We start from the raw sequence: 72,089 nt of genomic DNA, 5'->3' as shown, positions 1-72,089 counted from the left end.
ACCAGGACCAGGAGGCGAGCTGTCCCACGAAGGCTCTTGCTGTCGGCGGCGTCGAAGTTGGACTAGGACTCACCAAGCCTTGGCAAGCGGAACCCACGAAGAACAAGGGACTTGCTTCTGGTGCAGACCAGGAAGGTCTGGGGTGCTTCTTCTTTGCAGAGAAGCGGGAGCCAGTCTGGAGGAGCCAAACCAGCGCAGAAGATTTCAGGGAGCGTCGTCACAGAGGCCACTAGCCAGCGGGCAAGCAACCGGACAGATGCGGCAAGCAGGAAAATGCTGAAGGGCCCCACGCAGGACTCGTGGAGTGTGGGGGGCTGGTCTTCGGTGCAGATGGTGCTTGGGGTTGGGGCTTCTCAATCCCCGGTGCACAACTTCGAGGGTACCTCAGAAGCTGCGCTGTAAGTTACTAGCCACTTTTCCCAGGTAGCCGGTCCCACGTCGCTCGTCGCCTCCACGGATCTCAGCTCTGCTGCAGATGTGGATGAGGGTCGGAGAAGTCTGGAAATCAAGGCTCTGGTCGGGCTCTGCAGTCGGTTCCTCGTCGAACGTTTCACAAAGCAAAGGGTAGTCTCTTGATGGTGCCTGTTTGCACAGGGTAGCCACTCCTTGGCTACAAGGGAGATTCTTCAGTCTTCTTCTTTCGTCGAATGTCGAAGGTCCAGAGTTTCTGTTCAGTTTTGCAGGTTCAGGATAATCTAAAGTCTTGAGGCCCAACTCCCACTCTTATACTAATCTGGGGGGCTGGGATACCTGCTAGGTCACGCCTTATGGGTGGGACCTGGGAGGGGGTGGTTACACCCACTTCCCTTTGTCCAGTTTCGCGCCAGAGCTGGGGCTGGAGTGCCCCAGCGCCGGTTTGAACTGGACTATGCAAGGAACACCTTGTGTGCCCCAGGCATGTCTCATTCCTTTCAGCCCACCCTGCCCCAATACACTAAAGGCTGTCTGGGGAGGTGCTAGCACCTCCCCAAGCAGGAAACCTATTGTCCAGGCCTCCCTGGCTGGGATCACTCCCAGCTGCAGGAGGTCAGACTTGTGTCGTGGCAGCAGCATCCATTTTGTGATGCTGAGGCTTTGGTCAGAGGCTAACAGTTGAAGTAGGATTTTAACATGTCTTTCCCTCTAGAAGGGGGGAATAATATTCTCATGTCCAGAAATGGCATGGGGGTATTATTCCCGAGTGTTAGACACCTTACACGACATGTTTTGATAAAGCCAAACCATAGTTACCATAACCGTCTAAGATTATAAGGCACTTTAAGGGTATATGGTAGGCTATATCATAGAACAGCTATAAGGACATGGTTCCGAAAGCTGCAGACAGGCTCAGCTCATGCTAGAGCACCATCTCACATGTTACCAAGCACTCTGCCTCCAGGATTGTCAAGGCCTGCCATAGGAGTGACTGATAGGTACACATGTGTCTATATGTAAATTAGGTATAGGAATACTACACCTAAGCAAGGGGTGATTACACGACCTTGCCCCAGCTGAGTGATCAGCCAGTTGTGTCAAAATGGAAGGCCAGGCCAGGGGTGGCACAATACATGCTGCAGCCCCTGGTAGGCCTAGGGTACACCTATGCCCTGGGTACCTAGGGTACACTGTACAGGGGCCAATAAGGTGATCCTATCCCAATGGGTTATGCACCTAAAGTACATAGTATTAATTTAGAGAGAGAACAGCAGGGCTGTGGGTCTGATTAGCAGGCCCACAGCCACATCTAAGTCGAAAACCAGTAAAGCAAAAGCAAAAAGTGGGGGTGAACATAGAAAGCAGACCCTACTCTCCTACACAACCCCCCCCCAAACTTAGGGACATTAAACTAACCTTGACCAGTTGAGTCTTCATGTTCTAAGTGGAAATATCTGGAGAGTCCATCTGCATTGGCATGGTCAGTCCCAGGTCTATGTTCCACTGTGAAGTCCATCCCCTGTAGGGAAATGGACCACCTAAGAAGTTTGGGGTTTTCACCCTTCATCTGATTTAGCCACAAGAGGGGCTTATGGTCTGTCTGAATCTTGAAGTGAGTGCCAAACAAGTATGGCCTCAGCTTCTTCAGGGCCCAAACCACAGCAAAGGCCTCCCTCTCAATAGCTGACCAACGTTTCTCTCTAGGGGTCAGCCTTCTACTTATAAAAGCAATGGGCTGGTCTTGGCCATCTACATTCAGTTGTGAAAGAACAGCTCCCACACCTAACTCAGAAGCATCTGTCTGGACAATGAACTCTTTGGAGTAGTCTGGACTTTTCAGAATAGGTGCACTGCACATGGCCTGCTTCAGGTCATCAAATGCTTTTTGACAGCTTACTGTCCACTGAACTTTCTTTGGCATCTTCTTGGAGGTCAAGTCATTAAGTGGTGTCACTATGGACCCATAGTTCTTAACAAACTTTCTGTAGTACCCAGTCAGGCCCAAGAAAGCTCTGACCTGAGTCTGGGTAGTTGGAGGAGCCCAGTCCTTTATGGTCTGGATCTTGCTCTCCAGTGGTTGAACCTGACCCCCACCAACTAGGTGGCCCAGGTATACAACCTTGCTCTGCCCTATCTGGCACTTAGTGGCCTTGATAGTGAGGCCTGCCTTTTGCAGGGCCTCTAAAACATTCCTCAGGTGGACCAGGTGATCCTCCCAGGTGGAGCTAAAGACAGCAATATCATCAAGATAAGCTGCACAGTAATCATCCAACCCAGTAAGGACTTGATTCACCAGCCTTTGGAAAGTGGCAGGTGCATTCTTCAAACCAAAGGGCATTACCACAAATTGATAATGTCCTCCTGGGGTCGAGAAAGCAGTTTTGGCCTTTGCACTCTCAGCTAGTCTGATTTGCCAGTAGCCTGCTGTTAGGTCAAATGTGCTCAAAAACTTAGCAGCTGCCAGTCTGTCAATGAGCTCATCTGCCCTAGGTATTGGGTGGGCATCTGTCCTAGTGACAGCATTGAGACCCCTGTAATCCACGCAAAACCTCATCTCTCTCTTACCATCTTGGGTGTGAGGTTTTGGCACAAGGACTACAGGACTAGCCCAAGGGCTCTCTGAAGGTTCAATGACTCCCAGCTCCAACATCTTTTGTACCTCAACTTTTATGCAGTCCCTGACATGGTCAGGTTGCCTGTAGATTTTACTCTTCACAGGCAGACTGTCACCAGTGTCCACCTCATGGGTGCACCAGTTTGTCTGACTTGGGGTCAGAGAGAACATATGTCTGTAGGCCTGCAGAACTTGTCTGCAGTCCTGTTGCTGATGGACAGTGAGGCTGTCAGAAAAGACCACACCATCACCTGAGCCATCATCAGGGTTCTGAGTCAACAGGTCTGGGAGAGGGTCACTCTCTTCCTCCTGCCCCTCATCTGTAGCCATGAGTAGCCCCATGTCTGCCCTGTCAACATATGCCTTCAATCTGTTGACATGAAGCACCCTGTGGGGGCTTCTGGGAGTCCCAAGGTCCACCAAGTAGGTGACTTCCCCCTTTTTCTCAACAATAGTGTGGGGTCCAGACCATTTGTCTTGGAGTGCTGCTGGGGCCACTGGCTCCAACACCCACACTTTCTGTCCTGGCTGGTAAACAGTCAGTACAGCCTTTTGGTCATGCCAAGCTTTTTGGAGTTCTTGGCTTGCCTCAAGGTTTTTAGAAGCCTTCTTCATATACTCTGCCATCCTGGAGCGGAGACCAAGTACATAATCCACTATGTCTAGTTTGGGTTGTCTGAGAGGTCTCTCCCATCCTTCCTTCACCAAACACAGGGGTCCCCTTACAGGATGCCCAAACAAAAGCTCAAAAGGGCTGTAGCCAACCCCCTTTTGTGGGACCTCTCTGTAAGCAAACAGAAGGCAGGGTAAAAGGATGTCCCATCTTCGCCTAAGCTTGTCTGGTAATCCTTTTATCATTCCCTTTAGGGTCTTGTTGAATCTCTCAACAAGCCCATTGCACTGTGGGTGATAGGGTGTGGTGAACTTATAGTTAACACCACACTCCTTCCACATTGCAGTCAAGTATCCTGACATAAAGTTGGCACCTCTGTCAGAAATGACCTCCTTTGGAAAGCCCACTCTGGAGAATACTCCAAGCAGGGCCCTTGCCACAACAGGAGCTGTTGTGGTCCTCAGGGGAATTGCTTCTGGGTACCTGGTGGCATGGTCCACTATCACCAGTATGAATCGGTGCCCAGATGCTGTTTGTGGGTCCATTGGTCCTACAATATCTATGCCCACTCTTTCAAAGGGGACCCCCACCACAGGTAGTGGTATGAGGGGGGCCTTTGTGGTGCCACCTGATTTGCCACTGGCTTGGCAGGTGACACAGGAGCGACAAAACTCCTTAGTATCTTCTGACATATGGGGCCAGTGAAAGTGAGGGACAAGCCTGTCCCAAGTCTTGTTCTGGCCTAAATGTCCTGCAAGGGGAATATCATGGGCCAAGGTTAGAAGGAAGCCTCTGAACTTCAGTGGTATGACCAACCTCCTGGATGCACCAGGCTTGGGGTCTCTAGCCTCTGAGTACAGTAGCCCTTCATCCCAATACACTCTATGGGTACCTTGAGCATTCCCTGCAGCCTCAGCAGCAGCCAGCTGTCTGAGGGGTTCAAGAGAGGGGCAGTCTAATTGAGCCTGCCTCAGATCTGCCCTGGAAGGTCCCCCTGTCCCAAGAAACTCAACCTGATCAGGTTCAAGTTCTTCTAGGACAGTTCCTTCAGGGCTCTCAGAATCATCCTCCTGGGAGGGCTGATCCACCACCTGAGGCAGGGGGGAAGGCACAGCCTTAACCCTACTGCTCTTTCTCTTGGATTGTGACTGGTCCATAGTTTCAGGATCCAGCACTTGTTCAGTGTTGCACTCTTTGGCCTGTGACCTGGTCACAGCAAGGACATGTGCATCTATCCCCAGCATTTCTGCATGGGTCCTATACTCCACTTCAGACCAAACTGAAGTTTCAAGATCATTGCCCAGTAAACACTCTACAGGAAGGTCTGAACTAACAACAACTTTCTTGAGGCCAGTTACCCCTCCCCAGGAGAAGTTAACAATAGCCACACTATGGGAGGTAGTGGCATTGCTAGCGTTGGTCACTAGGTAATTCTCACCTAGTATGATCTGTCCAGGGTCCACAAAAGCAGGTGTCACCATTGTGACACTAGCCCCAGTGTCCCTGTAGGCCTGAGCCATTCTTTGGTTGATAAAAGGTGTCTGTCTGTACTTGCCCAGGTTACTGGGGCCTACAGTAGAGGACAAGGCTAAGTCCCCATCACAGATCAGGACAGCCTGAGTAGGTACTCTGACTAGGCCAGAATCCTCCTCAGTTCCCAGGGTTAACCCTACTACACCCTTTTGCTGGGAACCACCACTTACAGCTGAACTAGGGGGTACAGTTGCCTTAGGGGCAATGGTGGTTGGGGGCTTATCCTTTTTGGTGCACTCACTAAACCAATGTGAGGTAGACTTACAATAGTTGCACCATGGTTTCTTTTGGCCTTCTTTCTTCTTATCCTTTTTGGAACCACCCTCCCCCTGAGCCTTTTGGGGGCCTGGTGAAGACTTCTGGTCTTTTTGTTTCTGCTCATTACCCTTCTGGTCTGCCTTTTTCTGATCACCGCCCTGGTTCTGGTTTTTCTGCTTAACTCTAGTCCTGACCCATCTATCTGCCTTCTTTCCCAATTCTTGGGGAGAAGTCAGATCAGAATCAATCAGGTGTTGATGCAATAGCTGGTTTTGACAGTTGTTAAGTATTTGTTCTCTCATGATCAAATTATACAATCCTGTATAGTCCTTAACCTTACTTCCCATTAGCCAGCCTTCCAGAGCCTTAGTGGCACAATCTACAAAGTCAGTCCAGTCCTGAGTCTGTGTCTTCTGGGTATCCCTGAACAACAACCTGTATTGTTCAGTGGTTAGGCCAAACCCATCAATCAGAGCACTCTTCAGGACAGTGTAATTATCTGCATCCTCATCACTAACTGTGAGGAGCTTGTCTCTTCCTTTCTCAGAGAAGGAGAGCCACAAGATAGCTGCCCACTGACTTTGGGGTACCTGCTGTACTTTGCAAGCTCTCTCCAAAGCAGTTATCCATTTGTGGATGTCATCCCCACACTTGTAGGGAGGGACAATCTTGCTCAGGTTTCTATTATCATAGTGCCTGTCTCTATCTCTAGGAATGTTGCTGCCACCAGTGGGTTCTAACCCACTTAACTTTTGTTCCCTAGCCAGAGCAAGCTTCTCTTTGGCAAGGGCAAGTTCTTCCCTCTGAATCCTCAGATTAGCCTCCCTCATTCTGGCTGCATGCTCCTTTCTCTCAGGTGAAGTCATTCCCCTGTGAGAGGAAGCATTAGAGATGTTAGAGACATGGGAGTGGATGGATTCCCCTGAAGGGGATCTGTCCTTCCTGTTTCTCTGTGAATGTCTACTTGTGGGTCTGTATGGGGGGATCCCATGCAAACTCCCATGTAAACTTAAGTTAGCCTGGCTAAGTCTCCTTACTTGGCTCTGGCTGTCTACCTCCCCATCTGAAGCCCCATCTGACTCCTCTGTGGTGGGTAGACCCTCCTCTGTGCCTAGGGCACCTTCCTGAGATGCCCTCTGAGCATCATACTCCTCTAGGAGTTGTCTTAACTGAAGGAGGGTAGGGTTTGCACCCTGTTTTATTCCTCTGGAGGTACACAATTGTCTCATCTCCTGGAATGTTAAGGTATCATACCTAGAGGGGGTCTTCTGCAGACCTGCCCCTCCTGAGAGAGCATCTACTTGATCTCCTCCCAGAGGCATGATCTAGTGAGGGTGTGGTGTGTGCACCTACCTACACTAGTTGTTTCTACTAAACCTCTCTAGTAGTTGTAGTCAGGGTGTGTTACTCCCTTCAACCTACAACCACTAAGTCCAGTAGGACTTAAGTATTATAAACTATGTTATATGTACCTAGACAATATCTGTGTGATCTTTCAATTTAGTATCTCAAGATTACAATGGTATTACAACAGCAAGCTCAGATCCCAACCGCTGCTCACCAATGTGAGAAGTTGGCCTGATGTATGATGTCACTAGTTATAGTGTACACCTTATATCAGTCCAAATACCCTTATGGTGATTGGTTGTAAAGTCAACCTTATAGACCAGCTATCCTAGTGGTAGCATGGACAAGAGCAGTCTTAGGCTAAACTCTGAATGGCATGTGAAGCCAGCTGTGATACCATATATAATCCCTTGAATACCAAATGAAAGGACACCACAACAGATATATATATAAAATAAAGTGTATTTATTCTATGCAAACCCTCAGCACTCTTTATGAGTTTAGAGGTAAGTACAACACAGTCTTATTAATGCATACAGTAAGTCACACAGGTAAGTAATACAGTTAGGCCCTAGGGGCCACGCAAACCATATACTAAATAAGTGGTATAAGAACCACTGTCACGGAAATAGAATAGGCCTAGGCCTAGGGAATCGCTGGGGCTACACTACACTAGCGTTAGTTAGGAAGTGGGAGGCCCACGGGATTCGTGTGCAGAGTGGAAACACTCACGCGTAATGCGTAAAAGTCAATAGCAATGTTAAAGTTTAGAAATAGATAGATTTAGGACACTTCCGGAGTAGCTAGGAAGTTGAGACTTGAAAACTAGACACTAGGATAGTCACTATCCTGATGAGCACCGGAGTACCCAAGTTACCTAGCCCACAGGCTGCGGGTGCATAGGGGTGAAGATGCGTCGTTTTCGTCGTCGACTCCTATGGATGCCTGAAGAAAGATGCTGACAGGCAGTCAGGGGAGAGTGTCCGGTGGATCCCAAGGCTGGGATCAAGAAGAGAAGAAACCTGCAAGCAGAGGGGACAGAGTCAAGGTCACTAGCCAGTGACCACGTGGAACCAGGAAGGAACCAGGCGATGTCGTGAAGAGTTGCAGGTGAAGGTGAAGCTTGTCGCTGCAGCCAGGAGGACCAGGAAGCGTCGAGGACGACCAGGACCAGGAGGCGAGCTGTCCCACGAAGGCTCTTGCTGTCGGCGGCGTCGAAGTTGGACTAGGACTCACCAAGCCTTGGCAAGCGGAACCCACGAAGAACAAGGGACTTGCTTCTGGTGCAGACCAGGAAGGTCTGGGGTGCTTCTTCTTTGCAGAGAAGCGGGAGCCAGTCTGGAGGAGCCAAACCAGCGCAGAAGATTTCAGGGAGCGTCGTAACAGAGGCCACTAGCCAGCGGGCAAGCAACCGGACAGACGCGGCAAGCAGGAAAATGCTGAAGGGCCCCACGCAGGACTCGTGGAGTGTGGGGGGCTGGTCTTCGGTGCAGATGGTGCTTGGGGTTGGGGCTTCTCAATCCCCGGTGCACAACTTCGAGGGTACCTCAGAAGCTGCGCTGTAAGTTACTAGCCACTTTTCCCAGGTAGCCGGTCCCACGTCGCTCGTCGCCTCCACGGATCTCAGCTCTGCTGCAGATGTGGATGAGGGTCGGAGAAGTCTGGAAATCAAGGCTCTGGTCGGGCTCTGCAGTCGGTTCCTCGTCGAACGTTTCACAAAGCAAAGGGTAGTCTCTTGATGGTGCCTGTTTGCACAGGGTAGCCACTCCTTGGCTACAAGGGAGATTCTTCAGTCTTCTTCTTTCGTCGAATGTCGAAGGTCCAGAGTTTCTGTTCAGTTTTGCAGGTTCAGGATAATCTAAAGTCTTGAGGCCCAACTCCCACTCTTATACTAATCTGGGGGGCTGGGATACCTGCTAGGTCACGCCTTATGGGTGGGACCTGGGAGGGGGTGGTTACACCCACTTCCCTTTGTCCAGTTTCGCGCCAGAGCTGGGGCTGGAGTGCCCCAGCGCCGGTTTGAACTGGACTATGCAAGGAACACCTTGTGTGCCCCAGGCATGTCTCATTCCTTTCAGCCCACCCTGCCCCAATACACTAAAGGCTGTCTGGGGAGGTGCTAGCACCTCCCCAAGCAGGAAACCTATTGTCCAGGCCTCCCTGGCTGGGATCACTCCCAGCTGCAGGAGGTCAGACTTGTGTCGTGGCAGCAGCATCCATTTTGTGATGCTGAGGCTTTGGTCAGAGGCTCCCAGTTGAAGTAGGATTTTAACATGTCTTTCCCTCTAGAAGGGGGGAATAATATTCTCATGTCCAGAAATGGCATGGGGGTATTATTCCCGAGTGTTAGACACCTTACACGACATGTTTTGATAAAGCCAAACCATAGTTACCATAACCGTCTAAGATTATAAGGCACTTTAAGGGTATATGGTAGGCTATATCATAGAACAGCTATAAGGACATGGTTCCGAAAGCTGCAGACAGGCTCAGCTCATGCTAGAGCACCATCTCACATGTTACCAAGCACTCTGCCTCCAGGATTGTCAAGGCCTGCCATAGGAGTGACTGATAGGTACACATGTGTCTATATGTAAGTTAGGTATAGGAATACTACACCTAAGCAAGGGGTGATTACACGACCTTGCCCCAGCTGAGTGATCAGCCAGTTGTGTCAAAATGGAAGGCCAGGCCAGGGGTGGCACAATACATGCTGCAGCCCCTGGTAGGCCTAGGGTACACCTATGCCCTGGGTACCTAGGGTACACTGTACAGGGGCCAATAAGGTGATCCTATCCCAATGGGTTATGCACCTAAAGTACATAGTATTAATTTAGAGAGAGAACAGCAGGGCTGTGGGTCTGATTAGCAGGCCCACAGCCACATCTAAGTCGAAAACCAGTAAAGCAAAAGCAAAAAGTGGGGGTGAACATAGAAAGCAGACCCTACTCTCCTACAAATAACACTCAGTGCGAGAGACAAAATGGCGGACGCCGCTTCCTGGTTTCGGCCGATTCGAATGTTTACTAAGATCTAAGAGCCAATCAGAATCGCGCTCGCGCACGCCACCGTACGCGTACGGTAAGCGTACGGTAAGCGTACCGTAAGCGGGCTCAGATATATATATTGATTTAAAGGCTATTTTCTCAGAATCTACTGAACAGATTTACACCAAACCTACAAAAGGCACTTCCTTGACATAGGGACTACCTCAAATTTCTAGTAATTCTGTTCAGCCGTTCGGGCTGTAGCTCGTTCTAAAGGTCCTATGGAAAAATGCATGGGAAAAATGCGTTTTGGGACCCCCCTTTTATCTCAGCCCCCGCTTGACGAATCCCCCCGAGACTTTCAGGGTAGGAGCGGAGCGTAGCGCCCCACCTATTTTGAGAAATTCGCGAGGATTCATCGACCGGCGCCAAAGTTATTCAAAATAGAATGTTGCGGATTTCCTATGGAAAAGGGGTCCTAACTATAACTACCTACTGGCGACCGCCAGTAGGTAATATATATATATATATATATATATATATATGTAATGAGGGAGGGGGACCGCATAACCCCATTCCAAAGGCAGATTTCCATATCCCCCGGGGCCCAGCTTTGCCACCTTGGTGTCCTGGGCACCCAGTGTGTACGATGGGAAACACGGAGGCAGCCTCAAATCCCCACAGTCCCAGCTCCCCACCTCCTGTGGGAGTAGGCATAGCTGCTGAACAGAGGGAGCTGCTGGAAAGGCAGCTCTCTCCATGCAGGAGCAATTGTTTCATCTCTTTCCCTGCCCACATGTCTGTGGGCAGAGAAAGAGATTTAACCTTTGCTTCCAGTGGGTGGGAGCACTTAGACAGCTTCTGCCCACTGGAACTGGAGTGTTTGCTTTTGCTTGGTGGGAGCTTGTAAAGCTCCCACCAAGCAAAAGCAAAACAGCTATGTCCCAGTGGTGGGTACCCCGGGATACAGCAGGAGCCAGCCCTGGATGGTGGTGGTCTCCAGGGCCATGTATGGCTCCAGGAGGTGGACTATGTGCCCCTCTCCTTCTATTCGCATGGGCCCTTCCAGGGAGGTGGTCCCTGTGGTAGAGAACCGCCTGGGAGTGGGGCTGTTCAGCCCCCCTCCTGCTTATAAAAATAAGGAAGCTCCAGAGAGGTGGTGGTCCAGGGGTGTAGGGGTCCACGCAGCCTCCGTATCATATTAACATAAGCCACGGGGAGGTGGTGGTCCACAGGTTCCGGGTGTGTCTGCGCAGCCCCCACGCAGTTTTTATAATTTAAGCCCCAGGGAGGTGGTGGTCCCTTGGATCCAATGTAGTCCACGTGGCTCCCTGTAACAATGGATAAATTATCACCGGGGAGGTGGTGGTCCTCAGGGAATAATAATGCCCTAGGAGGGCCCTCCTTTATTTTATAATATGTGTGCATGCTCCAAGTAACTGGCCCACCTGGGTCTTTAGTATAACTAAGTGCTGGAGACCAGGCTTGTGTTTTTTCATTTTTGCCACAAATTTCGAGAGTTTATGGCATAATGTTTTTAAAATAATGCTTTTTTTGCACTGCCGGGGTCCCTCTGTTTTTTGGGGGGGGCTCAGCTGAAGCCAAGCCCCAAAATGGCTGCCAACACAGAGCTCTGCAGTTCTCTGCATAAGCTCGCTATTATTTGCGAATTAGCGGCAATCGCACATGTCTAAATTTTGATTTTCTTAAATTTCTCAACAACTACTGAAGCTACAAATTAGAGTTGAACTCCTTCCCTCATTGTCTACCACCACATGAATCATTAATCATTGCTCATTACTACTCAATAATGTATCACTCATTGGTGTAATAGCTACCTGTTGCAATCCAAGCATGGTGGTATGTACAAAATTGTATCTCCTCTTTGGTGCAAGCAACAGATTGGAATTTGACAGTCTTGTAAATCAAATGATCTTCTGAGGCAACCCTTCTAGGTGATGAAGAAAAGAAGGATCATAAGGGTGGACTCTACAGGTTAATTTTTGCTAAGTACGTTTATAAAGGACAACCACCTCGAGGAAAAATGATCGCCCATAATACCAGCTAGCTCACAGTGCCACTGTAAACTCCTCTAACCAAGGAGAGAATAGTTCTTGGCAACTGTTGAACATGACAACCCTGTCCCATCAGGGATCATGGAAACAGTACAGTACTTTTCGCTCAGTTACTCGTGCTCATGTTCCAACCTTTGTTCTTCCAGGTCTCCAGCTTCCTCGACAATCCACCTCTTGTATTTTGAAACATCCCCTTCTTAAAAAGGAATTAAAGTGGGCAAAACATTTTTGTACCTTGGATAAAGTGGTGTGGCACAGATGTACTGTTTGGATGAGATGATGTCATTTTGCAGCCTTGCATTAGAAGCATATTAAAAGAGTAAGGTCTCAACCAAGGTATGATCTTCTGTGTTTTCATTCTCACCTGTGTGGGTGAAGGTTTCAGGCACGTTCTTTAACTGGTCCTGTAGCAGATGCAACAACAGGATAAGCTGGCCCATCATTCTATCCTCCTTTCTAACTTCCCATGTGAAAACCTCAAAGAGAGTAGCATCTTTGTCAGGCATTTGACTAGACCCCATTTCTCCAAATCCATGGTCATAGCTTTCTCAACTGCATTGCATCTTCTTAGAATGACATAGTCATTGATTTGTTTGTACTGCTCAGACGTTGCAAGTGTAACATGTAATAGGTTGAGTTCCAACATGTTGACACCTCCTGTATGAGGGCTTTAACTGGTACTCTACAGGCATGCTGAATAATCCGTACCTGATTCCGGGATTTAAAAGAATGGCTGAAATGACTGCAGATTCTTCTGCAGGTGATCAGTATATTGGTGACTATGTCCTCTTTTTGGGAAAGACTTGCAGCACCCGGTTCATGCAACAGGCCCAAAACAGGGCCCAGAAATAGCCACCATCTGCCATGGCCTTGACTATGTTACTGCCATTGTCCATGGCAACAAATCTAATTCTGAGGCGTCGGGGTGGCAGCCATTCAGACACCTTGCTGTTAAATTCATCCAAGATATTTGCAGCTGTATGTGATTTCTCTATGGCAAACATGGCCACTGTTGCATGCCGCTAAATGCTGTTAAAACTTTCTTCAGGGCCAAGACCTGTAAATCTATTTTGCTTTAAGTCCACAAAAGAGATCCAGTGTGCAGTGATGCACATGTAATCAGTCACCTGACAACTGGTTCATATGTCTGTTATCAGGTGGATAGTGTGAACAGCACATTGCTGCAAAGCTTATCCAGTCAATTGCAGCACCTTGTGATGCAGCTCTGGAACAGCAACTCTGACAAAATAGGTCCTACTTGCAACCTTCCATTTCGGGCAGATGGCTGCTACAAATTCTAAGAATCCCACTCCTTCCACAAAACAAAAAGGGAGGAAGTCCAGAGCTAACATTTGTTCCTGCTTCCCATTGTACAGGCATGCTGTTGAGTGGTTGCGGTCATAGGGCCCATCCTGCCTAAACATGCCAGTAATAGTAAAATGTATTTTTTCCTTCTTTTCTGGGGCCACTGACGCAGGTAACCTTTGAGAAGAAGATGGTGGTAGACTCAGTGTGTGCCATGGTGGGGCAATCACTGTATGCTGTGATGTCTCCATCTTGTGCCATTGTGAAGTCGCTGCGGCAGGTGATTCTGCTGGTACACTGCTTGGGACAAGGCTGCTTTGCACAAGGATATAACCCTCTTCTTCCTCACCATCACCTCCCATCATGATTGGACTTGTAGCTGATGTTCCCTGGCTTATCTCCCTTTCACCTCCACAACCACGTTCAGTAATTTTTTTAAGCTGCTCCTCCAACCAGTTGCGTGATGATTTTTCATATGGGTCATTTTTCCCCTCCAGTACCATAATGTGAACCAGGCTTACCTCAATGAACATGTGCGGCAAATGGTGCATATTGCAATGTTCTGCTCATCTTTGCTAATAGGAAAACATATTCCAAACTGGGGAGGAGTACATTTTTTACTGGGCTACTGCCAAAGCCTGAAGAAGAACTGGAGGTAGATGGGTGTGTCGTTGATTGCCTCTCTGCAGTGCATACTTCTACTGAGGTAGTGGTTAGTGCAGGTGGCAGCTGGGGCTGTGCAAATATGGAAGCTGGCAGTGCTATTGGAGTAAGTTGAATAGTTTTGTCCTACTCCTCTGTGTCACCTTGCACAATGACTAGCTCATCGTCAGCATCCTCCTCATCATCCCCTTCCAAAATTCGAAGGCTTTCAGGAACTTTTCTTTTCTTTGCCTCTCCTGGCGTCTCCTGGACCCTGGTGGGGTCCACGCCGGGTTCCTTTCATCACCACAGAAGTGGTGCTTGAAGAAGATGATGGAGTAGTTCTCTTCCTTTTCCTTCCTGGAGGTCTGGGAGCCAATGATTCTAACATCATCATCAGAAGTGGTGATTGAAGAAGATGGTGGAGTAGTACCCTTCCTTTTCCTTGCTAGAGGTCTGGGAGCCAATGATTCTAAAAGAGGAGGTTCTTGTGCTGCAGGATGCTTGACCTCCAGTTCTGTTGCAACATCAGGAAGATGTACTATTGCTGGCTGTGACTGCTGTCCACTTTGCTCTGTTGCCTGAAACAATTGTGTACTACTTTGCGAAAGGGACAAATCCAATTAAATGTTACTGCTCTTTGGTGTCACCATCATTACAGTGGCTGCCTCACGACAGACATGGTATTCGGCTTAGGTTGGGGTGGTGCTGTTGATCCGGGAGTGCTGTTCCCAGTTTACTCCCTGGAGGCCAGTGTGGCAGGCATGCAACGTTGTCCGAAAAAGGTTTCAGTTGGCACACCACTGATGCAAAGCTTCTTCTTCTCACTTTCTCAGCAGCAACTTGCTTGGGGGCCATCTTAAAGCTCTCAGTTGGCAGTGCCACTAAGCTCCACAAGCTGAAGAGATCGGAGGACTGATGTGCGACTTCACTGTTCAGGACTTCTGTTTGTCAGTAGTGCTCGTGATGTCTCTTGTGCACCTAAAAGCAAACAAGTAAGAAAAACATTTAGTGAAAAGTGGAATTGTTGCAGTTTGAGTACAAACAAAGACAACATTAATGTGGTTGGTTACTTAGGAAACACCTCCTTTAAATTCAAGCCACACCACCATAACATACAATTTAATTCCCCACCATGATAACACACAATATGCAGATAGAGTTATTTCCTTTATGTCCATATACTCTAATTGAGACACCTGTGGCACTCAGGGAACTGCATGGGTAAATAAAATAATAATCTTTAAAAAAATGGAAGTTAGTGTGCACCTATGACAGGCAATGTTGTCCAGGAGCAAATGGAATAATCATTAAAGTAATTAATGATGCTGGGGTGTGGCTTTGTCTCAGAAGATGGTGGATGTGTGAGCAGGTCGGTTCGTGCTGGCCAAACTGCAGTGCCAGGACTGTCTGCAGCCTACCTAAAGGTGAGGAAGCTTGTGATCCAGATTGGAGCCTGGTAGTCAGTGACGGCAGAGGTGGGGGTGCCCTGTGGTTCCCTGGGAGAGAGCCTACTGAGGAGGGACGGGATGCTTCGGACCCCAGCCTGACACCTGCTCCCCCGGATATGGACTAGGCAGGGCCTGTGATGGCCAGATGCACCCCTGCTTGGGGGATGGCCCTGTGCCTGAGAGCCGTGCTGAGCTTCAGTAGCATCCTGGCCCGAGGTGGCTGGGTCTGGTGGCCTAAAGTGTGGTGGAGGATCTGTGCCCCCTCATGGTTGTGGTGCGTGTGCTGCCTGCTAGACGTTTCTGCGACGTGCCCTCCATGGCAGAAATCAGATGCAGAGTATTGACCTCATCAGGATTGCCTCCGCCTGAAGTATATCTCTAGAGCTGCAGGAGGCTACAGGCTGCATTAATTATACCAACCCTGTTACTGCAGATGTTGAGGGTGGCATGGGCCCGTATCAGGGACTGGTAGGCTTGATGACTTGTAAGCTTGATGCATGGTCCCCAGGAAATGATTGAGGAGGTGTGGTAGGTCGGGCCTAGGTAGGGGCGAGGTAAAAGCACTGCAGGGAGTATCGGGTGGGAGGGCTTCTCAAATAAATCTGAACACAGACCAGTGAGCTGAGGGTCATATTTTAACTCACTGAGTCAGCTGGAACTTGTCCCCACATGGGTCCTGTGTAACACCGATTGCTATTATGGGCAAATCCAAACCAAAATAGGGAGCCACGCAGCTAGAGATAGGAGAGTCCTGACTCCCACTGTTGGGGTCAAAGAAAGATGAAGAGGTCACTGATGCTTCAATCCACCCTCACCTGGACAGGGTATTGGCCGCTATCGTGGACACTAAGACCATGCTTCCACAAGACATTGGTGTGGTGTCTGTGGGGCTGGGCCTCCTGTAGGTAGAACACCACAACCTAGTGGATGGAGTTAACAATGGTGAACAGTCAGTAGATGAACTTCTCCCCAAACAACAATCAATTGATTGTAAAGTGGAGTATCTCTGTGCTAGAGTGCTCACTTTGGAATACAGAGCCAAAGATATGGAGGGCCAGAATTGCCACAACGATATAAGAGTGATAGATCTCCCTGAGTGAGTTGAAGGAACATAAACGGTGCCCATCCTAAAAAACTGGGTTAGTACAAGAGTTCACCTGACTACTTCGTGAAATTCTTCACTCTGGAAAGGGCTTATAGGGTGCAAGCTCATCCCCTGCCACTGGGAAGACCCCTCGACTGGTGATGAAATGAAAATAAAATCTTTAAAGTGCAACAATCAACCTGGGGTATCTAGGCGCTAAGCGGACCCGGACAGGCTAAAAAAGATCTGGAAGATACCAAGATTATTTACTAAAAAGCCATGTTTTCAGATTCTTCCTGAATTCTAGTAAATTTGACTTAAGTTTTAGTACTGTCGGGAGTGAGTTCCACAGCCTTGATGTGCATGAGATAAATCCTCTCCCACCCCAGTTGGCTTTCTTAAATCTGGGGATTACAAGGTTTCCACCGGCGGATTAGCGCGGGGAGCGTGCTGGGATATAGCTTTGAAAACGCTTTATCAAATATTCAGGGCCAACACCTTGTTGTGCCCTGAAGGCAATAGAGAGTGCCTTAAACTGGATGCGTTTACCTATGGTGAGCCAGCGCAATTGGATCAATGCTTGAGATGTGGATTAACATTTAGGGATGCCTAGCAGTAACCGTGCTGCGGCATTCTGCAGCGTTTGTTACTTATGTAAAAAACATTTTTGCATATTAAAAAAAGCGAGTTGCAGTAGTCTACTTTGGATGAACTGAGAGTCATAACTACCATCTTTTGCAGGCTCAATGAAAGGCAATACTTTCCTTAGAGTTTTCAAAATTAAAAAACACGAAGAAGTGATGGGATTTATTTATCCTTCAAAAGATAGCTTGGTATCAATAAGTACTCCAAGGTTTTTTGCTTTCCCACTAGGGATTGGTAAAACCCCCAGTTCCTGTGGCCACCATTTGTTCGACCAAAAAGGGGGTTATTACCAAACAACAGGATCTCAGTCTTTGAGGAATTTAATTTTAGGCAGTTGCTGCTCATCCACTTCCCGATATGAAGCATACAGTCATGAAACTGAACTGTTGTGGCTCTGGTATTATCAGTGACAAGATAGAGCAATCTACGTGTCATCTGCATACGAAACCAGAGAGAAGCCAAATGATCTGATTAGAGCTGCAAGTGGGATAACATAGAGATGAAATTAAGTGGGGCTCAAGGATGAGCCCTGAGGGACTCCACAGGGCAAAGAGAAGGCTGATAAGGTCAAATCACTGAGAGAGACTGTCCGGATACAGTCAGCCCGAAAGGAGGGGATACACTTGAGTGCGTTCAAAGACCCAAGAGGATCAGAGCTGCATTTCCTCCACTATCTATCGTCTGCCGTGATGGAAAGATAACTTCATTATAGGGACCGATAAACTATCTTACATTGGGCTCGCACCAATGGTCAATTTGCAATTGAAAATAGTAAGGTGCTGGTGCTCCTAGACTTTACCGTCAAAGTGCAGATACAGCATGCACCCTTTGGGGAAGCCAAGAAAGCTCTCAGTGAAGAGAGTATACAATATTCATAGATGTTCCCTGCCAAACTTCGCATTATACTAGATGGCAATAGGTACATTTGCGATAGTCCAGATGCGGTTATTGTCTGAATCACCAGACAGAGAACCAAGAGACGGCTTCAACGACCCACCTAGAGGGCCTCCTTGAGGAGGACTTCCTCCTGACAAACGGAACATGAGCGCAGAGCGGCACTGCTGGCCATAGCCGAAATAGTATCATCGCAAAAGACTGAGGCTGACATAGACACCTCTTCAGACTACCGATCAGCGGCCTATGACTCAAGGAGGTTGGCCCTGGGTGGAAAGGCCCTCCCGGTTATAACTCTACAGTCAGAAAATGACATCATTTGATGCCTTCACCAATTGTTTTTCTTGCTCCTGATATACAGTTGTGGATAGTGGACTGAACCTAGATATATAGTATTATTGCTTGGTTTGTTCATCTCTGGCGGAGAGAAGGCTGGGGTTCACACATGAGTTAAGCGCAATAGTAGTGCCCTGGAGTTGGTTTGCTGTTCATGACCTCTGGGCAGCACCCCTTCCTTGTTAACCTGGGTTCCAGGCCGGTGCGTACCTGGGCTCTTCAAACCATTTTGCCTGCCCCCAACTAGATTGCCCCTACTAGCAGTCTGAAGGTGTCTCTCTCTTAACAATGCTGTTGCTGGACTGCCCTTGGGTGTGAGAGTTTGTAGTTGGGATGTTGGGATTTTGTCCTGGGGGTCATGGATAGCTTTGATATCGCTGGGGGTGCACAGGGAGGTCGGGTGATGGTGGAGCCGGAGTCCTGTATTACTGTGAGCCATAGGGGACTTTCACTGAGACATACTATTATTGTCGTGGAATGTTAAGGGAATGGGTTCCACCTCCAAATGACATAATATTAATTAATATCTGTGTTGACGGCGATCCTCAACTGTGATGTTGCTTGAGACCCATCTTACAGCAGAAGAGGCCATCTGCCTATGGCTTAGGTGATTTGGCCAACTTTATGCAACCTCCTATTCTGCCTATTTCCAGGAGGCATTGCTGTGGATCTGGGCGGGGACCCCTTTTGAATCCGTCCTCACTGTTATTGATCCAGAGGGCCACTACCTTCTGGTTAAGGGCAGGCTACTGGGTAGGGAATTCACGCTGGGTAGTGTATACGCACCAAACCTAGATCAGATCCCTTTCATTCAGGTTCTATCCATCCCTTTGTTCCACCTGGTAGAACATGATTTCCTTTTGAGGGGTGATTTTAACAGTAGGGCTGATGTTCATTTAGATAAGTCCACACCTTCCATACCAGGGGCGCTAGCATGCAAGACTTTGGAGGGATTCTGAGACTTGGTGGGACATAGGAGCCTCACAAATATTTGGAGAGTACAGCACGGACAGAAACGTGATTTTTCTTATTATTCAGATCTTTATAGACTAAATACACTATTGAATATGTTTGTTTGCTCAACCTGTCTTAGCCTGTGTGTGACCCACACCAAATATTTAGGGTGCACGCTATCTAATCATATACCATTACTATTGAAGTTTCGCCCCATCGGTGAACACCCAGTGACACCCACATGGCACCTTAACCCATCCTTCCTTGAAGATGCATGCTTTATGGACTCTCTGCAAAAGGCCATCTTTGAGTATTTTCAATTCAATCAGGGTACCAGTATGGGTCCATTTGTTGAATGGGACACATTTAAAGTTGTGGTGAGAGGTAATTGCATGGGGCAGACTGTTGGGGTTAAGAGGGAGCTAAATAGAGAGCTCTCTTCTCTGAAAACATAGCTTGCATGATTTGGGTAATAGGCTGGGTACCAATGACGCTATCCAGGTACAACTCAAGGAAGTTTAGGGTCAATGTAATGCTGTGCTAGACCGCCTTTGGTCTACCTTGCGACAGTCCACGAGGAGGGTGGACGATCTGGTAGGCTTTTGGCATGGTTGTTGTGCCTGGAGTCAGGAGAAACTCCCATTGCTCAGATCTACTCTGATGAAGGGCATTGCTTTACTCGCCCAGGGCTATTAATGGAGCCATTTGTGACTATTATGAAACTCCCTACCGACACCCTGTGTCGATTTTAACAGAGACTCTAACGAAATTCCTGGCACCATTGCCTACACTTGATCCTTCTCCATGGGAGGACCTGGGGGACCCAGTGACGGTACAGGAGATCCGCTTGGTCATAAAAGACATTGCCACTGGGAAAACCCCTGGCCCTGATTGATTGCAAAAAGAACCGATGATGGACGGAATGCTGAATTAATCAACATTCATCCCCAGACACAGATCTGAATTTAATCCATTGTTTTTGTGCATGCCACTCCATTCCAGTTTAGATCCAGCCATATGCAGATCAGTCTTGACCCTGTTTCCCATGGGAACAGTCCAGCCCGAACTGCCAGGTCAGGTCTTCCCTGGACCAGAAACAAGCACCCTGGTACTCGTTTTGGGGTAACACCCGTCATCAGCCAGGCTAGCTTAAATATGGTGGCGTAGCGAGCACGGGACCCACGTCTGGGCATACCCTTCCCACTTAGGGTGACAAATGCAAAAAGAACAGATGATGGATAGAATGCTGAATTACTCAAACATTCACCCCCAGTCACAGATCTGGATTAAATCCATTGTTTTTTTGCATGCCACGCCATTCCAGTTTAGACCCAGCCATATGCAAATCAGTCTTGACCCTGTTCCCCATGGGAATAGTCCAGCTCGAACTGCCAGGCCAGGTCTTCCCTGGACCAGGAACAAGCATCCTGGGACCGGTTTCAGGGTCACACCCCATATCAGCCAGGCCAGCTTGAATCTGGTGGCCTAGCAAGCACGGGATCCACATCAACATTCACCCCCAGTTACAGATCTGAGTTAAATCCATTGTTTTTTTGCACGCCACACCATTTCAGTTTAGATCCAGCCATATGCAGATCAGTCTTGACCCTGGTCCCCATGGGAACAGTCCAGCCCAAACTGCCAGGTCAGGTCTTCCCTTGACCAGAAACAAGCATCCTGGGACTGGTTTTGGGGTAACACCCCTCATCAGCCAGGCTAGCTTAAATATGGTGGTGTAGCGAGGACGGGACCCACGTCTGGGCATACCCTTCCCACTTAGGGTCAGAAATGCAAAAAGAACAGATGATGGATAGAATGCTGAATTACTCAAACATTCATCCCCAGTCACAGATCTGGGTTAAATCCATTGTTTTTTTGCATGCCACACCATTCCAGTTTAGACCCAGCCATATACACATCAGTCTTGACCCTGTTCCCCATGGGAACAGTCCAGCCCGAACTGCCAGGCCAGGTCTTCCCTGGACCAGGAACAAGCATCCTGGGACCGGTTTCAGGGTAACGCCCCATATCAGCCAGGCTAGCTTGAATCTAGTGGCCTAGCAAGCACGGGATCCACGTCTGGGCATATCCTTCCCACTTAGGGTGAAAAATGCATAAAGAACAGATGATGAACGGAATTCTGAATTAATCAAACTTTCACCCCAGTCACAGATCTGGGTAAATCCATCGTTTTTTTGCACGCCACGCCATTCCAGTTTAGACCCAGGCATATGCAAATCAGTCTTGATCCTGTTTTCCATGGGAACAGTCCAGACCGAACTGCCAGGTCAGATCTTCCCTGGACCGGAAAGAAGGACCCTGGACCTACATTTGCTCCTCGCCTGGCATCTAGATTAGAGGCATTACATGCCAATTCGCTGCACTTAGGCTTGTTGCCAGATTCAACTAAAGACATGTTAGTGGTCCCCCTTCCCAGTTGAAGACATTAGCAGTGCCTCCATATGAATTTCGCTCTCTCTCCACGTAAAATGTTGACTTTAAGATTCTCAGTAACAAAGAAGGTCTTCAATTCAATAAGGTGAGATTTCCTTCACGCACTTATGAGTCAGATGGGTTTAGGAGATGGATGGATCAAATGGGTGTGCCTATTATACACCAACCCTACAGCGTGGGTCAGGCCAGGTGGTGTAATCCTGGCTTCGTATGGAGTATATCAGGGCACCAGACAATGGTGCCCAGTGTCTCCCCTTTTGTTTGATTTGGCCATTGAGTCCTTGGTGGAGCTCTTTTGACAGAAGGGTTCAGGTTATGGGGTGATCCTTGAGGGCTGACAGCATATTATATCTTTATATGCTGATGACTTATTACTCTACCTAACAGATGATTGACTGGGGGATGCCAATGCCTTGACATTGTTAAATGAGTTTTCGGTATTTGAAGGCCTCCGGGTTAATAAGATCAAAACACGCCTCTCCCCTATGACGACAGGGGTGGGACAGCCGTCTGCTATGCCATTGGAGCTCACTTGGTCACCTTGGTCCTTTTGATATTTGGGAATCTAGGTTTTTCAAGCTTTGGAATATCTTAAGGAAGGCAATTTGGAACCAGCCTGTGTACAATTCTAGCAATCCTTAAAATTACCAGTGATGGCTTGCATCTCCTTGTCCAAGATGATTATGCTCCCCAGACTCTTATACTTTTTTGTAAATCTCCCTATCATGATACCATACTTTTGGTTTAACAACTTGGATTCCTTAGTCTGAGAATTTATATGGGATGGGGGCACACTAGAGTCTCCCTGGCAATACTCCGGAGAGTCCCAGGGAATGGAGACTTGATTGTCCCCGATTTTGAATTATACTGTTTGACCGCCCAACTTCAATGGTTTGCCCAGTGGTTAGATGGTAAGGGTCTCGAAATGTTGGGTTCCATTTTGTTGGTTGGTAATCAGGGGCTTCTGCTAGCAAAACTCCTCAATCCGAAAGAGGCCATTCCCAAATCAGGGGTGTTACTGAGAATGGCACTACATTGCTGGTGGAGATACCTGAGGGGGCAGCTGGGATGCCTCACTATGCTCCAGACCTACTGTTGATAGGGTCACCACATGGGGATCCTCCTTCCCCATCTACGAGCCAACAGTTATCAGACTGGACAACAGCGTGCCAAATGACTGTGAGTGATTGCCTCCAACTCGGACAGCTTATCTCACTGGATGATTTGTTGATGCAATGTGAGTTGCCTCTGGCAGTTCTTGAACTATCATGTTCTGGTGAGGACATTTGAAGATTTATGGTCCAAGATAAGACCAGAGCTGGAAACCCACACCGTCCTTCAGACGCTGGTGACTTTAGGCTCCGCACGTGACCTAGTGAAGTGGCTTTATAGAGCACAACTCGAGATGATCACAAAACCATTGGTAAGAACTTGGGAGAGGTGTGGAATATTACTGGGCAGAGATCTTTTGGACTCGGAGTGGGGTAAGATTGTGGTGAACCCTAAGCGTATTTATAGGAATTCTAAATTTAAATATGTCCAATTTAATTACCTACATATGGCTTAATTGACCCCCATAGACTGCAGGTCATGTATGGTGGGGACCTGCGGACTTGTTCCAAATGCATGGAGCCGGAGGCAGATTTCAGAAACATGATATGGAGCTGTCCCGGGTTACAAGTATTCTGGAATACAGTCGTTGCCACACTTAATGGGGTGCTAGATCACTTGCTCCCTTGCACAGCGCAGGTTTGCCTCTTTTGATTGTTCCCTAGACCCAAGGTGTGTAATGTTGGCACTAGATTTGTGGACCTGGCATTGGTCTTGGCAAGAAGACTCATAGTAATGCAATGGTGGGCCGGGACGAGCCCAGCGGTGGTGACATGGGAAAGGGATGTTGACATATGGGCCAGAGTAGAATAGAGAGCACTGATTAGAGAGTATGCATTGTGGATATGACGTCGCCCACTGACAGGCCTTTAGGCTGAGGTGCTTGGAGCTTGGGACATCAGGAATGATCGAAATGAGGGGAATATTGAGGATGGCCCTCCGCAAGGTGAGGGTACCACAGAATCCCCTTGGAGTGGTCTAGATGACTAACATAAACCTGTGTGACTGTCACTGTGATGACTTCCCTCTCCTACCTCCAGCATAACAATGGAAATGTTTTGGGACCCTTGGAAATATATGAATTACAGCTTCTTTAGTACTCAGACCCCCAGGACAGTTTTGTTATTGGCTTCTTTTTCCTTTGTCTAGCTCTTTGCTTCTCCTAATGTGCTTATCAATTCTGACATTGATGGGACCACAATTACAACTCCCAATTGTCAATATATGCATTGAGCACTAAATAGTCATACTCCACAGATGTGACATAAATATTATTTGTCTATGCTAGTATCTATTATCATGCACAATATGGGATTCACCGAGACCTGTGCATTTGAATGAATCTATTGTTATCATGAAATGGTCTTTGCTTACTTGGACAATATAATATGTCGTTCGATATTGTCAGTTGAATCAATGGAGCTTTGGAAATGTAATACGGTATAATCAAATACGTGTCTCATTTACTGATTCTTGCTCTTATATACATGTTTGTATCATCCTAATCAAATGCCAATAAAAAGATGTTAAAAAAAGTGAATGATGCTAATGTGTCTGCAGTGCACCACAGCCAGGGTGTTCAGGAGGAAATTGAATTATACCTAATAAAACTGAGTGCTGTTGCACAACTGTGCGCCTATGGTGGATGGATGGTTGGATGGATGGATGGATCAACTGAGGAAAAATTAAAAAACTTTTTAAAAAAAATAAAAAATAAAAAATTGTAATGAACTTTTAATAAAAAACAAAAAGTAAAAAATATAAAAATAAAAAAATAAAGATACAATTAAAATTAAAAAAATATAAATAATTGCCGATGTTTGTATGGGAGGATGAGAAGAAAAAAAAATGCATATAATATATAGGCACTGCTCATCAAAATCATATTCTTACTATACACACTACAATGATCCTAAAGCATATTATTAAACTGATATCACATCATCCATGCAAAGGCACACTGGCTGGATGCACAAAATGGCTGCCAGCCAGTGCCATTTGGTCAAACAACAGCAGCAAGCAAAGAGGCATGGGGAACAAGGAACACATGCAAGCCTATGGCAAAGGCACACTGGCTGGATGAACATTATGGCTGCCTGCCACATGGCCAAACAAAAGCAGCAAGCAAGGAGGCATGGGGAAAAAAGAGAGCACATTCAGGCCTATGGACACAGACTCCACAAAAACATGGCATGGAGAACAAAGACAAATCAATGGTGGCCTATGGCAAACACACACACACGCACACACATTGGACAGACAAAGGGGGCATGGTAACACTGAAGAAAGCATTACCATTAATTTAGCAATGCCGAAAACAAAAAATATATATATAGTATGTAATATTACCTACTGGCGGTCACCAGTTACAGTTAGGACCAAGTTTCCATAGGAAGAACATTTATTGTTTTGCTTATAACTTTGGCGTCGTTTGATGAATCTTCATGAAATTTTCCAAACTAATTCTTTGTTCATATCAGCTCCTAAGTTTGGGGGTGATTCGTCAAGGGGGGCCGAGAAAAAAGGGGGGTCCCAAAACGTGTTTTCTCCATGTTAATTTCCATAGGAAACTTTAGAAAAGGCTACAGGTCGAAAGGGTGAACGGAATTACCCCAAATTTGGCAGGGAGAAGGGTCTTGGTATAGAAAGCACGCTTTTGTTTATTTAGTGTAAATCCGTTCAGTAGGTTTTGAGAAATATTGAAATTTACAGATATCGATATTTGGGAATTCTGCCATCTGATTGGCTGAGGCATTACGAGCACGAGCTTGCCGCTTATTGGTTGGGAGCTCTGCGAGCGGTTGCAACTAGGAAGTCTTGGCCGCCATTTTGTGATTCCGTCGAAGCGAGTAAGGGGAAAAAAGGGGGCGAAAAAAGTGGGAAAGAGGAGGGCAGGAGCACTGTAACCTCTGTGGGGTGTTTAGGGTGTGCTATAAACGAGGTGTGAAGTGAAGTATTCACCCCTAGCGGTGTGAAAGTGCTGGGCTACGGAAATTAAGTGAGGTATTGCCTACAGTCTGATGCTGCTAAGGTGAGCTGGTGCGGGAGTAGGGGATTAAAGCGTGAGCCCAAATTGTGTGTCTTTTGCTGTGAAGTCATGTGCCGTGGCCGCTGCACTTCACCTGTGGAAGTAGTGTCAGTATGTGTTTATACCTACTAGGATGAACTACTGACCCGTACTGGTCTGAAAGTCCTGGGGTACGGAAAATATGTGAGGTATTGTGTACAGTCTCATGGTGCTAGGCTGAGCTGCTGCTGGACTCGGGGATGAAAGCGTGAGTCCAAACAGTGTGCCATATGCTGTGAAGTCATGTGCTCAGGTCGCTGTGCCACATCTGTCCAAGTAGTGTCAGTATGTAGTTACACCTACTCGGAGGAACTTTTGTTTCGAACATTGTAACTTTTGTATTGTGCTTAGGGTGTGTTATACAGGGAGTGCGAAGGTAAATTTGCGCGTATCAAATCAATTCGGTATTTGTAAATTGCAAACTACTCACTCCTACGGGTCTGATGGTGCTGGGGGTGTAAGATGAGCTGCTGACGGACTCGGGGTAAAGCCAGTGAACTACTGACCCCTACTGGTCTGAAAGTGCTGGGTACGGAAATTAAGTGAGGTATTGCCTAGAGCAGAGGTCTTCAAACTTTTGGATGCCGAGACCCCCCTGTCAAAACTTTTCAGGCAGGAGGACCCCCTCCTTACAAAAAGTTCTAGAACTTAGTACTCCTCATAATTAGGGCTCCCTGTTTTCTGTTTTTATGGATTTTTATGGATAACTACAGACAGAAAACATTGTACATCCTGTCTGTATCTTTTAAAAGTGGAAAAATACAGATAATTGTCTACTTTTGGGTGACTCTCTATGCTGAGATTATTGACTTTCAGGCCAGTAGCTGTACACATTGTCAGCTTAGGGAGTTATACAGCTCACTGAGAGTTGCTTAAATTAATTGTTGCATTTCTCAACAGGTATTTGTGCTATTATGCCAATTGTTTGATGTGTGTATTATATTATTTTGGCAGTGTAATTTGCTAAAACGTGACAGGCATCAAAGTATGAGTGCACGTCTATCTGTTAAGTAAATGTGGAAATATACGAGCTATCACATCATCTGTTCACAAAATAAATATGGATAAATACCAATAAGATGGGCAAAAAATAAATATGGATAAATACAGACAGCAAGAGACTGGTTTGAGTAGAAAATGTTTCTCAGGAATTATTTTTAAGCATGACCCACTCTCCTACTACCCTCCTTTAGCCTCACTGCTACAGCTGAAACCTGCCTCCTAGTCCTTACTTTCTCTGTCTCAGGGTTGCTACCCTCAGAGATTAGGACCTGGGCCACAGCCCACAAGGTAACCACAAACAATGCAGTATCTAGGATAGACTCACCTACCCATCTCTGTTTCTCAGGGTCCATGCCAACCGCCACTGCTTCTTGCCCTCCCCAGGTTTCATTCTGCCCTATCAATAAAATTTGGGTCGCAAACCACCACCTGCTTACTCCTCATGGACAACCTCCATACTACCAGGAGGTGCTATGGAGCAGACCACCCAGTTCCTGCCTCTTCAGGGTCACACCTTCTCCAGGGAACCACATTGCATCCCTCTTTACTGAGAGGCCAGGCTCAGAAGCCAGTCTTAGAGTGCCGCAAAGAACCCTAGTATCCATAGGGACGCTAAATTACACTATGCTACCAGGTCACTATGGATCTAGATCTCAGAATAAAGGACAAACACCATGGCATTTATTAACTAAAGTATGCATTGGCGGGTGCATAACACAAAGCAAGAAAGCATACAGGCCTTTAAAAAGTGAGCAGATTGACAATAACTTTTGTGTAGCCTTTCAGCATGCAAGCACCCTTACAAAACATTAGTAAAAGAGTGTCCATGCATCCACTTTCAAGCTTTCATTTTTACAAATTATTGTTAGCAGGTGCAGTAATCCAACTGATCTTAAACATTGGAGGACTACAATTCACAGAGAACAATACTTTGTTCAAATAAACAGGCAGAACAGGAAACACTGTGTTCCTCTCTACAGAGAGACCAGGTTCGAGGAAGTTTGAGGCAAATCAAAAAATTGTTCAATCCACCTGTTCTCCAGAAAACCATTAATGTCAAAACATAGTTTCCCTGGTTAATATGTTGGATAACAATGGAAGGGGAGACCTTGTGGAATGGCGGTCCCACTGGAGGGGTGAGAGGGCAAGACCCACCCAAGAGATCCCCAGTGTGGGAGAGACACTCCTTACACCAGAGGGAGACCTTGTAGAACAGAGCCAGGCCTGGCAGACCCACTGGAGGGGTCAGAGGGCAAGACTCACTTGAGAGAGCCCCAGTGTGGGAGAGACACACCTTACTCACAACAGAGGGAGACCTTGTCTAAGACAGAACTAGGTCTTAACCACTGGAGGAACGAGGCAACAGGACCCACATGATCCTGATGGTGGGAAATGCACTGCTATAGTGAAACAGAGAGTCATGCCTGCCCTGGACATGATGGCAGCAGGAGGACTGGGAGGACAGGTGCAGAGAAAACAAATCCGGAAATGAAGAAGCCACCTGAAGGAAATTAAGGGAGAGGAGACAGGAAGTTCGAAAAGGAGGTAAGGGCGGAATATACCACCACCCCCTACCATGAACAATCTTCTAATCAGAAATAGAGCGAAGGGAGCACCAGGACTTTCCATGGTGGAAGCTGCACATTTGACAACATTATATGGGTCACGTCAGCAGCAGGAAAAAAGTGAAAGAAAAGAAATGAGAATAAAAGACAAAGATGTGTGAAAGGAGAGACGAGGTTTCTCACATATACAGTATCAGCTCAGGTACTAATAACATATTTAGAGAATGTTTAAATAGTCATAAAAACACAGTGCTGAGTTTTTGGTGTTATCAAGCAAAGTATAAAAGGTCTGAAAGCACAGCCAAGGCAAGTCAGTAGGTGCCTGGCTGAACCTATGAGAACTGCTCTCCAGCCTGCGTTCACTCTTCGAATCTCGTGCTATTGGTTGTGTGACTTACTTTAGCAGAGGAATCCCAAAGACAGCAGTGGGGAAAGGGTGGGAGTGAATTTTTGGAGTTAAGAATGTGTGTGTGTGTGCGGGTATGCTTGTGTGTGGGTCTGAGGGGATAAAAGCCAGAGAATGGTGGAGGAGGTGGGGCAGAGGCAGTCTACTTACAAGTTCCATGAAGTTGCGGTTGCCGTGGAAATCAGGAAACAGCCACAAATTATATATGGCCGTGTCAACATTGTGATATGGTGTGACCCATTATTAGTGATAGGATGCTGATCTTTGTAGTCTGCCAAATCCTCCTTTGACACAGGCATTAGTCAGTCAACCAAGGCTCATTGAGGGCTCAATAAATCCTTAGTACAGAAGTGTGTGCTAAATTAATGGTAATCTTATTGAATAGTTCACTGCTAGTGATCACAAATTATCTCCCGTGCAAACACTGTTCAATGTTTGCAATTCATCAACATAATGCCTGCAAACATTTCCATGCATAAAAAATAAATACAAACTAGTCCTCACCTGCCGCAGGCCAATGCTGTTAGGGCCAGATTTACTAACATTTGACATAGCGCAACACAGCAAGATAACTTGCTGAGCTGAGCTGTGCTGCATCAAATAGGGAGCAGGAATGCACTATATTTACTAAGATATGGTGCCTTCCAGCTCTCTCTGCGCTGGTGCACAGTGTGCAGCCTAGCGCCAATGCAGGCACCCTTGCGCCATGGTGCAATGGCTACGTTACAAGCAGGATTGTTTTTGTGTAGGAACGGACACCTTCCTGCACAAAAATAATCATCAGAGGCATTTCCTCTTTCTAGAAAGAGGAAATAACGTAGAAAAACAAACATATTTCTCTTCATCATGCCGCTGTTGGGATGGGGTAGCATTGTGACGCATTTACCAATTTTACTGCCCGTAGTAAACCTGGGGATTTGCCAAAATCCATGGGTGGATGCGTAGGATCACCAACACAACGAGGAGTAACACAACGCAGCAATTTGGGCTGCCTTACGTTACTCTGGTTTAACTAAGCCATGCAGAGCCATGCAAGGTGGCTTTGCATTGCTTAGCAAATATCACATAAGCCCTTGCGTTGCCTTGTGTCGCATTAGTTGACGCAATCCAACGCTGGGGCTTAATAAATCTGGGCCTGAGTTTAGAAGATTAGAGCAGCAGACATCTTCCCTCAATGCAGTAACAGCACCAAAAAACATATTAATGTTGCCACAAGCCAAGTGCTGTACATAGAAAATCAAGTTGGGCTACCACCTCGAGTGTGAAGGGTGGGAAAACCAATAGACACCCTCCCTTCTTAAGGCAAAGTAATTGTGTACCTAAGGGGCACCTCATATGGATTTTAAAGAACCAATTAAAATCAGGGAGCCCATAAACTGTTCTCTGAATACAAAAATGGGTGGGAGCTTGATCGAATGAAGTGAGAAAATGGCAGAAATAGTATAGTTGCATAGCTGGTTGGGTAACCTTTGTCCTTACACTACTTGTGGTCATTATGCCTCATCGAGCAGAGAATTACTGTGTGGAATGATTTTTCCGCTCACAAAGTCACACATAATTCGCTATTCTTTGGAAATTTTCTACATACTTTTCCCAACTGTTTTGAGCAGGAGGTAAATGTATGCAGGTGGTGAGTGAGAAAGGAGAGGGAGTAGGAGGGAGGGAAACACTTTTTTTTTCTAGCAGGGGAAAGTATTGTATGCTTCTAAAATGCGGAATGAGGCTTCGATGCTACTGTCATCAAAGTCTTATGTGATTTTTCCAGCAGGTTTTACCGGTCCGAAAAATCGGGTCATGTTCTTTCACATCCAGTAAAACTGGGTGCGAAAAAACCTAATCAGTAGTCATCAGGTAGAGCGCAATTAACGCATAAAAGCATGCATTAATATTGTTCCATTCACTTTTAATCAGGCCCTATGTAGAACAACTTCTGCTGGATCTTAGCTACTGAAAAGCTGAAAATTAGGTTTTCTGCTTAGACTCTAAGCAGAAAACATAATTTTCTGCTTTTCAGTAGCTAGGATCCACGAAGAAGGAGCACGAAAAAGACACCAGCTGGAAAAAACACAGCAGCAGCAACGACGACGAGGAAGTCAAGGAAATGCAGCAGGAGTGAAATATAGCAGCAACAACAAAACATTGAAACACTGCAGACCATTCCCCAGGAGCATATTTCCTGGTGTTCAATCTGCAAATACTCTGATTGGAGGACAATCACTGATGACGCTATATGCTTTCACGATGTCCTCCAATCAGAGAGCGCCTGAAGATGCCACATTATTCGGAATCCAAAACGAAGAGCAAACGTTTTGGATTCCAGATTCAGGCAGTTCCAGGCAAACGTTTTTGGCAACGGGACTGTGTGACCCCCTTTCTAGGACTCCACGCCCCCCACAGATTGATGACCCCTGGCCTAGAGTGTTATGCTGCTAAATTGAGCTGCTGCTGGACTCGGGTATGAAACCGTGAGCCTGTGTTTGCTATGTTGTGAAGTCATGTGCTCTGGGCGCTGTGCCACACTTGTCCAACTTGTATATGGTGCTTAGGTGGTGTTGTACAAGGAGTGCGAAGGTAAATCAATACAGTATTTGTAAAGCGCAAACTACTCACCCCTATGGGGGAGTAGAGGTGGTGATCAAAGCAAGAGCTCTGTGCTGCAAAGTCAGATGGTCTGGCCGCTGCATCACAGCTGTGTGGAGAATAAATTTTGGCGAGGGTCCCGGAGTTGCCGTTACCTGGCCCTAAAATAGCGGGTCTAAGTTGTCAGTTATAGGGTGGCTCTAAAAAGAGCCCTTGTGTTGATTAGTTGGAGCTACATACAAGTGCGGATGCACAGCTTCACGTTATTCAGGAAAACTCAATTTCGTGATCTGTGAAGTATACTCCATCACTTCTTTAGATATCAGCCTTATCAAAACTTATGTTGTTGTTGTAGATGGACCCCATTTTGTGGTCTCTGAGGTATGCAGACACAGCTTTGTTGAGTTTCTTCCTAGATTTTTCAATCTGAGGACAACATTTTTTTGACCATTTCCACTTCTGTCTTTGGCATATATTGGAATATACAAAGACAGTTTGAGGGAAAAGTAACATCAAATGTCCAAAGGTGTCCTTCATTAGCATTTCCAAACCTACCCCAGTCAATGTGCCTAGGTCGTTTCACCACAGTGCACAATCATAAGGTCAGGGTGTTGGAGATGCAAACAGGTTTTAACCAAAGGCAACAATTGGTGCCACTTCAATCCTCTCTGTGCAAACCATTTAATGTCCACATTTTGTAAACATAGGTCTAAGTCAATACGTCTCTGTTCTGCATACCTCTTACACCAGAAAATATAGCTAAGTCCTACGATCCACACTAGCATTTTGAAGGTATGGCTGGAAGGTATGGAAAGATGTCTGTAGCTCATGCAGTTCCTTGGTAGAATAAGAGATATGTTTAAAGATGGGGAACTACTTTTTTTTTGCCATGCAAAACGATACGTGATTGGGAGACGAAAAGCATTAGGGTGCACATTCGTTTTGTGGAAAAGCATCTTTGTGATTGGTTAAGAAAAAGCAGTATCACCGTGGAGTACATATCATAGGATAAAAGTTGTCAACTCAACCACACCTGCTACTTGCATTTGGAAGGCACTGTTCGGACTTAAAACAATCGTGAACTTTTAACCTGCACGTCTCGTTAAATGTTCGAGAAAATGTTGCAAAAAATATGGTTAAGTTTAAAAAGATTGATGAACTTTTAACCTGCACATGTTGTAGAATGTTCTAGAAAGTGTTTTGATAGAATACGTTGCACTTCTGACTTCTATGTGTTGTTGAATATTAAAAAAAACTGTTTATATGGAAAATTAAAAAGAAACCAAGAGAGAGAAGTTTTGAAACCTAAAAGAATCAAGGAACTATTCTAATTTGTTCTTTACATGTATTTATTTGTGGAGGAACAAAATTATAGACAGAACAGCACCAGGAAGAGGAGGAAGCAGGGAGTGGGGGGACAGGGGGAGATGGGCAGAATGGCAGACATGCACAATTAAGTATAGCACAAGTATAGACAAACAATGGCCAAAATGAAACACACCAACAAGGAGCACAAGTCACACAACTCGTCAACATCACACCAGTGAACAAGCATAGAAGTGAAAAACCACGCTGCATTCATAGAGCATGTGTACAAAGGCGGGTTGTTGGTGTTGTGGGATGTCTGTGACCGTGGTCATCATGGATGAGATGCCCAGCACGTGGCACATGGGCGAGTTCACTGTCTGTTACGTTGCAAACAGCTGCTCCTCCCTCCCATGAGCTCCCACACTTTTGTACAGTGCGCTGTTGTATCACGTGCACTCGTACGGCGCACCATTGTAATGCCTATTTGCGCATGTGCTGCTGCATTCCAAGTACACCATCACAGTGCCGTTTGGAGGTGGTGCATGCCACTTTACAACATCGACTGCTGCGGCCCTTGTGGCAGGCCACACCAGAACACAGAGACACACTTACCGCACTTCCTGTAAATGGAGATGTCCAAGACACCCCGTTCCCGTTGTCGGATAGGCACACCCCTGCGCTGACCTGTGTACTCCGGACCAGGACATGCCGGTTGTGCATGCAGGAGGATGCGTGCATAGCTACACGTCCAGGCTCACTGCCAATGCTGAGGTGATAGCACACTGCAATGTTGCAGGGCTGGTGCCTATCATGCTAACACAATGACCAGATGGACATACTTGCTCAAATGCGGGTTTGGGGGGCGTTGGTGGTCCCGGAGTTGTTCCGAAGAGTCTTGTGGCCCTCATGGGTATCCCTGTATCATGCTCATTTATTCTATGGCAGCTGTGGGTGTTCTGGTGTGGCTCTTGGCTGTGTTCTCTTTCATGGTGCAGGTAGTCGTCCTGCTTAACACCATCAGAAAGCAGGTGTAAAATCCTTGGTGCTAAGGTGGCTTATCGCCGGAATTTGTTTTGCATTGCAGTTGGTGTGAAAGTTGTGATCTGATTTTTTTGTGTGTGCAGGAAATAATATACAAACTGGGCAGTGTATCTCTTCAAGATCCAGCACCTGACGCCCGATTCCCAATCAATATAAATACAATGAGGTTTCGTAAATGATTTTGTGTGTACACTGTGAGTGCAGCCACTATGTCAGTGCAATTCAATACGGGATTTTAGTATTTAGAATAAATAGCAAAGGTGCACCTCGTGTCTTTTTGCATGGGAACGGCTAGTTTGCATTTCATTATGAGCACATTAATGGAAGTAAAGTTGAGATAAATCTAACACACTATTCATGCAGACTGCAGACATCACCAGTATTCCCGCAATAAGTCCTCCAAAATGTAAGACCATGGTGGACTTCATCAAATAACAGTAATAAGAACAAGAAAGAGTTACACAGCAGTTAAGAAAACAACCAGAAATGCTATTTATTTTTCTTTTTTCAAACTTTTTTTTTTATTAACATATATCAACGATAATGTAATAAACAAAATTTATCAAAAGAAATATAAAATAACAAGGTGGAACACTGCTGTGGGGACCATGGATGTGGATGACAGAGCCTGGAAAATGAAGCACAAAATAAGGACGTGTGTAATGCGCATATCAAAGGAGAGAGACATAGAGAAAAAGAGATGGAAAAAAAAAGCCAGAGAGAAAAAGAGAGGGAAGGAAAGAAAGGGAGTGAGATAGGGAGAAGGAAGAGAGAGTGAGTTAGAGAGATAGAAGGAAAAGAAGGAAGAGAGAGAGAGAGAGAGAGAGAGAGAGAGAGAGAGGGAGAGAGAGAGAGTCCGCGCCAAGGGGGTGGTAGGCCCCTGAGGGCTATACAGATTAGGGTGCGAGTAACCTTCTGCGCAAGTTTTGAATGACTCTTTATGGTTGAGACACGTGGAGCATCCGGCATCTAGTCAGCACCAGCAATAAAGGATGTGACGTTGTCCCTGTGCGGTTGGAAAAAGAAGAGTCTTAGACATGTATAGATTTACATATAAAAAAAATTATTTAAAGAAAATAACAACAAATAAGACTGAAGGGAGTCTGGTGCTGTGGTCGCTGCCACGAAGTTGGGGTGACTGCCATTCAGGATTCAGGGCACAGTTACACATGTGGGATTGGCTTCTGTTAAAGAGGGTTAGTGGCACCAGAAGTATTGAGAGTGTATGAGCCTGTGATGATGCTTGGTGTGGACGGGCCGCACTGGGAGCAATGTGTCTTGGCTATAGGACTGCGTCATGTGGAATCACGACTCTTTCTGAATTGTGAGGCCTGCTGATCGTAGTGTAGGCCAGAGGTAGCGGTGAGCAAGGGCCCACAGCCACGTGCATACGTTGGTGGCCTCACCGGCCTGCGTAGTGCAGGTTCAGTGGCACCACTTGCCGCCAGCCTTCAATATGAAAATGCTCCTCACTAATCGAAGGGAGTGTGGTGGTGTGGTTGCTGCCATGAAGTTTTGGGTCACTGCATATGGAAATATGTCTAACTGATCAAAGAGAGTTTGCTGCTGTGGTGGCTGCCATGGACTTGGGGTCACTGCCATTCAGGACTCAGGACACAGTTACACATGTGGGATCGGCTTGTGTTGGACAGTGTTAGTTGGCACCACGTGTCCAAAATTCAAATTGCGAGGTCTACTGCCCGCAGTGTAGACTTCTGAGTGTTCATTTGTACTTGAAAATGAATTTGGTGATTGTACTAAAGGTTCAAGAAGAAAGGATACTAAAAGGATATTATGTAGATATGAGGCCTGTAATAGTTACTTGCCTAGTGGACTCTGTAGTTAATGAATGAAGAAATTATTTCCATGGGGAGCCCTAGTGAGTGCAGTGTAGGCGTATGATGAAAAGATGAAATAAGTATAGAATACACTGACGAAGTGTTGTATTTTCTGAGTACAATCATGTTGTTAGAAATTAGCATTTAAAAATGGAATTGCGAGCTGTACTGCCTGCAGTGTATACTGCTATTCCATTTTAGTTTTCATTTGAAGATTACTTTTGTCATTGTAGTAAAGCTATAACTGATATAAAAAAAAGTTCTTGAAGCAAGGATACTAAAAGGATAATATGTAGGGTGTAGGACTGTGATACTTACTTGCCTACTGGAGTCTGTAGTTGCATATGGAAATACCCCTCACTGATCAAAGGGAGTGTGGTGGTTCGGAGTTGGGGTCACTGCCATTCAGGACTCAGGAACAGATACACATGTGAGATCGGCTTGTGTTGAACAGAGTTATTGGCACCACGTGTCGCTGGCCTTGCATATCGAAATATGCCTCAGTGATCGAAGGGAGTCTGGTGCTGTGGTCACTGCCACAGACTTGGGGTGACTGCCATTCAGGACTCAGGATACAGTAACACATGTGGGATCGACTTGTGTTGAACCGGGTTAGTGGCACCACGTGCTGTTGGCCTTGCATATGGAAATATGCCTCACTGATCAGAGGGAGTCTGGTGCTGTGGTCGCTGCCACGGACTTGAGGTGACTGCCATTCAGGACTCAGGACACAGTTACACATGTGGGATCGACTTGTGTTGAACAGGGTTAGTGGTAGTACATCTACATTCCCAGTTTGAATTTTATAATGAGTACGTCGTCAATAAATATAAACATAGTTGGGATTTTCACCAGAAACTGCTTTAAACTTTGTTATTTCTTTTTCAAACTTTACAACAGTATTATCTTCCTTTTGTTGATTAACACCTAGACATATCCAACTGTTATTTCCTGTATAGTTCTCTTGACTAGCAAAGAAACTTAAGTCTATATCATCACAAATTTGTTTTATAACATTTATATTAAAACTTGATTTCGTATCCAGGTGGTTCCTGTTGACTTTGAATATAAACTTGCAGATGTCTATCAATCCGAACATTGGTAGGATCCAATTTCTCGATGTGAAAGTATCTTCAAGCTGAAGCTGTACATTGTTTTCCTAAGTGTCTTCTCCTGTGAAATTTCTTCCCACATTTCTTTCAATTCTGTCTTCTGTTGGTAATATATGACGTGACATAGTAAGAAACAGCAGTTGAGTTATGTGCATCATATTGTATGTTCATATTTGCATTTCACATCTTCAAAATCTTCATATTGTAATCATTATTGTACTTCGATGCTTCTGTTCTTTTTGAATTATAAGTATTTTTGGGTGATTTTCGAGTGATGGTATGTCTCATTGCTGACATAAAACTGTTCACTCTTCCTTTGGAAATTACTGGATGTGGAAATGGAGAGGGAAATTGACAGTTTGTGTAAAATATATCTTTTGCGTTATCTTTTGTCTGCAATACTTTCCACATTGATGAAAAATGCAAATACACCACACTAATCAAAGGGAGTCTGGTGCTGTGGTCGCTGGCAAGAAGTTGGGGTCACTGCCATTCAGGACTCAGGACACAGTTCCACATGTGGGATCGGCTTGTGTTGATGACGGTTAGTGGTACCATTTGTCGCCGGTCGCCCACAGTGTAGGGCAGAGGTGATGTCATTAGTGATGTTACTGACCATGTCATGAATGATGTAATATGTGATGTCATCAGCAGTGCATTGTGGGGACGCGAGTTATAGTTAGCTCAACTAACTATAACAGGCGAATTTCTCTGGTTTTATATGAGTCAAATGTCCAACTAACTATAACGTCCCTGAAACCTATGGTTTTTTCAGTGAATTTCTAAGGTTTTTTTAAATGCTAATTCTTAACTATAACGTCCCTGAAACCTATGTTTTTTCCAGTGAATATATATATATATATATATTCCACACTTGTCAATCCTCAAGGAAGACGCACTCTCAAAATATAAACCAGATAGATGTATTCAGCAATCGATACGCGTTTCGACAGACTAGCTGTCTTTTTGGTGTCAACAAGACAGCTAGTCTGTCGAAACGCGTAACGATTGCTGAATAAATCTATCTGGTTTATATTTTGAGAGTGCGTCTTCCTTGAGGATTGACAAGTGTGGATTATATTTTCCAAGAGACCTGCCGGCGCGACGCACCAACTGTCTATGGGCCACGACTCCGGGAAACAAGGTCGTTTTTTGTGGAGAATATATATATATATATATATATATATATATATATATATATAGACACAAATATATATATGTGTGTGTGTGTATATATATATATATATATATACAGTTTTCTGCTCCGATAAGCAAAACACGCTCTCAGAAAGGTACAGCTAGTGGGAGTTTATTCACAAGGTAACGCTACGCGTTTCAGCACAAGAGTGCCTTGGTCACACGTGTGACCAAGGCACTCTTGTGCTGAAACGCGTAGCGTTACCTTGTGAATAAACTCCCACTAGCTGTACCTTTCTGAGAGCGTGTTTTGCTTATCGGAGCAGAAAACTGTATTGATTCTTAACTCGGCGGTGGGATTGGCCGAGTGCAACACGCCACCTGACTATGGGAGATGGATCCCGGAAACTAATCCTTTTGTGAATGACGGAATATATATATATATGCATTATTCTATGATTAACATATTTACAGTTTATCATATAAGTTATTTGATTAGATGTTTATGGGTCTCTGTTTTATTTGTCTATCGATATCACACTATATAAATATTATCATAACTTATATCTGCAAGCGCTTCACTACAGAAATATTGAGGAAAAGATCAAATTAAAGTAAAATAATTAAATCAATAAAAAAACTAAATTAAATACATTTGTTATACAAATAAAAAATTAATCACTTTCAAGTACAGCAAAACTTGAAAGTCTGAGTTTATACAATACAACTTTAAATCTCAATACCTCATCTTCCTTATATATATCTATGTTTTTTTGTGTCTATAAATTAATTACATTACTCCGACTGTAGAAGAAAAAAAATCCTTTGACTCTCTCCAATGCACTACTCTGTCTCACTCTACACCTCTCTTGAAATATATCCTCTACCTCCACTCTCTGACTAATCCCAAACCTCCTTTCACTACTATGATTCCAAAAAACCCCTTTCCAGACTCTTCCTTCCTCCATCCCTCCATGGCTCTCCCCAAACCTCATTTTACTACTATGATCTTCCAAACAACCCTTTCTAAATTCTTTCCTCGCGAATCCCTCTTTTGACTCATCCCAAACGTCATTTTACTACTATAATCTCCCAAATAATACTTTCTAGACTCTTCTATCCCTCCATTATCCTACTTAATCTATCTAACAAGCTTGCATGTCCACTGCTCACATTAACTCATATTTACCTATACCAATCTACCATTAATCCTTTTTAGATTCCGGAGTAGCATGCTACTCACTGAAAAGCACTTTGATACCTTGTCAGGGGTCGTAATCCCGACATAAATACAATTAAAATAAGGATCAGTCCTATTCTGAAGGTAGACATTGGTATCTTGGTACCTGCTGTACTGAAAGTTACAACTCGATTGATTTGCATGCTGATATATTGTGAGGCATCCTAGGTCCAAAGGAGTATTCTCCATGCACTCACTGAAAGACAAAAAGAGACCGACCACCAGCAAACAATGGGACCACAGGTATGTGAAATGCATGTGCAAAACACCTGCATTGTCTTCATTGTATGCTAGGGCTAGATAATGGTGGAATAGATGGGGGTCATAATATTGTATCCAAAATATCAAGGGACAAATTTCAATAGGTAAGTTTCTATACATTTTCTACCTCTAACTTCACCTATACTGCTCGTAAACAGGCGTCAACCGTAAAATATTACAACAGAAAACGCACTCGCTGCTCTAGCGGCGTGAAACGAGCCCACCAGACCGGTTCAGTAAAAAATATCTTATATTCACAGGGAGTTCAGCGTTCAACATGACGCGTTTCAACCTGTATGTCAGCCTTAATCATATGCAGATGTAATACAATTAGTTGTGGACCTTTTTGAAACGTAAAATGCATCGAGATAAAAAAGAAGAGTCAAGGATTTCAAAATAGTCTTAATATGTTGTATTTTGGATCTGTTAAAGTTATTTCTCCATAATCCGATTCAAATGAACCAGAAATGTTGCCCGTAGTGTGGTAATTGACAAGTAAAAAAGTTTCACGGACGTCATTCACCATAATGCATTGCGTTAAAGTCGGTATGCTTTTGAAACAGAGTTTAGAACATCCCCATACCAGCCTCAAAGAATTCAATTTCATGTAGGGCTGAGATATGTTCCGCTCTATGCAAACAGCCGCAACTTTATATATACTACTGTCGCTAATCATGGCATCGGACATCCTCAAAATGTATATAACATTTCCTATAGTACACTCTGAAGAAGTGTGTAGTCAGAAGAGTATTGTGTCTACTGTGAACTCATGTGAAAAGCATTTTGGAAGGCAGCGCCTAGCAGTATCATGGAAGAGGAAGTGTAAGAGAGACATGAAAATTATAATTGTAGTTTGCTGGTGTTTACAATGTACACCACAGTTCCAATGTTATACTTGATTTTCATTATAATTTTAAAATTCATTCCACAGCCAATTGCAGTAGTTGAGTACAACACTCTATATTATAATGTGCATATGGGAGGGAGGACAGGCTGACAAAGGGGAAGAGGGAAAAATAGGTAGAGTCCTACCTAGACTGTCTACGTTACAGTGATTCTTCATACGATTTGAAGATGTATAAAACTAGTTGGGCAGTATGGAGGTCGAGACCTGCAAGGATGGGCTATCATCTTGTCCTAAATTGTACCGGCTAAATGTGGCAGATCTATTCAATCATTATTTGCCTGCATGATGAGTAGCTCCATGGCATCTGTTGCTCTTCTGGTGTGGCTCTGGGATGGGCTTACTTTTCTGGTGCAGGTTGTCATCTGACTTTGCACCAGGTCAGAGCAGGTGTTAATTTTCTGCTGCTAACGCACCTTATCGCCTGTTTTGTGGTCTTATCGCCAATCTGGCTGGTGGTTGAGAATGTTGAGGTGTGGTGTTGTGGCGGCTTTTTGCTCGGTAACGCCTACTCTGCATCTCATTAGCGATAATTGCCGGGGTCATCTGTGGCGATGTTTTTTGCGGATGATATCGCAGGTAAACTGGTGGTATCGGCTGTTTGTACCAGCTTGTGAATGGGGCAATAGATTTATCGCGACTTTGGCTGCGATAAAGTGCCGATAGATCCTTGAGAATATGCCCCAAAGTGTGCTGGTAGTCTGGGTTAATAGAGTTTCTCTTCCCTTAGGTTTACCCTTGTCAATTTCATAAGCCCCCAATCCAACCCATTAACAGAAAAAGGGGGACAGGCATTTTATGTCAGACATTCCTGAATCTATCAGCGAGATAAAAGAAGAGCGAAAGTGAGTATTTCTGTAGAAACGCATTTTATTATGGTATATCTAAAAACAGCCACGGCCCGTACTGGTAAGTGAGGTAATGAATTTTCCCTCATCATCTTCTGTTGAAATCCCCCTCTCCCACGAGCCCCCACCGTCTCACCGCTCTTACCTACAGGGGCTGCAGATGACTAATAAGAAAAAAACACCTTTGTTATCTCCTTTTTAGCAGTGGTCTACCAACAGACGACCGGAGCATCCACACACTCAATTCTTTCTCCCACACATGAGTCCGTTGCTTTATGCCTACTTTCTTCTGTTGTGTGAACGTAGTATATTATAATATACACCCCCTTCATTGGAAAAGAAAGAGTGCTGATAGTTGAAGGACGTCCACTTTTCATAGACTTTCCATACGTCTCGAGGTTGCATGGCTCACAGTAAAGCATTGGCCTGTTTAGCATGTCAGCACATGCTGTGAAATGATTATGCATCTACTGGAAACACAGGGGCAAATTTACTGTGAAGTGACGGAGTGGCGTGGTCGCCTTCCTGGCTTAACGCCGCACTCTGCCACTTCACAAACCCAGGACTGCACCCATATGGTGCAGCCCTGCGTTTCGCCCTGCGCTGGCACTAAACTTAGCCACCTAGCGTCAATGCAGGCACCTTTGCACCATAGTGCAAGGCTGCCTGCGTTGAGGGGAAGTTTGTTTATGTGCAGGAAGGTCTCCCTTCCTATACATAAACAATCTTTAAATTATGTTTTGTAACTTTTATGTATGCTGCTTAATGCAGCACACATAGAAATTTCAAAATATAATTTCTTTTTTCGATTGTTTATGTGCAGGAAGGGACACCTTTCTGCACATTAACAATCAACAGCGCATTGCTGTTTCTATGTGTGCTGCACAATGCAGCGCACATGGAAACAGCAAAAACGAGGAGAAATAAAGCATTTCTCCTTGTTTTGCCTGTTTAAGACCAGTTTTCCCAGGTCTTAATTTTGGCACTTCCTCCTATTTACGCCATCCTTGTAAATAGGGGGCAGCGTCAAAATCAATGGGTGTTGCAGTGGAACACCCACCGCAACACCCCTTGCCCTCCTCTTTCACGCTAAGTGTAGCGTGAAAGGGTGCCTTATTTACAAGGTAGCGTTAACCCACCCGAAGTGGCCTAACACTGCCTTGTAAATTAGGCGAAGACCCTACCGCTATCACAACTTCCCTGAAAGTGACATTGTGGTGGCGATAGGGGCTTGTAAATATGTCCCACAGTTTGCAGTAATTAAATCATTGGTTAAATTCGTAAGAAAGAGAGGAATCTGATGGGGAGGAAGTTGTCTGATGCCCTGATTTGTTGCTGAGGGGATTCCTAACGTTCTGAACTTCAGCCTGCCAGAAGCTTGGCTACACAGCAAGCATTGCTAAGAACACCACAACTGTAAATGTAGCATGTAAAGAATATTCAGGTGCGACAATGGTAGCGAAAAAAAACCACTGACTGCAACGAAGTTTACGCTTCTCAACTTATATGTTTTTTAAGACACAAACAAAATTACTAGGAAGAATGGGCATGTAGCAGTTTCACCTGTAATCAAAGGAATGTTCCAAGGCACAACTGTGGTTGGTGTCAATAGGATTACTCTGCCAACATATTCAAATGTGAGAAAATCTTCTTGTCGTTTTTAAGTAATCCCACAAAATTCAGATAGCACGTGCTTCACTTGGAATGTAGCACTCCAGGGCTTTCGCGAGGCCCTGTACTTCATTTTTCGTTTAATAAAACAATTTTCATATAAAAAAAATGCTCGTTTTTGGCAAAGTCAACTATTTAAACAATGTGTGCCTCTGAGGTCTGAGGAGGGCTGTTGTCTCTAACACGGCATCCTTGTCATGCATGACTCACACATTTTAGATGTTAGATCTGAATTATGAGAAAAAGAACAAAGGACGTTCTCTTAAAGAAAACGCTAATGAGCACCACTTGCCCGAGTGAAACAAATGTTGCCTGGAATTTGTGGAATTTCTCGTGCATAACAGGAAGGTTTTCTCATATGTGAACACTTTTGAAGAATAAATCTATTTACCCGAACGCAATTGCACCTGGGAATATCCTTTTATATGCAGGTGAAAGTACAAGGCCTTTTTTTTTATTGTGAATGAAGAATTTCATTGGATAAAAGGGTCATTTTTGTAGATCATTCAGCGCTTTGACACAATGTGGGATTTCAGAAAAAAGAAAATGCAGTTGTGGTCTAGAAGTCAGCCACAAAGCCTATTAAAACTATTGTGCAGCCTTCAGATGTGCTTACTAAACAGCCTGCTGCAAAAAGGTATGTACTCCCATGGACCGATTAACAGAACTATTGTGTCCAGAAGGACTAGCCTGCTCCAATGGACAGATTAGTACTGTCAAATGCCAAATACCCGCACATGCGTAAAAGTGCAACAAGTAAACATATGCATTAGAAAGATACCTTCACATCATTATTAAGCAAAGTTGGTAGGGTGACCCAGTAGCGATAGAAGGAAACCACTTGATAATACAACTATAGAAAACAATTTTCCCTTGGGAAAATAATTTATATGTACATGTGTTATTCGATAAAGTAGTCAATTATTTCCAATTATGGATACAATTAATCCAAAAATAAATTAGAAAGAGGCCAAAGAATTGGCAGAAATAACTGTCTTTTTTGTTTCTTGCATTTTGAATTAAGTGATGGCAAAATACAAGGGAAGCTGAACAGCTGCTATGGTGACATTGTTGTTCACAGTAAGTGTTTAAAGCAGATAGGATCACAATCATCTAGAGTCGCAGTTCCACATAAATAGGCTAATTGCATTGCCATTCCCACATTTGTGAGTCACTTTGCGGGTGTTTCGACCCTAAACGGGAATGGGTGGGGCCTTCTGCAGGATACATTTAGACTTGACTCCATCCTAACCGGAAACAAGGTAACCTCGCACATTTACGTGTAAGGCTACAGGTTCAAGCCAATTTCCCACCCGGCTATCAGAATTATATGAGGTTGGTAATTGGATTTGTTGAATATTATGCATTAATGCATGTATTCACAATCTGTCACTTTTATTCATGCAGTAAAAGCATGTGCTGTGATGCCATTTGTCGTGACATGTACCATGTGTGTCTACACCTATTTAGATGATCTGATTAAATAGTTTTTTCAATTCTATTTTGTTATATCTTATGTTGTATTGCTGGGCTTAGAAGCCATTAAAAAATGTAAACTCGTATTTTCTCAGCCTTGAGACAGCCCAAGGCAGTGTATGCCCTAGGCGTTCAAATATGTGTCGTCTGATGATCCTCTACTATGCTAAAAGCCAACATTAAGAACTAATAAATGCTAACGCAAGCAACCAGAGGCTTTCATCAATTATTTATCGACTGAACTAATACGAAATCGAATATTACTTTACACTAACGATTTGTTAAATATAAAATGGCTCAATTAATGATTAAGATATGACAGTAAACTTGTCAATGATTTTATGTTTAGGTTCCACATTTGTGCACATAATTTCATCCAGTCTGACAGAAAAACAGGCACCCATGCACACAGACCAGCAAACATACAGACATCAATGAATAGAGGCCAACAATTGCATGATGTGTCGGAAAGGAGTACCTAGTCATGTCCATCATGTGAGTACAGGGTTATGTGCACCAGGGATGCACCAGTGATGTACCCTAGGGGAGCACTGTGTGATGCACCTCAGAGGTACAACGGACAATGTGTCTCAGGTGCAGGTGCATCATGCATGATGACGTATGTGCGCGCATACAATACCAATGAAGTGTGCGTCTTTTAAATGATACTGCGCCAGTTTTTTTAAAATTGTTTATTTACTGATCAAAGATGTTGAACACCACTTGTAATGATAAATAATACATGCATTTTCACTTGCTCAAAAGCCCATTTGAGTAAGCAGAGCAGTCCAGCAGCAAATTGGACCTGTAGGGCCATTCATATAAATGTTAATATATGTATTTTAAGGACCAGCAATGCGTGAGGGGGCAACTAAAGCAATACTCACAAAAGCTAGGTAGCCAGGTCAAAGACACGGCGCTCACTAAAACTTTCTGGGATTTAGTGAGAAGCAAGAGTAACAATTTGGTGGTGCTCAAGAGCAGGGGTCGGCTACCATACAACCCAAACATAACCTCCAAAGATAGGGGTTAATCAATACTAAACAGAAAGTTCTAAACACTCAAAGTTCAAATGAAAGTAAAACGTCCAACCCAGGGAGTTTCAAGTAGTTTCATTTCTGATCCACCATGCACTTCATACTGCTTTAATGTGCTACAAGAAATAGCCAAGAAACTGCCAACACATGTTTTGTCATATGGCAAGTAGGACCTCGACTTCCTCAGGGCTGTAATTATTAAACAAATCAAAAATACAACAATTAGGATGTTCTCTGTGGTTCACCATTACCCATCCATTGGTGTTAAGAAATCTGATATATTGAATTTAAAGTCTATCACAGATGCAAGATTTACATCCTGAATTCATATTCAATAGTGATCATAAGCAACCATTGTAGGTGTCACAGTAACTTGTTTCAATCTCTAGGGAGAAAGTTATGCATCCACTCAAAAACAGTGGTGGAAAGTGTATATATCATCTACATCTTAAACTGCCATTCATAGGTGAAGACAAAAACATGCAATCAACCCATATAAGTGTGCCTGCCACTCCCCAGTGCACATAGAGAGTATAAAAAGAGAAAAAAGTGATAATAACCTCAAAAAACAAAGTATGGGGCATATGTATCAAACGATTTTGTATTCGCAAATGCTGCGATTCGCAAAAAAACAGCGTTTGCGAATACAAAATCGCAAAACGCGATGTATGAGCCATTTTCGCATCGCATTATTAAGGAATCGCTAATTTTGCGATTCCTTAATTTTGCGTAAGCATTTAAGGAATCGCAAATTGCGATCCATTAAATGCTATGTAACAAGCACCCAAGTTGTGCGATTTCTCCTTAAGAAATCGCAGATTACCACCAACTTCAAGTTGGTGGTAATTTGCGATTTCTTTGAAAAATTCACTTTTTGGCATTTTTCAAAGTGCCATGTGGCGCACATACATGCCATTAGGGCATGTATGTGCACCATATGTGCACACATGCTCATTTCAGGGGTGCATCAGGGTGTCCTTATGACACCCTTGCACCCGTGAAATTATTCTTAATTTGCGATTCTCTAATTGCGAATCGCAAATTGAGAATTACTTCCCATTAATTCCTGTGGGCCTCCTGGCCCATAGGAATGAATGGGAAGGTATTCCTTAATTTCGATTTCGTAATTTGCTAATCGCAATTAAGGAATAACAAGAAAACGCAAAATATTTGCGAATTTTTAAATACATCCCGTTTTGCGATTCTCAAATAGCGATTCTCAAAAAATCGCTATTTGAGAATCGCAATGACGGATTTTTATACATATGCCCCTATATTTCTAATTTAAAGCCATATGAAGCCAAGTCAAACCCAGTATCCAAAAGTGTCCTGTTAAGTGAAATTTGTCAAAATAAACACAAACCAATTTAAAGCCTGTAAGGAGAATCACCTTTAAACCGCCAGACAAGCGTAACTAAAACACTGCATAGTGAATCGAGCCTGTCATCCCAAGAAGGTTAAATCATACTTTCATTGTAAAAAAACAGAACCGTAAAGAACATATTCAATCAATGCACCGTTGAAACTTTTCAGGCATGTTCGCGACTTTTATCCTGACAATATAAAATGCTCCAAGGCAGGCCAACCAGCAGTAGCGAAAACAACAGGCATAAATTATATCACTTGTTATAAAGCTATTAAACGTAAAACTTACAAGGTAGTGCAATATACGTAAAAGAGAAATATAAACTCAGCCTCAAAGCAGTGCACCTAAAAGATGCCGACCGCTAATGAACCATATCTGTGTTATTGTATACGAAATGACAGCCAAGTCTGTTCAAAATGCCACAAAGTGAAGTCTATATCGCAATAGCGCTTTTTAATCACTCGCAATCAAGTGTATGTAAACTTATGGGGTATTTCATGTCACTTTGTTTCAAAGCATGAAAATGTTCTGCCATCTGTTCATGGAGTGGCCTAATCGTACTCCTAACTTAAATTTCCTGGCAACGGATGGCAGAACATTTTCATGCTTTGAAACAAAGGGGCATATTTACAAGAACTTAACGCCACTGTAGCGTCAATTTTTTTGATGTTACGGCGGCTTTTTTTTATTGCCTGATTTACAAGTTGCCGCTAACTGCAGTTAGCGGCACTTTTCCAGCATAAACTGGGAATTTTCAAGGTCGCCACTTCTGTTAGCGGGACTTAACGAAAATGAGATGCAAGTTAGGTGTTCCCTTGAAAAAACTGCAGCTAAACACACATTGTGAAATTTACAAGGAAATTCCAGTGCATCGATAAACCCAAAAATCTGCCACTTAGTCCAATTAGAGGCAGTTTTTTAAGGCAAGAAAGTAGCTGGTCTCAAAATTGGTGCAAACACTTGAGTCCACATATAAGATGTTTAGGTGCTGGATGGTGCTGCAAGGAATATTGCTGCGGTGCCCTGCACCAGAACAAAGGTCAGGAATGCGCCCTATCAATAGGATAGGGTGCATTCCTAGGCCCCATTCATGAAAAGTGTCGCATTGCTGCGATAAAATAGTTATTGGACACTTTTCACTGCGCCCTCCTTGCAACACCATGGCTGCGCTGTATTTACTGTATGGCGCTTCATGTCACAATCAATTACAGATTTGTCTGGAATCCTGACGTCTCTGTTGGAGCTAAAGTCACACATTGCTGTAGTTGAGTTACAAGCATGACACAACTCCAGCAATGCATGGGGCCAGCCTATCCCTATAGTACTGCACCATCATTACTCCTGCCATTAAGGCAGGCGTAAGGTTTTGAAGCAGTGGCTTCCTAGAAGTGTCGCAGTGGAATCAGATTTTACTGCGCCACTCCTACAATGCTTTGTTGCTGGTGAATGCCTCTCCTGCATACATCATACCTGATGCAGGTATAATGTGGCACAGGCTTTAGAAGGTCACACATATGCCTAGATACTTTACTTTGTAAATATGGCACAACGTGGTGCACAAATCATGCTGTAAGTACGTCACGAAAATGACGCACTGGCGGCGATTAAACAATCGCAAGGGGTGCATGATAAAGCCTCCCTCTCTTTTTCCCCTACATTGGCACACAATGGCTGCCATGCTCCAACTGTGACTGTGTTGCTGTTGTGTGCAGATTTAGATTCCGTAAATAGGTTTCCCGATTTATGCCCTAATATAGGTACAATTCACATTGCCCTTATTTGGACATAGAAATCCGGCCCTTATTTAGACATTGTCCGTACAAACCAAATACAGGCATGGCCACCTACATCCGCCCATCCACGTCACAACGAATTCTTGGAAAACCAGACCCTTAAGCCTTTAGGAATTTCCCTCAGGTTGAATATTGATTTCTCCAAGAACTCATTAAGTATGCATGAACATCTATTCCTTAGGGGTTCATTCTTGACGTTCCTCTGGCTGACTTTTACGTCAATACTGGCATTCCTAGACACCTTCAAGGTATAAATATACCAGCACTTGCCCTGGCAAATTGCGGTTCCCGGAGGATTCGATCCAACCCAGACTACGCGGTTCGCCACGGCAAGTTCAGAAGGAGATCGAGTTCCAGCCTGATGCCCTGACTTGATGCTGCCATCCTCCTGGCAGAGAATCCAGCTACAGTGCTCTCTGACTTCCCTTGCGGGGGGTTAGACTATCAAGTCCAAAAAAGAGATTCCAACCTCCCTCATTCTAAGGTATGGAGCTGACTAGAACTTAGAGAAATTTTTGGCAACTCTAGGCTAAACTAAAATATAGCTAGCTATACTTTAGAAACAGCACCTACTTCAAACCTCGTACTGCACTTAGGTTAGGTACACTGGGGTAGAACAATTTAGAAGCATCAGATGAGTATCACATTTTAGCTTATGTTATTTATGTATGTATTTTGATTAATATATGTCATAGCTACAAACCATGCTATTGCAGTATTATTTTATCTTACTGCTAACCTCGTACATATTGTACTTCGCAGTCTGTCTTACGTTTGTAGCAATTCATATCTCTTGCATGAGAAATAAGACTGTTCATTAAACCCTTTTATTGAAATGCCCGTCTCTCTATTTCTGTGTAACTCTGTAGAAACGAAGCATGCACGATTGACTGAGTGAAACTGTTATCTATTGTTTCCACGATTCTGAGACTGTTACGATTCTAAAGGGAAACAAAGTTGTCATGTTTATGCGGTTGTCAGAGACGAATCCCTTCTTGTTTATTCGAGAAGTTTCTAGTGACCTCTGAGTTAGCTGGCACACACATGTAATTAAGTTAAGAAAGTCCTATGTATTAGCTGTTTGGTTTTGTTCAATGTTGAAGGATACAGTGTTCCAAAATATTGTGCACATTATCTTTGTTCCCTTGAAACCTGCATTTTTCATTAAACAATGTCCGACCACAGTGATGTTGTCATTGAAAACGGTACAGCTGTGGCTGACGTTACAGGTTTTAATGAAGCGGGTGTTATACACATCCCACCAAATTTAAGGAGAGCCATCACTCTAAAACGTATAAAACATGGTCTGACACCAAGAGGTGGTAGAGCAGTTTTTGTGATAGAGGCACATGAATCTCACCAGACAGAGGTATTCTATTCATGGATAGTATTCCCAGAATCAAATCCAGTAACAAACTTGTTTCACTTCTACAAAGAAGATGAACCACCTGAGGAATATATTCCTTTCGAGGATATTGAAATTCCACTCACATACCAGGAGCATGAGCTCTGGTTTAAAGGCGCCCTAAAACATTACAATCACATTACCAGGCATGGTCCACTACGTAGACCAAGAGCAACATGGCCGATTTTAGCTGGCTACACACCTCATCCTGACATTGACAAAATGTCAGATGTAGAATTACTTGCTCAACTAAAGGAGATAATCAAAATGTATTGACAATTGGTTGAATATGTCATGAGGACTTTCACAGTCCAACCATCGTTAACAATTCAAAATCCAGCCCCTCATCAGGAGAATACACTAAAAATCACTCCACAGACTTTACAAGCAGTCATGGGTAAAATGCCCATAAAACGTGAACAAATTCCGTTCTGGATAGCTCAAAAAATTACTCAAATCGAAGCAGTATTTCCTAATACTAGCCCTTATGAGAAACACAGAATTCTAACCATCTGTTTACTAATGGGGATCACGCCACATCTGGAAGACTGCACCACTTGGGGCACAGTCTTTGCTGCAATCTACACAAAAACGCATGGTGTTCCGTCTATGGCGGTAATACCTGACGTTCTGAAACAGATTCAAAATGAATACGGGGCAGAGCCTGCTCTGAATTTAGGTATGAAGTTACTTAAAAATTTCGACCAGATCTCATCAATAATATTATCTAATATTAAAGGAGAAGCAGCATCAGTGGCAATCCGCCAGAAACTAAGGGAATTTGATGTAACCGAACAACCTCAAGAACTAGCCAGAATAATTGCAAAATCCTATGAGGAATTAGGCAGAGACAGTCTGGGAGGGAAAACAGTAAAACCACAACTGTGTGAAAGTCATGATAAGGTCTTTCCTAAAAACACTCCTACCTCTTCTAAAAAGACACAGAATTCCAAAGAGAAGCGTTCTCATTCCCGAGGCAGGTCTCCTCCACAGAAGGAGCCCTCCGAAAGGAGGTACAACCTCAGGAATAGGGATAATTTAAGAAAAACTGACGGATATCAAGATAATGATACACGTCCCTCTCGTACCTTTCAGATATCGTCACAGACATCCGAAAGAAGAGGGCGGTCAGAAAACAAGTAAGAATGCGTGACGTCCAAAGACGATCAACACGTTCAGACAAATAAAGCAAAACCTTAATTACTCCAAGAAAAAGGTAGCAAGTCTGAAGATCAGACATGCCGAGAATACTGAGAACCCAACTCAAGAACTCAGGGAGGTTAACTTTACAATTGATGTTGAACCACGTGACCTAAAGCATTAAAGGACAGCTCTGAGTCTCTCATCATGCAGCTTCTGAGAGGAGCCATCTACCAGAACTTCATCCTGGTATATCTTAACGCCAGCTAACCCATGTAGGACATCTTCAATAGCTCGCTGGAAGAAGGAGGCTGTGGAGTTCAGGCCGAATGGGAGCCTTGTAAATTTGTGTGTGCCAAATGGCGTTATAAACGCAGTCAGATTCATGGAATCTGGATCAATTCTGATTTGGTGGTATGCGGCCCTAAGGTCTAATGTGGAGAAAACCTCAGCCCCACCTAGCTGCATCAGCATTTCAGTAATATTGGGAAGAGGGTACTTGTCAGCCATGACTGCACGATTGAGAGCACGCAAGTCCACACATAGTCTCACCTCACAACAGGCTTTTCGGGTGAGCACCACGTGAGCCAGCCAATCACTTGCCTCAGTTTCTACTATTATCCCTTCTTTCTGCAACTTTTGTAGTTCTTTCTGCATAGACTCCCTCGGGGCTAAAAGTACACTACGCACCTTGCACGTGACAGGGGTGGCACCAGACCTCAGAGTAATCCTATGTGTATAGTCAGACAATCAACCCAATTTCCCCCTGAAGACCTGCTCAAACTCAGTGCATAAGTCATTTACTTGATCAACGTTGGTAGGCTCAGGTACACCAGTGGTGACAGGGAGTGATGGTGGTGGGTCTCCCTTTATGACAATACATGGGCCCCCACCAGGAATCAGCATGACTCCGAGATCGGCCTGGTGGATCCAGCTTACAATACTGTCACCTCTGGAGGAGATGTAGACCTTTTCAGAAGTGAGTTTACCTCTGTATTCTATGTCACCCTCAAAGTAGGCAAACAACTTTATAGGTTGACCGCCGTAAGAAAACGGTCTGATGTCTGGTTTGAAAACCTTCACTTTACCTAACAAAGAAATGTCATAAACGCTCTTTGGGACTAATGTAATTTTCTCCCCGGAGTCAAAGAGCATTTTGACAGGATGACCATTTACTCGAACACAGTCGATGGGATTTTTGCACTTCCTCTGACAGGCCTGAGCTAAGACGTCACCACAATGCAATTCATCAGGATCAGAGTCTGACTCGTTTTGGATCCATACTTCCTTTACACGCTTGTTATTTTTAAATTTCAATACTCTGCAAGCTTTTGCCACATGACCAACTTTCCCACAATTGAGACATTTGGAGTTCAAAGCAGGACAAGACTTATCGTTGGCCAGGTGACCAACCATGTCACAACGGTAACACTTTCCAGAGAAGACCGTTTTAGACTTGGAAGGCTGGGGCTCAATTTGCTTAAAAAGTTTTGTCTTGGTTACAGTCTGTACTTTATTACTAGTAGTGCCATTTTCCTTTTTTATTACTTCAACACAAGCAAGAGAGTGTTTGATGTGCTTAGCAATTGTGATGACTTCATCTAATTTTGGATCGTCTTTCTGCCATAGCTCGTCTTTGACCTTCTCTATGGTGCAACCCAACATAAGCTGGTCACATATACGTTCCTCAAGTGCGCCCTCAAATTGGCAAGTGGAAGTCAGTTTGCGCAAATGAGTCACATACATCTCAACAGACTCTTGAGGTTGTTGCACGCGCTTTCCAAAGTGATAACTTTCCAAGATGGTGCTGACCTTTCAAATGTGTTGAGACTATCAGATTCAGTGTCATTAAGTCCTGGTAAGTGTTCAAAAACATCTTGTCCCTACGAGCCCAGTCAGTGTAGGAGTAAAGCTTTGACCAGTGGATGGAGGGCTCGTCTGGATTGGATTTGACAAGAAAAAGGGAGGTGGAGTGACGTTTTGCATTTTGGGATAGTGGTGTGCTTGTCACCGTAGAAAGGTGTGCCTGTCACCGTAGAAAGTAAGTAGGTGATAGCACTTTAAACAGGAGTAATCACTATAGCAGGCTGATTGAAGGCACATGTGAAAAATGGTGTGCCTATCACCTTGAAGAAGCAAGTAAAAGGTGAGAAGCAAGTAAAAGATGAGCACTTTGTATTTCTATTGGAAACAAAGGCTATGCCTGTCAGTGAAGCAGGCAGGAAAGATGCATTTACACAGGGTGACAGCCTGCCAGCGAAAAGGATATGCCAAAGTAGGCAGGCGAAATGAACAGCTGTGTCAGCCAGAGGGAAGGCAGACAAAGTATTCACAATGCGAGTCGCGAAGATGCTGGCTAATGACTTGAGGGCGTCTTCAGTTGCTTGGCAACGCGCAGAGAGACTGATTAAAGAATTGGGAGTGTCATTGGTAGCCTTGCGACGTCACGCGCAGCAATACGCAGCCCACATTTCCTTGGGAAAAGGAAAAGTCATTGGTTGCTAGGCAACTGATTGGAGCTGCGCAGCTCAGTAAATAGTGGGCGCCGTTGTCCGGTATACACAGCAGGAAGACGTCAGCAAAGGAGCTGTGCAATCACAGAGGGAGGTTGTCACGGCAACGACATGCCTGCACGAGGGCCTGGAGGTGCGAGGTGGGTGCATGAAGTAACGGTATGCTGAAAAGTAATGTAGTCTAAAAACACTCGTTTTGGCAGGTAGGTAACTGCGGGGCAGGCAGGGTGTGCACACAGTACCTTGTAGAAACAGACAAAAAGTCGTCCTGCAGTAAGCTGTGGTCACCGTAAAGTTGATTGATGTTTTAGGACGTTTGTTGAACAGCAAGTTAGAGTACTGTGTGTCTGTTACTAGGTCATCTCCAGTGTAATAAAGTACGGTCGTGGCACACTGGAGGAGGTTGATAGAAGGTTCTTTATTTGTGAACAGCAGGTATCTTCATGTAAACTGTCCTACCCACTCAGCGCCAGCAGCAACTAAACTGTGAGTTTTTCTAGAGCAACTCAAACCAGATCAAGGCTCTAGACTGAGGAACTCTAGACCCAAAGTGATGCATGGAACATGATGACACGCAGATCATTACACACTTCTCTTCCTTCTCTTCGTCATGCCTTGTTGATGTATTGAAAAATCTTGGCTGCCCAAAAACAAAGTAGTAATCGCAGTAGTCCTGGGACAGGCATTTACACACTCTTTTTCATTATGGCTGTCCTATCAATGCCATATTTCAAAACAGCGTATCCTTTTGTGTGTGAACTGGGAAGAGAATTGAGTGGGGGGGAAAAGCTACAAAGGGAAACAAAGGATGAACAGATACAGGAATATGCTATAACTGGTATAGTCAGAAGTGCTTGTGAGTGTGATTATGGAGAAAATGCCAGTGATCCGTTGCCTCAATGGCAATGGGCAGAGCTAGTGGTAAGCTATTCTTTACAGTGAGTCCTAGCACTTAATTTATTTAAGAAGGTGGAGAAAAGATGAGCTTGTAAGGATAGGATGAAGAAGGAAATTAGTAGGAGTTGGAGGAGCAAGGAAAACAAGATAGGTAGCGATGAGGAAGGGGAAAAGAGGATAATGAAGTAAGACCGAGGAGTGAAGAACGCAGGTAAAGGGGGGATGAGTAAGAAATTCTAATTAATATGGTTAGGAAAGAAGGAGTGGGAGCCAATTGAAAGATTAGTGAGCAAAAAGCAGATAAGAGAGGGTAAAGAAGATGAAAAAAGGCCACAAGGTTTAAAAATGTATTATTTATTCATCCATTAGGAGATAGAACTCTTCCAAACTCTCCTTGAAGTTGTTGTACTTGCTCTCTGAATTCACTCATTCCTTTCAGTATGGGGTGTATCGTAAAATGTGCCAGAGCTACCTTTGGTTCCAAGTATTGTACAGGACTAGCTGCATAGTATGTGCAAGCATCATTTGCACTTTTTATCTTTGGATAACACATGCCCCAGGATGGGAGACACATGCCTATGTCACATCAAGGGAGTTTGGGTGAGGTACTGTCTGGGACTCCCTGTGTTCCACGTATTGTTGTTCCTAAGCATGTTGGCATACAGCCATTTCCAAAGGAGGCTGTGAATGGCACTTACATTTAAAAACTAAGCTTGTTCTTCTAAATTAATTACATTTGGGGTGCTTGGAGAGCTCTGTTTTCTAATGGCGATATCTAAACATGCACTTCACCTTTTAAAACACTGTTACCTTTTTATTTATCTGTGCAGGAAATTCAGATTTATAATAAAAGTGTGCATGCAGCATGTTTAATTATATGTAAGACTGGCACATGTCAAAGTTGTTTCAATGGACAGTATTAAAACTGTTGTTCTGATGGCATATAGGAGTCCATGCCAGAATGTGTCAGTATTTTACTAGCAGCATAGGTTTTGTATGTTTCCATCAGTTTTACTTTTTTTGTAGAGAACTGGTACCCAGTTTAATGATATGATGATGGTAGCTTAACACAATTGGATTTCATTTGTTCTTGATCCCTGGTGCTATTTAAGTGCACTGTGTTCCCTTAAGGCAATAGGAGAGCTTCCCATTCTATTGCACATTGAGCCAACCCTATTAATTATATAATTTTTATAACGTATTACTTTGTCACAAAATTCTTTAGTGAAGTTAGCTGTAAAATTAATAATTTGTCCTTTTTTCTAACTTTTCTCTGGGGAAGAAGCCCTCCCAACCACCCCCTTATTTCAGTGTGCCTTGCTCGCTTTGCTCACTCACATGGTCTAATTCACCTACAAATTTTCCGCCTCACCTCTTTGAAAAATCACCAGCCTCCTCTGTCCAAGTGTGAAATTACGAGACGAGTATACTTTGACTTTTATGATGGAGCTAGGATTCCTCTTTGTGGTACACCGGTTCTTTTCTAAAGGAATTGTGCTAATTATGAAACACGGATACTTTAAATTCTAGGATGGTGTTAATAATCCACTTTATGGTACTCCGATTTGATTAAAAGGAAGCATGTACTGGGTACAGGTATCTCTAAGACGCTTTAACTGGGTGACTTATTACTGCCTTAGTTCTCCCTATATTTTTTCTAACACGCTTTACTGACACTGACATTGTTAGATGCTCTTTTTATCATTACTATATTTGGACTCGCATATTGTGCCCATTTTTGGTGCCTTATGGATGTGTCAATACCATCCATGTAGGACAGCAAGATTACATAGTGATAAAGATATTGGATGAGAGTTACTTAAACAATCTTGACCTTGTTACTGTGGTATATACTACTTCTTTTCTTTTTCTTTTTTGTTTCATTTTGTTACATTTACTCTGCACCGTATATTTTAAAAAAAGCTACATTCACATATATAGATAGTTGTCAGACTTTGTATACACTGTAAAATGGCCGCCGACATTTTTGTTTTGTCACCTGGCTTGGACCAGATGGTATAAATAGGACGGCCAAGATGGTGCATACCGTCCACGCGGATATTGTCACATGGAGTACTCTACATTCTATGACGTTTTGGTACGTAGGTAAGTGGTTAGGGATACACCTGTTTTGATGCAGACCAGTGATTAAAATGTGCTATTACGATATACACTGCACTTTGGTGTGTTTTGAACAGATTTAGTTTTACCTGGACTATTACTTCACATACGATAATACCGATGTGGTTCGTTAGCAGTTAGCACCTTTTCCGTGCACTGCTTTTGGGCCGATGTTACTTTTCTCTTGTACATACACCTTGTAAGTTTCATGTTTAATAACTTTTTTACAAGTGATATATTTAATATTTTATGCCTGTTGTTTTCGCTGCTGCTCGTTTGCCTGCGTTGGAGTATTTTATACTGTCGGGATAAATGTCGGGAACATGCCTAAAAAGCTTTAACGCTACATTGATTGAATATGTTTCTTACGGTTCTTTTTTTTTTTTTTACAATGAAAGTATGATTGAACCTTCTTGGGATTACAGGCTCGATTCTCTATGCAGTGTTTTATTTACACTTGTCTGACGGTTTGGAGGTGATTCTCTTTACAGGCTTTACATTGGTTTATGTTCATTTTTACACATTTCTCTTAACCGGATACTCTTGGATTCTGGTATTGACTTGGCTTTATTTGGCTTTAAATTAGAACTTTATACTTTGTTTTTCAGGTTCTTATTATTTCTTCCTGGTACTTCCACCTTTTTACTCTTTCTATATATGTGCACTGGGGAGTGGCAGGCACACTGACAAGGGTTGATTGCATGTTTTTGCCTTTCCTTCTGAAGGGCAGTTTAGGATGTAGATGATATATATACTTTCTATCACTGTTTTTGAGTGGATTCATAACTTTCTCCCTAGAGATTATAACAAGTCACTGTGACACCTACAATGGTTGCTTATGATCACTGTTGAACATGGATTCAGGAAGTCAACCTTGCATCTGTATTAGACTTTAAATTCACAATATCTGATTTCTTATCACCAATAGGTGGGTGATGGTGAGCCACAAAAAACATCCTAATTATGGTATTTTTGATTTAGAGCCTTGAGGAAACCAAGGGCCTACTTGCAATACGACAAAACAAGTGTTGGCTGTTTCTTGTAAATATCAACGCTGTATGCAGTACATAGGAGATCAGACATAAAATTACTTGAAACTCTATGACTCCCTAGATTGGACGTTTGACTTTCATTTAAACTTTGAGTGCTCCGAACATAAGAGGTGGTGGCGTATGGACAGGGGGAATCAATGATGAGTGGGCTTTAATTAAATAAAAATACTAATGCAGTGGGGTGGAAAGAAGGGTTCAACAGGATGTGGGGTGGTATGAAAAACAGCTGATGAGGAGAGAGCAAGTGACAGAATGGGTGAGTAATATGGAGCATGGGAGATGGCCATTGGAGGGTAACCAGCACACAAGGGGGAGTGCAGGGAAACACATGCCCTCTCATGGAGTGCTAACGTGAAAGAGAAAAGTAGTTTCCTAAATGTGAGCAGAGTAAGCATACAAGTCACCCAATCGAAAGGATGGTAAAGAGGATATGCTCCAGGGAAGGGACAAATATAAAAAGAGAAAGGCAAGCCATTCAATATGGAGCAAGCAAATAAGTGACAATAAAGTCAACCAATAGTAAGCCTGAGCTGGCTCTAAGCACGTTTGAAGTATTTGGTGTGGTCCACAAGGGGCTTTTATTTACAGATAGTCAAAAGCGGTCTGGCAGGCAACACCTAAAAATGGACCGAGCTAAAAAAATTATATTTTCCAAATGAATGTTCTCATCAAACTGTGGCGGTATCGGTTTAGAGTGTCTGGAAACAATAAAAGAAGTCAGGTTCACCTCATCACTGTTAGTAAAACAATCAATTTCTTTTCACTGAAATATCACACCAGTCCATATATGAAACAGACAATACACAGTTTGAACTGAAGACAATGGGTGAAGGGGCCTTTGCAAGTGATTGCCACATATTTTCATTTTAAAAGTTCACATTATATGTTTTTTACAGAACTACGAAAATACAGAATCTGCAGTCACAAGTGCTTTAAATTAATACAATTAGATCTGTTGTTGCAGTCATTATTAACATTGCTGTTATTAATATATACATTTTCCTATTTGATATATTCTTTAACAAAATTGTTTTTCACACACAAATCAATTAATTCTTAGTATGTCAATACCAAATATGTGCAGAGTTTAATAGGAGATATAAACATCACAGACTTAAAAGTTGCTACATCCTATAAAAAATACAAAGAAACCCTCCAGAGAATTAATCAAGGAGAATTTTTTATAGCTTTCCGAAATGACAGTAGAGAATGTTCATATCTGATGGGAGCTGGGAATACAGTTTCATAGATCAGTGTCTGAGAACAGAGAACCTTATGTCTCCTCTGGACTTGACCTTGGTGTGAAGAACTAGCAGAAGAGCTGCCTCCAATTCCCTTAGGATCTGAGTCATGACACCAGTGAATTTGTTTATTTACTGAAGCTTCAGACAGCATGGCACATTGTAAGCAACATCACGTGCTGCATGTGTTGTAACTACTATAAATGCTTTTGTAGAAGATCACCATAGAGGGCATTCCAATAGTCAAGTGTGGAATTAACGGTTGCTCACACCACCACTCATTTCTGTGTAGAAATCGCAACAACATATGCACCTTATACAGCTCTAACCCGCAGTCCCTGAACACCTTATTATTACTAGCAGCTTCAGATGGATATGAGTTTCAAACAAATCTAAGGTTTTTTAACTGGTCCATAAACATTGTTCAGGGGCCTAGCATGACTGAATGTTCTAAGCACAGTGAGAGGTATCGGAAAACATGTTTTGGGGCAAATAATATAACTACCAAGTTAGTTACATTCAATTACTGCTCACTGTACTCTGCCTACTTTGCGATCATATCTAGGCTCGAGATAACATCATCAAATGTGCTCTTTGTGCCATATATGAGATGATCTATGTGTGCACCATCTCTATAGGAAATGAATTTCAATCCTTATAAATTGAACTGACTGATTTAAGCATTACCTTACAAATTGGACAAATTAGATCCAAGCCACACCACAGTTGAGGAGTAACTGATGAGGGTTCACGACCACGTCTCACACAGTATACACTAACCTCTAAGAAGGAATTAATTAAACTCCTAGGTAGATGAGAATCTCCAACCACTGACTTTAGAAGGAAGAAGTATAGAGCCTGATCCATGGCTTTGAATGTCAATAAGAAATCCAAAATGAAAACCTGACTAGTAATTGTCAATAATATTGTGTTTCTCCAAGAATTCTGTAGTTGTCCACTCACTATTTTCTCTAGGATTTTTCCCCACCTGGCACAGTCCGGAAATAGGGTAATAAATCATCACTCTAAAAAGGCTTTTTTTTTAGAAGTTGTGTCAATATATCTTTATTTTATGCTGCCGGGAGTATTCCTGAGATCAGACAACTATTCCCTGTTAGACCTGTCAGCTTTAGGGTAGTCTTCCCCCAAGCTTTTTGCCTTCCCCCTCCATGTTTGCTGATCTAGTGTTTGTTGGCAGTAAGACTATGGGCACTTTACCACTGCTAACCAGTGATAAAGTGTGTGTGCTCTGGCCTTTACACACAGTAAAACTGGCTTACACCCAATTGTCACATTTCATTTACTTATAAGTCCAGAGTAAAGTTATGCTACATGTACCCTGGGCCTGTAAATTAAATGCTATTAGTGGGCCAGCAGCACTGATTGTGCTATCCACTTTTTTTTTTTTAAGTTTCAGAAAATTTTTATTAAAATAAAAATGCTCAAATATTACAGAATAAGATATAAAGTAAGAAAAAGGGTAACCAAAAATAAGCAAATATCAAGTTAAGTAATTACAATAACATAGGCTGTAATATGAAACATCAAAGATTAAGAGTAAGTATAAGCAAAAACTGGCAATTGGTATGAAATAAGGCATTAAAAAGGGATATGAAAAACACAATATAATCCATAGCAAAGTTGAAAAAAAGAACGAAAAAGAAATACCTTGTTTAGAAAGAACAGGAAATCATGGAGGTTTAGAAACTTCTTGCTGTATCGGGGATAAGGACAGAGATGTACAAGCACTCAAGTCAAAAAATACTGTAACTGGGCTCCACAATTCTCTTCGTTTAACAGCTAAGGTTAAGGGATAAACAAAAGTTGTGTCTAATCTATGATTGTAGCAAACAGCATACCACCAAGCCTTATAAGATAATTTGGTAAAATCCTTCCAGTTTTTGGTGATTTGCTGAAATGCCACAGCTAATAGTAAGTCAATTATCCTGACGCTACAAGTGCAATGCTCCCAGATGGGAGACAGACTCCCTAAAAAAATATGAGATAGAGAAAAGGAGTGAGTGGAGGAAAAATCTTATTAATTTGAGACCAAACCTGCTTCCAAAAATTAAGAACCAGGTGAAAATCAAAAAGCATGTGGAAAAGATCTGCACCTGGTAAGGAGCAGGACCAACACTTGTCAGAGGTATCTGGGAAGTGATTGCTGAGAGTGAGTGGTGAAAACAATAAACGATTATAAATAAAAAAAAATGTGTTTGAGTAGTATTGGCCGCCCTGGAGGATCTACGAATTTTCAACCACAATTTGTCCCATAACACAATAGGCCATGAGGTTTCAAAATCTTTTTCCCAATGTTCCTCTGTAGTGGTTTTAATGCGGGGATAGGACAGAGTGTGAAGAAAAGCGTATATCTTTGAAGCTTTAGAATGTGTAAGAAGTAAAGAAGTCAGCGAGGACGTAACAGATGGCATGGGAATTGGTGAGGGAGGTGCAGCAAGATGGACCTCGTAGGCTTGCTGTACTGCGTGTGTCAATAATTAATATTTGGTTCGAAAAGCGAGAGGAAGGTTGAAAGAAGTGGCAGCTAAATCAAAAAGAATGATCTGAGCATGATGGAACAATTGCCTCTCCCAAATAATACCACGCGTTCTCCAAGATTTCCAAAAAATTGGCTTATTGTTGATTAAAATGGACGTATTATGCCAAATAGGTTGATCAAAAAAGGTTGAATCAGGTAAACAAGGAATGATTTTGGAAGTATGTTTAAGAATGGGAGTTGAAATAGACTGAGGTCTACGAGAAAACATAAGATATTCTTTGAAAGAAAAGGGAAAAATGAAAGACTGTTCTAAGGTCAACCAGAGATGAGATGTTAATGAGATGTCTTCAATCCAATGAGAAACTTGATGTAACAGGAAATATTTATGATACAAGGAATAGTTTGGAAAATTCACCCCACCCTCTCTCTTAGAACGCATTAGCCTAGACAAAGACATACGAGATTTTTTATGCCCCCACAAAAAGGAAGAGAGAATAGAGTTAATCTTCTTGAAATATTTCAAGGGAATAGCAAGTGGTATGTTGGATATTGTGAACAAAACAATGGGAGAGAGCATCATCTTGATTGTGTCTAATCGTCCCCACCATGATAAGTAGAGAGGATGCCATTTGTTAGTGAGAGTAGTTAATTTTTGTACAAAATCTTCCATACACTTAGTGATTGTACCCGAAAGAGAGGAATGAAAATGGAGGCCCAGATATTTAATAGAATTAGGGCTCCAAGTAAAACCTGAAGCAGAGAAGTCACCCTTGAAAGTCACTTTAGTGAGTGGTAAGATTTCGCATTTATCTTTATTTAGTTTATAGCCCGATACCTGAGCAAAAGAATGAACTTCGTCTAAGAATGCTGGAAGGGAGGTGTCTGGTTGGGAAATAAATAGTAAGACATCGTCAGCGTAAGCTGCCATTTTAATGTTGGAAGTATGAAAATTAAAACCATGTATATGAGCATTCTGACAGATTCGCAAAAGGAAAGGTTCTAAAGCAAGAATAAACAAAAAGGGTGAAAGTGGGCAACCCTGTCTAACCCCTCTCCCTAGTGAAAAATAAGAAGATAAGCCTCCATTTGCCGAAATTGCAGCTCTAGGACGAGAATAAAGGAAGGAAATCAGGGAAGAAATTTTTGATCCAAAACCAAACCACTTCAGAGTTTTAAACAAATAAGGCCATTCAACTTGATCGAAAGCTTTTTCCGCATCCAAAGCTATGGCTGCAAGGGAATGAGGATGATGTGAAGTTTTAGAGAGAATATCAAAAAATAATCTGGTGTTATCCGATAACAGTCTGCCTTTAACAAAGCCGGATTGTTCTTTCCCTAAAAGCTCGGGTAGTAAAGACTCTAAACGCAATGGCAATGCTTTGGAAAAAATGTTGTAGTCAATGTTCACTAGAGAAATAGGGCGGTAATTTTTACAGTGCTGTGGATCCTTACCCGGTTTTGGGATAATATAGATAAGGGCATCGGAGAAGGAGACAGAAGCAGAACCAGTTTGAAGAAAAGTAGAGAGAAGCAAATGCAATTTGGGGATTAGCAAATTTGAAAAACAGGAAAAGAATTCAACAGTAAAGCCATCCGGCCCCGGAGCTTTACCATGTTTAAGAGTGTGAAGAGCCTGAAGGAGATCCCTGTGAGTAAGATCAGATTCTAAGGAAGAAAGGTCCGGAGGAGTATCAAAAGGACAAGATATGGTAGACAAAAATTGGGAGATGGACTGTTCAGACGAAGATGCTTCGGAGGAATATAATGTTTCATAAAAATGTAAGAATTCTTGTAAGATGTCTTCACTTTTGTGTTTCAGCAACCCATCCCGACCATAAACAGATTCGATGTTAACTTTGTTTTGTCTGACCTTTAAATAATTAGCCAACAACTTACCAGCCTTGTTCTGTCCACCGTAGAACTTGGCGCTGGACTTTAAGAGAAAATTAGAGGCATTGAATGTGGAATCTTTATTAAATTGAAATTTGACAGAGATGAGGTCGCTTAAGCAATCTTTTGATTTAGAAGTATAATATAAGTGCTCTAAATGTTTAATTTTGGAAAGTAGAACATTAGTGTCTTGTTTGGCTTTCTTCCGTTTACGAGAAACATAATTAATGATGAAATCCCTGGCTGACGCTTTGAAAGCATCCCAGACTACAGGAAATAGAACTTCACCTGTATGATTAAGCGAAAAGTATTCGTGAAAAAAAGAAGAAACAAATTGTACATCAAGAAGGAGAGCGTTATTAAAACGCCATTTTTTAATGGAAATAGGCTTCTGCAATACATCCAACGTAATGGAAACTGGGGCATGATCCGAAATTAAAATGGAGCCAATGTCAGAAGAAATAAGGGACTGGGTAAGGTGGTGTGAGAGAAAAAAATAATCTAGTCGAGATTGAGTTTGGTGAGGGGGTGAGAAAAAAGAGTATTCTCGTGAGGTGGGATTGCAGAGTCTCCAGGCATCAGTAAGTTTGTATTGTGCAATGAGGTGAGTAAAAGATTTTTGTGACTTATTTGGGATGTAAGCGCTAGCTGAATGCCTATCCAAAAAGGGGTCAAAAACTTTGTTGCAATCACCTACTAGAATGAAGTTATCAACATAATGTTGAGTGATTAGCGGAGCTAAAGAGGTCCAAAAAGAGGCGTCCCCACATGTGGGGGCGTACACATTTAAAATGGAAATAGGAACATTATCAAGATTAAAATTAACTAACACCCATCTACCTGAAATATCAGCAAACTTCACCTACCCAATCCCTTTTCAATTTGGAAGATTCAACTGCCAATAAATGTGATTCCTGTAAACAAGCTATATCTGCATTGAGTTTGGTCAAATGGGATAATACTCTCTGTCTTTTAATTGGCGAATGTAAACCTCTAACATTCCAAGAAAATATTTTCATTGAACAGTATTAGAAAAACATATCAATGTATCAATAGAAGAAGAAGCATAAAAATAAACAAAAAAAAGATATTAGAAGCATATAAATATGTTAATAAGAGACAGCAAAGATAAAGGAGAATAGTGTCATAAAAACAACAAAATGAAAACCAGTTACATGATGAAGAGAAAAAGGGAAAGTAAAAACGAGGAGATGTAGTGTAAACATGAGCAAGAGAGAAGAAAATGAAAAGACTGGATCAAGAAGAAAGAAGGAGCTAAAGAGCATAAAGAAGAAAGAAAAATAAATAAAAAGAACAATAAAACAGAAGAGGAAGAATAATAACCTTACATATTGTCGAGAACAAACAAAAGGAGAGGAGGGTGGAGGCCACATAGAGCAAAGACGAGTCATAAGCTCCCAAGGGAAGGCAGGGAAGGAAGACAACCGCAACGAACTCCAGGGGCATGAAGATGAATGGTGATGTGAAGGAAGAAATCTGTACGAAGGGGAAGAAAGGATGAATATTCAATATGAAGAACATATACAATTAACAAAAAACAAGCAATTGAGAAAACTGTATAAGCATAACAATCATGAAAGACCAACCAGGAACAAAGCGTACAGGCATTAATACGAAACAAGCAAGTGATAACCAAATACTAAGAACTGGACGAAGCAGCAGTATCCATACTGGTAGCGTTATGAGAATATAGAAAGCTCTTCAATTTCAGCGGATTGTCATAAGTAGTAGTCTTGTTATTGAAAGTCACCTTGAAAAGGCAAGAATGAAAAAGTCCATATCTCGCTCCCATAGATCGGAGCTGTGGTCTAAGTGAAAGGAAGACTTTACGCCGATCTGCAGTGGATTTTGCATAATCCTGTGAGAAGAAAAGCTGATTACCAGACCAGGTGAGTCGAGGAAGTGCCCTGGCAGCAGACAAAACGGTGAGTAAATTGGTATATTCCAGAAAATAGAGTATAACACCTCGCGGCCTTTTAGCATGAGTGGTAGAAAGTCCAGTAGGAGGAGGACCTAAATGATGAGCCCTTTGTATGTTAAGATTGGTGGTATCCGGCAGCTGGAGAATCTTCGGTAAAAAGGATTTGAAAAATGCTAAGGCATCAGACCCCTCTGAATTTTCTGCCAGGCCATAAATGCGGAGATTATTTCTCCTACCTCTGTTCTCCAAGTTCTCAATTTGTTTGTGGAGTGCAGAAACTTGAACACACAATGGATCAACCTTGGCAACAGAGGAAGCAAGAGTGTCTACATGGTGTTCTAAAAGGGTTACGCGACCATCGATATTCGACCACTTGTCGGAAAGCAGCTGAAGAGTAGATTTGGTTTCCTCAAGAGTAGTTTTAGTTTCTTCAATAAAAGGGCGTAAAGCCCTAATTTCTTCCAAAAGGATAGCCATCGTTACTGATGAAGTTTGTTTGGGAGGAGAAGGAGGGTCTTTTTTTAGCCTTTTGGTGGAACCTTTAGTGACCCCACTAGTTTGTGGAGCTGAGACAGAGGAAGAACTTTTAGCAGAGGGATCAGAGGAGTCATCCATCTCTAGACACCTGTATCTAGACCCCGTTTGAAGAAGAAATTTACGAGGAGTTGGAGAAGGCTTACGTAGCTCCTTATACAATCTACCCATAGAGGAAATAACAAAAGGAAAAGTAGTGGCAACAAAATGGGGAAAAATGGACAGCAATAAAAAGTGACAGTGGCATCCAAAAGCGTGAAGAAGTCAACACTGTGTCAATACAATTGAAAGAGCCAGGGCTAAATAACCTGTAAGTGGAGCATTAATCAGCATAAAGCGCAATAAGAAATCCTTTTACACTGCAAAGCTGCGAAGAATAGGGCTCAGTCAGGAGCATCAACAAAATGGCGGCCACAGTGTCATGTATTAACTCCACATTCATTTATGAAATAAATAAAAACATGTCACATTGGAGTGAGACATAGAACGCGGTCCATATCTGGTGAAGTGTAGAAAAGAGTGTCCTCAAAATAATGCTCAAACATACTGCAACATCACTTTGAAGAAAAAGGGAGAACCAGAAATGACAGGAAATCCAAGTTGCACAAAAAACGCTCTAAGAAGAGCCAAAACTCCGCGCAAAAGTTAGGAGGGCACATCGAGGCGGGCAGCAGGTTATCGAAATCAAGAATAGTCAAGTTAATCCGCCATTACCTCAATTAAGTGAGAAACGCTGTGTGTGAAGCTCCGTCCGCGCTGAGACATGAAGCTCCGTCAGCGCTGAAACAAAATGGCGGTCGTTGTGAGTGGTATCGGCGCTTCGAACATTCGCCGAAAGAAAAGGAATAGCCACAAGTAAATACGAGCTTTTAAAGTCACCCCAGCAGTGCTTCATCCATTCTGAAGTCGAAATACATGACTTCTAGGTGTTGAAAAAACGCCGGGAGTCTGGTCGCGGTCCTCCCTCACTGCGCTGCCCGGGAGAGCTACAGAAAAGCCGCCATTGTCTGCGGGCGCTGGCCACGCCCCCCATTGTGCTACCCACTGAAGTAGCCTTTTAAACATGTATCAGGTCTACAATTTCAGCCTGTGTGTGCAGTTTTAAACTGCCATTTTTAACTGGCAAAAGTCATCTTTTTCCAGACCTAATTCTTCCTTGATATTACATATAAGTTACCCCTATGATGAACCCTAAATAGCCCAAAGGGCGGGGTGAGGAATTTAGTTAGACATTTACTATTATATGGTGGTATAAAGTCCTAATTACGTTTTTCACTACTACAAGGCCTACCTCTCACATTGGATAACATTGGATTACCTTATAACTTTTAATAAGTGCCAACTTTCAATTGGGAGCAAGTTGGAACATCGAGTTTGGTGTTTAAAGAATTGTAAAACACTCTTTAATGGTAAAGTAAGATTTAAAGTCACAATTCTAAAAATTTCATTTTTAGAATGCTGACATTTTCTTGCCCCAACCATTTGGTGCCTGCAGCCCATATTGCAGATCACTTGACTTGGTGTAGCTGGCAGTTGGTCTTTATGTATTGGTCCCAGACAGTGAAACATAGGAAAATCGGTGTTGGAACGGTAGGCCATTTTTGACTTGATAAGGAGGAGGAGCTCACACCTGCCACACTTGCCCATCACAAAGGCTCCACCCGAGAAGACTCTCAAAGGGTTTGACCCTAGTGTTTTATGTCCCCAGACAAGCTGGGACCAGGGCAGGGATGCAGGAAATTCCAAATACCTTGGGGAGTCAAACCTTCAGAACCTTCTCCTACTTCAAAGCTGGCACCTAGTATGAAAATTGAACCACCAGACACAACTCTTCAGGACATCTCTGGACCTATAGAAGACTCAGGGGGACTGTTGTGCTTCTCTACAAGAAGGACTGCTAGTCTGTTTCTCTGCAGCGCTCCTGCCCTGCTGCCTGAATGAAAGGAGTGGACCTGCATCTTGATCCTAGGACCACCAGAGTGACTCCAAGGGATAGGTGGCTGGCCTCCTGATCAGAGTCTCAGGGGCAGACACCTCCAACCACCTTGAACCCACCACCTGTGCTCAGTCTTTTGTGAGCCATGGCCTCTAAATAGTGCCACCCCAGTACTGGACCCTTACAAGTGGGCTTGAAGGTGCTCTGCCAGCCCTGCTGTGGGCAGAACTGACACAGTGCAATGCTGCTCCTCGCAACTCCACTTTGGAAGCAGCACAGCGTGACTCATCCCCAATGTGGACCTCAAATCGCAGCCTGCAGTCTCCTCGACGCAAGCCTTTCCATTGCAAGCCTCTCGTCAATGTCATCTTCGACGGTGACGCAGGACTCCATATCCCAGAACCACTGCACATAGCAAGCCCCTCATCAAAGGCAACCTCTGAGATGCTACAGGACTCTACATTGCAGCCCCACAGGTCCTTGGCACTAACGCTGTGTGATGCATCCTTGTCACGGTATGTCACAATGCTCTGCACCCCGGATTAATTTACTTTGTTCAGCATGTCTGACTTGGTCCTTGTATCCGGCCTGCGTTCAATCGTAGTGTGCCTGTACTTTTAAGTTTGCCCCAGTCCGGCGCGACCAGATAAACACAGGTAGTGCTTTGTGCTTCTAGGCACTATTTTTACTTAAAACTTTGAGATTGCATATTTCTGGTGTTCTTTTGTGTTTGTTGTGTTTTCACTTTCTTACTGTTTGAAGTGCTGCATAAGTACTTTACACATTGCCTCTAAGTTAAGCCTGACATATTTTCCGTAAAGCTACCAGAGGGTTGAGCACAGGTTAATTTGTCGTCTGCTTGTGTTTCATCCCGACATATATTGTGGTTGCTGCTTGAGTAGGGTTTCACCCCCCTCAACCAGTAACCCAATTTCCTTAAATCCTGTAACAGGATTACTACTGGCACAAGTATATTAGCAATAATCTTAACAGAGGGCAATGAATGTGGATCTTCATGGTTACAAGTCTATTTAAATGGCTCTAACCAATGTTAACACTAGTTCAGAGATGATCTGAAGATTAAATAGGGGTCTATCTTTAAAGAAACTTTGGTACTGAAATCTTGTGAGAGATGTTCGTGCTCTAAAATGGAAGGCTCCATTGGATCTCCTTGATTACGGCGATAAAAATGGAGAAAACAACTCAAGCTGATGTTAAAAGATAATCTTATCACCTTTGCCACAGCCAGGGCTTCAAAGGACTACAGAATTTGGATCGACTTCCATTGTTTATTTATGTACACAAGATTTGTCCTGATGTAAAAGTTTCTTTTTTTTTTTACTGAGTAGATGGCTTCCAAGTAGATCAAAGTGTTAGGAAGTTACATGGATCTTCCCATTTTCTACATAGACCCCATCATTTCTATGCTTAGGTTTTGGCCAAAGGCTTTTAAATGTTCCTTGTCTTTCTCTCTTTGCAACAAAATCCGACTGAAACCAAAGGTCAACTAGTTGTACAGGGGGGCCACCTTCATAGAGTGGTAGGAATTGACTAATCTGGTCAAAACAATTGCTACCTGGGTTAGTCCTTCCTAATGATACCTCAGAAGAATTTGTAAATGCCATTAATGAGACCTTCCCTGACTGGAAAACCAACTGTGAAGATGGAAACAGCCCATTGGACAACAGCCAAATAAAGAAAACTATATTTTCGTATTTTCCATATAGTTGGGAATCTATTGGTGGACAAAGACCTTACTTCAGGACCAATGACACAAATATATCTGTAGAGGAAGGCAAGCCTAGATTTTTATTCCTTTAGGTCTTGTGACTGTAGGTTACTAGGCACATAAAGATTATCAATAGGTTTGGGATCCTATTATGCTAAAAGAAATAGATCATATGTGAGTAATTTGAGATACAACACGCATAGAACAAACTGTTTTGGGCACATTTCGTATTTTTGTGACTGTATGGAAAGACAGTAAGATATATTTTCAGATTTTGTCCACCTCAAAGAATTTATTTGTGGCGGGAGCATTTCTTTCGTTCCGTTTTGTTTGACTAATTACACTCTCTGAAACTGGACTTTTGCTTGAACTAATCAAAATAAAATGACATTTCTGCTCAATTTCCTTCACATAACATCAATATACTACTGTGAAAGTTGAACCTACATATTTATTTGTGTGACTCTCCTTTGTGCATGTGTTCAATGGATATGAAGGCCCAGAATTACTAAGGTTTGGCGCAATGCAGCTCAGCAAGACAGCTTGCTGCACTGTGTCAAATGGATAGAGCATGATTGTGCCATATTTAATAAAATATGGCACATTCCTTCTGCACTGGCGCACTATGTGTTGCCTAGCACCAATACAGGTCCCCTCGCGCCATAGTGGAAGGGTGCCTGCATTACAGTCAGGATTGTTTTTGTGCAGGAAGGATCTCCTTCTTGAACAAAAACAATCTTTAGAGGCATGTTCCTGCAGAATGCAGCACACATAGAAAGAGGAAATACATAGGAGACATAAAGATATTTCTCCTCATTATGCCTCTATTGGTGGCGTACCATTTTGATGCATTTCCAGGTTTCCTATTCCTAGTATATCTGGGAATTCGCCCAAACAGCATGAGTGAATGCGTGGGAACATCCACGCTCCACCCATGGAACCCCTTTTCAGTGCAGAGTAGCACAAGGCAGTGACTTTTGATGCCTTGCATTACTTCAGATTTACTAAGCCAAGGTGGCTTTGCGTGGCTTTGTAAATCTGACTTAAGGGCTTTTACTTGCCTTGTGCCACCTTGTGTGGTGCAACAGCAACACAAGCCCTTAATACATCTGAGTCCACATCTTTGCAAGATGTTGAACCACATACAAATTAAGCAAATAATTGTACAAATAATCTTTTCAGACATGAAGATTTTCACAAAGAATTTTCGATGAATTGTTGCCTCCTAGTCCTAGGCCTCAATGTGACTTACTTGTGAATTTCAAGGAGTATGACTTGCTACTCAATGCCCTGATTTACAAATCTGTTTTCCTGCAAGCTTTTTTACTTCTGGACAGGGTCAGACTGGGGCAGAAAAACTGCAATACTCGTAATGTTGTAACTGTAATTATATTCCCCTATATAAAGATATATGTAGGACCGACAACATAAATGGTGGAACAGCATATTACCCAGCATAGAAGCCAGATCAAATGCAAAGTGGAAGGAACCCCTTTGGTGCAACATTTTGAGCGATGTAGACATACCAAAGATCAAATCTACTGGTACGTGTTGGTGATCATAACCCTGTCCAGCAGAGGGGGCAACATCTTGGCACTTCTGGATTCGAAGGAATGCAAATGGATGGACATCTGGGCAGTACTATTAGTGGTCTAAATGATATCAATGACATGCAGAAATTAGCAGGAAGACAATGTTGAATCTCTAGACATGCTTGTTATTAAGACCACTTTATATCACATAATTTCATTATGCGTTAGATATAAGACATTCATTCTTATAACACTAACAAAGTGCAATAATGTGGAGTCACAGCATATGACATTCTGATTATGTTCATGCATAAATACTGGATATCAGTGTTAGTAAGATATACATATTTACACCATTTTGCTGATGGCTGCATAAAGGTATTTTGCCAACTCCACATTCGGAAAATGTATGATGATGTCCGTGGTTTCGGATTGGACTCATGAAAATTGTTTTCCTGTAGGCACAAGTGGCTGATGTCTAAATTTCAAGGAGGAGAAGACTGATGTCTTTGTTAATGGCATGCACATGCAGTAAAGGGTTAAATGCATGCAACTCATTAGTATTAAGCATTACGTTCACCCAAGATGGCAGACTGTGGTTAGCAGTCTAGTGTTGTAGAGGCAGGAGGGCAGATATTCTAGCAGCTTCAGCCATGTCTTCTCTCTGTCTCTACACACTTCAATAGTGCCAAACGGAGTGAGATTAGCTTTACCATGTTCTTTTGTAAGGTAAGGGTGTTGATAAGATATTTTTCCCTCTGACCCATTTGTATGAGCTACTCCGCAACTGTTGCATTTATCGTGGAATAAACTGAAATGAAAATTTGGGCAATTTTGCAACAATATTTGTACTGGTTCAATCTGTATGGGTCCAGCTTTGCTGCTTTTGGTATGAAGAGGATTGGTACTGTTTCTTAAAGAATACACCTTGGCACAGAAACATTTGACTGGGATAGGTATGAAGGATGGTTTAACGGCACTTTTCTAACATGGTTGTGTGTGTTCCTCACTTGTGGAGCATGATTGGCCTTGATCGAAGCAGATCGTGGTGGGCTATGACTCCTTCTCTACTAGACAATTGTTTCAGAAAGAGAATAATTTTCACTCTTTTGGAACCCAATGCCTTACTGCCTTATCAACTCTCACATTTTCTTATACAAGGCGTAATTTGTTCATTAGGCACACCGGTGATGTTGAACTGGTTGCCGCACTCTTGTATAACTAATGTATGAGCATATAGTTAGTTGTTTGGGACCTCTCCCCATAACACCAGTGTCCCATTGTCTCAC

This window comes from Triturus cristatus, chromosome 6 (genome assembly GCF_964204655.1).
Source record: "Triturus cristatus chromosome 6, aTriCri1.1, whole genome shotgun sequence".
Taxonomy (NCBI): domain Eukaryota; kingdom Metazoa; phylum Chordata; class Amphibia; order Caudata; family Salamandridae; genus Triturus; species Triturus cristatus.
Note: the sequence above shows the minus strand (reverse complement) of the source record.